The 72,089-nt window shown below is 45.1% G+C and overlaps 2 protein-coding genes and 1 pseudogene across 2 annotated transcripts in view; 2 read left to right on the forward strand and 1 right to left on the reverse strand.

The window, feature by feature from the left end:
* Nucleotides 1–2,131, forward strand: part of LOC101763635 — a 3,019-nt gene extending 888 nt beyond the window's left edge. Inside the window, exons 4-6 of the mRNA XM_004962474.2 lie at nucleotides 1–27; nucleotides 1,162–1,236; nucleotides 1,315–2,131. The exon at nucleotides 1–27 is cut by the window's left edge and continues 23 nt beyond it. Of these exons, the coding sequence (XP_004962531.1) occupies nucleotides 1–27; nucleotides 1,162–1,236; nucleotides 1,315–1,873 (661 nt within the window). The 3' untranslated portion in view covers nucleotides 1,874–2,131. The remainder of the gene's footprint in view (nucleotides 28–1,161; nucleotides 1,237–1,314) is intronic.
* Nucleotides 2,132–23,681: 21,550 nt separating this feature from the next.
* On the reverse strand, nucleotides 23,682–25,717 carry LOC101763227 (cytochrome P450 71A1). Its single transcript, XM_004962473.4, has 2 exons — nucleotides 24,706–25,717; nucleotides 23,682–24,539 (listed from the first exon to the last, which is right to left on the reverse strand). The coding sequence occupies exons 1-2, from the start codon at nucleotides 25,606–25,608 to the stop codon at nucleotides 23,889–23,891; spliced, it is 1,554 nt and encodes a 517-aa protein (XP_004962530.1). The 5' UTR covers nucleotides 25,609–25,717; the 3' UTR covers nucleotides 23,682–23,888.
* A 10,495-nt stretch (nucleotides 25,718–36,212) lies between these two features.
* On the forward strand, nucleotides 36,213–47,827 carry LOC101762831 (annotated as a pseudogene).
* Nucleotides 47,828–72,089: the final 24,262 nt, after the last annotated feature.

Raw genomic sequence — 72,089 nt, forward strand, 5'->3', positions numbered from 1 at the left:
GCCTAGCACCACGCCTTGTGGGCACAGGTAATTTGAAACTGTGCTTTAGGAAAAATGCATGCTTGAATTTTGAAATGCACAGGTAATTTGAAACTGTGCTTTAGGAAAAATGCATGCTTGAATTTTGAAATTATGTATACAAAAGGAAACCAAAGCAAAAACTTTTACATAGTTCATTTGTTACAGCAACTGTAGATGTCACTTGTTTCCTGGAGCCTCTTAGTTCATTTTATTTGCTGCTTGCTTTTGAGAAGGAATCTACAATAGATGGGTTCTTCTGTTATGGGAAGTGCGGTTCCACGAATTATCGGGAACTTTGTAGATTAATGTAGGACCACAAAGCTTATTTGCTATGTAAATGTGCATTTTTACTGCATTTCCAATTCCTTGTTTTTCTGATTTTGTGTGTATACAATACAAGGTTTGATTACTGTTATTTTCATCCCTCATTTGACTGTGCTCGAGAGAAAAGGGTTACCTAAATCAAGAAAATATGTGTGCAAAAAGGGAATGTAGAAAGATGCTTATCATACGATGCAATTGCTTTCTTAAGATGCTTAGTTTGCCACCTTCTAAGGAATGCAATTGCTTTCTTAAGATGCTTAGTTTGCTGCCTTCTAAGGAAATAACAATAGGTCATTGTTTCCACTGTTTGAAGTTTAGTTTAATGAATTTACATGTAGCTATGCACATTCTTGCTGATCTATATAGGATTAGTCTGTTAATTACATAGCAAAGATGAACCACAAAAAGTTTATTTATAATGTAAATGGTCAGCTTTAGTATTCACAAATCTTTCTTTGTCTGATTCCATATTTATAGAAGTCTGTAATACTAATGTTTTCATTGTTTGGCAGAACTGTAAAAGAAATTATTTTTATGCATTTTTTCTGGAATCTTGAGTTTATCATTTCAAATCAACCTTATTCATCTCAATTTACTGACTGCTACGGTCATCTATCTGTACATTGTTCCCCAGTTTAAATTTTGCACATTATTCCAGTTTTACCTGAAAATATATTGACTTGAACATACCTTCCATGCAATCATATTGTGACAACTTAGAGGGACATGCAGATTGAAATTTTAAATGATTTTCGTGGTTATTCTGTGTACTTTCTGAAATTCATGCTTACTGTTGTTACTCCCTCTACTTAACAGCTTCTGCATGGAATGCTTAAAACATGCTGCAACCAAGTGTGGAAAACGGTGTCCTAAGTGCAGGCAATTGATCAGGTAGGGATCTGCTATTCTCCAAAAAGGTCTATGATAAATAAACTCTACAGCCCCAACTAAATGATTTTGAATCTGCAGCAATTCAAGATCGTGCACCATCAATACTGTACTCTGGAACACCATTCAGCTCTTGTTTCCCAGCGAAGTTGAGGCAAGAAGGACTTCGATCGAATCACCTTCATCATGCAATGAAGATATGAACCATAGCCCCCCAAGAAGTAATAATTTTTCACAAGGTGGCCATGGCATGAGAACAAGGAATAGCAATGGAAGCTTCATTGCAGAAGGCAGAACACGAAGCAGCTACAGGACCTTCATCACACCTGCTAGCACACCAAGCAGCAACACCAGTGGGAACTTCATCAGCACACATGGGAGCACAAGAAGCAGTAACAGCAGCAACAGGAGAACCTTCGTCCCAGCTTCGCAATTGGTCAACACAAGGAGTGCTGTAAGATCAGATCAATCAGAAGATGCCGCATTAGCTTACAGGCTGCAGCAGGAGGAATTCATGAATGCCTTTGAAGAGCCTGAGCAGGAGAGGCAACCACGAAACACAGTGTCCACAGCCCGAGACAATTTGAGAGCCATGGCCTCCCGGGCCATTCGCCTCCGCGCTCGAGGCTGGCCTATCTAGTGAGTTCTTTTGCTCGCTCGTCTTTGGTTTGTTGATAACTCTTATCTTCTGGTCAACTTTGCAGGAATCTCTTGTTTGTTATTGTATTGTAATATTAAGTGGCCTGATCAAATTGCCACTTAATAATGATTGTCCACTGTATTGTGACTTGTGAGTGGCCATAATTCATTGGCACTCGAAATATTGGCTGCTGTGTACAATACTGTTCTGACTTATACCAGGTGGCCTGTTCAACAGATAGGCATTTCTTGTGCTGTATATCTGTCCAGCATATCTCCATTGTATTGTCGGTGGCCATAGTTCGTTGTGGCTGATTCTGTTGGCACCATTTACTTAACAGTTTTACCAGTCATCATTCTGATGATTTTCACAGTGCTGTAGCTTCCATTCACAATGCAGTCATGTATTCATTTTTGCCATGTGAAATTGCAAGCAATGGTTTTCATTTTCCGAGACCAGGAAAGCTGTTATGTTTGTATTCAAAATAATAAATGCTGACGATATTGCGGCAGCAGTATTCTGCATTTTGGGCAACAACGTCATGTAACAGGGTAGTATTGATCTTATTCACCTTGCCTGACTGATGGGCTCTGAAGCGAAGGGTAAAGTGTAAGAGCTATACAAATCCAGAGGCCTCAAATTCATGGATTTTTGCACACGAGTTGATGCACCTGTCGTCACTGGATTCTCCGGGAACATCGATAATAGCTACGACTTGTCAGTAGGCTTTACATTTGATGTTGCAGCAGGATAGTGGCATAAGTAAATGAAAGGCAGAGGATAACCGTGTAGTTTCTTGACCAGCACCAATTCTCAAAGTAAGAAAATTTCCTCTCCGGTCCAAAACTTTGCTATCGTGCATCGGCATTGCATCCAGATATGTGATCATACCAGATCAAGAAGAAATCAACTCGGAACAACGTAACAGGACCTTTATCTGAACATGTTTGATGACCTTTTCAAGAACAGGTTCCATCACTTTTCTAGCCTGATGGTCTTAGTCTAACCCAAGCAACGTAGCGAATTATTCATCTTCAATCTAACATTTCCTCATCGATTTACAGAGGCGGCGCGCCCCGTTCTTTGACCATGGTATGGGAGACCACAAAGATTCCGTTAATTCAAAACCTTATTCTCCGATGAAGATCTCCGATGTAGGAAGTTAAGCCTGATCTAAGCCTAAGTATACCATTTGAAAAGGAAACGCCGGAAGCAAGTTTTCCATGGAGGTAACACAGTCAAGTTAAATCCAACCACAAAAGAACAAGACAGCACAGCACTGGGAAAAGGAAAACGCCGGAACACTGAAAAGTACAATGCAGAAGATAGTGGTGACGGGTTCACATCTGTTTAATCATATGAGAAGGGGTCCTTGATGATGTTCTCACCAGAAAAACTCCATTACACATGATGTGATGCAGTAGAGGAATCGTCATGCTACTCCAGGACTCTCAGGGCCTACTTGGATTGTGACGTTATTGAGCCAATCCGAAACTGGCAGCCAGAAAATCTTGCTACGGCCAAAACATGGGCAGACATTTCCTTCTATATTAATACAAACTGCAGACTTCCTGCCGGCAATTTGGGAAAAAATACGTGGGCAAACATCTCCTTCTCTATTATTAATATACAACTTTTGGCCAGGCTTCCTGCTGGCAGTAAACAGGGGCAAATAGCGTCCGACAGCTACAGGCATGAAGTGAGAGTACCATACCACGAATCAATTTTACCTACGGTAAATCTCAAACAACACTATCGTGAACAAATTCAGAACACACAACAAGTTTTGGAATAGGTTCTTGAACGTAATACACCTAAAACACGGGAATTATAGACAACGAAAAGGAAGAAAAACACAAGGTTGGACCATATTTTGTTTTTCTCCAACATTTATATGGAATATAATATGACCCATAGAAAGTTGTAAGAAAAGGTTGGATACAGTCCATTGTGATGAAGACTTCCAATAGAAAATTTTTTTTGTAGAAAATAAATTCTATTGTTGACGCCAGATTTTGACACGTATGAAATCGGCGTCAAGAAGGGAAAGGATCAGCTGATGCGGCGAGGCACGGAGGTCACGATTGGGAATCGATCGATTGGTGCTACAGTTGGAGATCGGCCGATTGGTGCTGCAATGTTTCAGCGAAGGGAGTTGATGGAAATCGGCCGATCAAGAGGCTGGAATAGTTGGGCTAATATGGGCTCAGAGTGGATTACGAGGATAAAAGTGGTCGGCCCACAGAACACAGCAATCAACTCCGATACGAGTCATACTTGTAAATATTCATTTTCGTTTAAAATTAGAGATAGAGTCCTAGTCGGTTAAGAGATTGGTTGTAACAGGCTATAAATAGCCGCCTTCGTAGATCTGTAAAAAATCATCAAATCAATACAACAACCTACTATTTCCTCGCACTTTACTTTCAACCAGGCGACTTCGCCAATACTTTTCTTCTTTTCACGAGTTCGTACGGGTTGGCAGGGCTGCATCAACTTGATCTCCAGCCGATTCTGTAAGTTCCATTTATCGAGTAATATCTAAGCTTTAACTTCGAGCGCATCGCTGTCGTTTCATTTAGATTTATTCATCAGTTATCGATATTCACTAGAATTCTAGGTTTTACCTGTTGTTCTAGTTTTATCACCAATTATCCATCTTGGAATTAGAGCTTTCGACTTACTTATATTTTATCGCTTAATCTACCGCTTTTTGCATAGCCGATTAAAACTTGTTCCTAGTATTGCTACTGTAGCGTTGTTTAGTTTACTCTAGTAGTTTTCTTCACCAACGTTGCCTGGTAATCGGCTGTATTATAGCCGATTTCTTTATTATAGCAAATCGGCCGATTCGCAGATAAGCTCCTCGAGATCGGAACCTTAGCCGATCGCAACCTCTGGGATTTGACACATTTATTTCCTTGCCAATCCACAGGTCAGATTGGCTGGCACGCCGCGTGAACCGCACCAGGGCGATCACCCGAACAGGAGTTAAGCAGATTCTCCCGGGTCGTGTGTCCGACGCTAGAGATTCAATCGGCTGATTTCTAGTGCCAACACACTTTTGGCACGCCCGGTGGGACCTACATAACCACTACCATGTCGAAAGCTGCCGAAATCTCTAAAGATAACGTCATCGAGGTGACGGAAGCAGACCTCAAGGACGACCAGAAGGAAGAACTGGAGAAACAAATAGCACACTATCGAAAGACATGCTTACAATCCTTCAGTCGTACCAGGAGCGGGGAAACTGTCTTAAAAGCTCCTTTTCCAACTCCCCGCCAGATTACAATTGCCGAGGACTCGGGAAAGATGTCCGAGATGGTTCAACAGTCTGTCTACCAAGCTTTCATCGATCAATCCCTGGTGATAACTAATACGGTATACAATGTCGTCATCAGCTCCCTGGCCAATGGTGTGTCTCAAGGATACCAGGGGCCAGCATACGCACCACCTATCACAGCCCTGATCAGGAATTCTCCAAATACACCCTACTCGGTTCCTCAGCCGATTCAAGGTCAGCCTGGAGGATCTAGCGCTCCTTCGTCATCAATGCATCTGGGATACAACGACACACCATATCTTCAGCCGCATGCGCTGCCTCAACCCATTCAGATTTCTTCCGCGCAATCATCTTCACTAAATTCAGCGCCTTGGGGGGCACCATCAGCGTCAGTTGGCCAAGATCAATCGGCCGGCTATGGAAGCTCTCCGATCCAGACACCTTTCCAATTGGTCGTGCGGCTGATGGTCCCACAGTATCAGCCAGTCGCACCGGAGATGGGCAGGGGGGCAGAAACAACAGTAACGCTTCAGGGCGCTGCGTCGATTGTACTATATGACGAAATGGCCGGTTCACTAAGACAACCGATGCCGACTACACAGCCGGCCGCGTCGCAACAGGCGCCGCACACTTTCGTCCACCACCCGGTCATCCTGTCACCGATCTACCAACACGTGCCGGTCCCCCAGCCGATAGTCCATCAACAGCAAACAGACTGGACGGCACGGATAGCAGAGGTGATTCAAGAGCAATTCGGTTTGAAGTCGAAGGTGCAAACCTACACGTACAGAACGCCGTACCCACCTACCTATGACTTACTGCTGTTTCCCCATCGGTACAAAGTTCCTGATTTCACCAAGTTCTCAGGGCTTGATGATACCTCAACTGTGGAACACGTAAACAGATTCATCATCCAATGTGGGGAGGCGGCTACACAAGATGCTCTATGGGTACGTCTCTTTTCATCATCTCTGTCCGGGTCGGCCTTCCAATGGTTTACTACACTGCCACCTAACTCCATAATTACATGGGCCGACTTGGAGAAGCAGTTCCACAAATACTTCTACGCGGGAGTACATGAGATGAAACTCTCAGACCTAACCAGCCTCACACAGAGGAGTGATGAGCCGGTGTCCACATACGTGCAGAGGTTCAGAGAAATCAGGAACAAATGCTACACCCTAGTCCTGACCGATGCACAGTTGGCCGATATAGCCTTCCAGGGTCTCCTGCCTCATATCAAAGAGAAATACGCTTCACAGGAGTTCGAGAGCCTGAGCCAAATTGTACACCGATTGTCTGGTCAGGAAGTACGTCCCTTTGATCCACAGAGAAATTTCCAGAAAAAGGTGACGTAGTTAGAAGGGGCTGAGTCCGACGAAGAAACAGAAGTCGGCCTGGCGGAGTGGGTTAAAGGGAAGAAGCCGATATCATGTCCGTTCGGGAAAAAGGAGCCGGAGGCATTCGGTTTTGACACGTCAAAAGCCGATAAAATCTTCGATCTCCTCCTCCAGGAAGGACAAATCAAGCTCTCACCATACCATACTATCCCGTCGGCTGAACAGCTAAAGAAGATGAAATATTGCAAGTGGCATAATGCCACCTCCCATGATACGAACGAATGTAAAATCTTCCGACAGCAAATACAATCGGCCATTGAGCAAGGCAGGCTCAAGTTCAAAGTCCCGACAAAGCCAGCGAAGCCGATGAAGATCGATCAGCATCCCTTCCCCACCAACATGGTTGATACAGGAAGGAACTCACTCCAGACCAAGGTGCTAACATCGGAATCGGCTAAAAAGAGCGGCGCCGTAGACCCAAGAATCAAGCGGCGCTCAAAGACGTCAAAGGGAAACGATGGATGGAGGATGAAGGCAAAGGATCGGGAGAACCACACCGGCCCATCACCTCCCAATTTCTGCTCAACAAGTATCAACAGCAACAAGAAAGTTCAAGATTCCGAGAAGAGATGATGCGACGACATGAAGATCACTAGCGATGCCCGTTCTTCATCCACTGCTGGGAGAGTAACCTTAGGTTGCCGTCAGCCGACAATTGCCCCGAGTGCAACGGTGTTGGAGGTATGCCCTAGAGGCAATCATAGAGATGATGATATTCCATTTGTATCCATGATTTATATTGTGTTCCTTGAATATCCATTAAAGGCTACTTGAATTGATTTGCAATTATGTGAATTGTGTGTGAAACTCTTTACTTGTATGGTTATTCTAAAGTTGTCCATAGTCGGAGTTCATGTGAGGACACACATGAATATTAGACTAGCACATGTATTAGTTGATGACTATGTTTCACAAGTCATGGACATGGAGATGTTGAACTAATAATGTGGGCACATGTGGAGACATGTGCTTGGACTGACCCAACACGAGAAGTAGTTCTCTCTTTAAACAACATATACGCTTTGTCCTTAGACCTGAGATTGTCGCATGTATTCAAGATGTGGATTGACCTACTTAGGGGCTATCAAACGCTACGCCGTAACAGGGTAGTTATAAAGGTAACTTTTGGGTTTGTCAAGAAGCATGCTATGAGACATGGTCAATCAAGATGGGATTTTCCCCTCTCTGATTGAGAGTGATATCTCTGGGCCCCTCGAGTGATCGGATCCGAAAATGCATGGCCATGCTACGTACGGTTAAGAGTTAACCTACAAAGGGATTCCGAATCACAGGATCGAGAAAGAGCGGTCGGCTTGAAGCTAGACCAAATATCGTGAGGCAAAGGGAATAGCATGTATATTATGTTGTGATGGTTCGTCTGATATGATCTTCGTGTGCGTATAGGAGTTGGCACGTCTTGCTAGAGGCCGCTACCGACTATTGGGCCGAGTAGGAGTACTCGGGCCATGTCTATACGTATCCGAACCCATAGGGTCACACACTTAAGGGGCTGGAAGCCCAATTCGGATATGATCCAAGTTGGATTAGGTTTAGAAGGACTAATGGGCCTCGGACCCAGAGGCCCGTTAGGAACCTCTATAAATAGAGGGGTGGGGGTGCCCTAGGGTTTACACCTTTTGGCGAAACACATTTGCCACGCCTCCCACGCCCTCGCCTTTTGCAACTCGCGGATCTAGCAGTTCAGCTTGGGACGCTTCCTCCCTACACGTGTGGATACCTTGGAGGTGTTGCGCCTGGAGCACTTGGACGAGCCGCCGACGAGCCACGACGAGCCGCCGACGAGCCAACGACGAGTCACGGCACGAGGGAGATCTTGCTGCGCGTGGACGAGCTACTGAGGAGCTCCTAGACGTCGACGTGATCGACTACGTACGACTACGCTGATCCACTTTGCTGCATCAACGCGAATCCACATCTTCCGCACCAGTAGTGCATCGAGTGGTAATCCCGTGATCCTTATACGGCAGTTTTCCTGGTTTACGCGGTAGAAAATTTTGTTTTGCGCTAGTGTTGCCTCCTCGTATCCCAACAGTGGTATCAGAGCTGTAGCTGTTTAGTTTTGGATTCAGGATGTGTGCATATGGAGATATGCGAGTTTTCAGTTTGATCTATGTCCTAGTTTCGTGTTTTTGCTGCAATGGTAGTGTAACCACATACTCCTACCGGTCGGTTTCCGCCATCGGAGTTAAGTGATACACGTAATTCCAGTTGCAGTGAGCGAAGATCAATGTGATTGGTCGAATCGAAATCCAGGTTCATACGCCAGGCGCATGAGATGTGCAATAGTAGATGGGATCTACTACTGGGGTCGGGATTTTGCCGTGTGCGTATGCTTCGATAAATCAGCTGTAACTTTTCGGCACGATCTCGGATCGGGGTGAATTTTATATGAAAATTGATCTACAGAAAAATTTACACATGAAATTCAACCGCATCACTATTTTCGGTGAAATTAGATTTCCCAAATTTGGCTTGGAAGATGGAGTTTCGGGCCTCCAAAGTTTGGAACGTTAGGACGCTTAACTCTGTTTTGCAGGATGTATGTATCTTGTGATCAGTATGGCCCCTTTGTGTATGTGATGCATGTGTGTAAGTCATTCGTGACGTGCGTGTCGCGCGTACGGCAACACGGCAGGAGCCATATGTGTTGTCACCTTAATGTATTTAATGGTCTGTGTACCAATCTGTGATGATCCAAGCAACTATGTAATCTTCATTACTAGCTTCTTTACTAGCTATTAGGCGTAATAGCATGTTCTAGTTCTTGGAGGACTCATCACCAGGAGGATGGCGCACATGGAACATGGAGATGGAGATCACCATGGTGAACAGGTTCTATGGAGATGGAGATCACCATATGAAAACGGACCATACTGTGTCACAACTGTGTGAATGCTATTCTTTTTATGTTTTACTTTCTGCATGCTGTGATGTTAGAGGGGTGGGGGTGCCCTGGGGTTTACACCTTTTGGCGAAACACATCTGCCGCGCCTCCCACGCCCTCACCTGTTGCAACTCGTGGATCTAGCAGTCCGGCTTGCGACGCTTCCTCCCTGCACGTGTGGATACCTTGGAGGTGTTGCGCCTGTAGCACTTGGACGAGCCATCGATGAGCCACGACGAGCCGCCGACGAACCACGATGAGCCGACGAGCCAACGATGAGCCGCGGCACGAGGGAGATCTTGCTGCACGTGGATGAGCTGCTGAGGAGCTGCTGGACGTCGACGTGATCGACTACGTACGACTACACTGATCCACTTCGCTGCATCGACGCGAATCTACATCTTCCGCACCAGTAGTGCGTCGAGTGGTAATCCCGTGATCCTTATACGACAGTTTTCCTGGTTTACGCGATAGAAAATTTTGTTTTGCGCTAGTGTAGCCTACCTCGTATCCCAACAAACAGCCCGTATCGTAACATCGGCCATTTAGAAGATCTCGCTCCAGAGATGGAAGGCTAGAGCCGATCAGCAGAAACTGTCACGAGCAAGAAGATCGGCGCCTTTTAGTGCGTGGGCGGCTAGGGGGGCAGAAGTGATTGATATGATCGGTCGGAAGACAGGCGTGAACGAAACGATAGGCCGGGGGGCAGATTCGATCGGCGCGACCAACCAGAGGGCAGGGCCAGCGCACACGATCGGTTGGAAGAGATGGCCAACGCTCGGGTAACAGATGAGAATCCCTTGGGACAGGAACTAGAATGGGAACGAGCCAGGCCATCGGCTAAAATAGTAAACCCTAGGTGGTGCCCTGACGGATTGACCAAATCACAAAAACGAAGAATCCAGCGTCTCCGCCAATGGGAACAACATGAAGAGGAGCAACAACAGGTGGTGAACAAGAAAAACGACAGGCCTCGGGTGTGGCGCCCCAGAAGAAACGACAGGGAAGGCGATGACAACCAGGGATCGGCAGCCGATGTCAGCATGGTGTTCATTCTGCCGATGGAATTCATGACTCCTGCCGACCGACATAACATGTCGGCGATAGAAGAACAGATGGCGCAATTGGCTTTGGAGCCAATGACAGCCACCTTCGAGAAACCTGAGGACGAAAAAAGGTAGCACCTCAAGGCATTGTTCCTCAAAGGACATGTTGACGGCCGACCCATCACCAGACTACTAGTAGATGGAGGAGCTGCAATCAACATCATGTCGTATGCCATGTTCCGGAAGCTAGGAAAAAGTGTCGATGATCTGACCAAGACGGACATGATGCTCAAAGACTTCGAAGGCAACGTGTCTCCCGCACGCGGCGCGCTCTGCGTCGACCTCACCATCGACAGTAAGACTCTTCCTACCACTTTCTTTATTATCAATGGCAAAGGGTCCTACAATATGCTACTCGGTCGAGACTGGATACACGCAAATTGTTGCATCCCGTCTACAATGCACCAATGCCTCGTACAATGTGTCGGCGATAACATCGAAGTGGTCACCACCGATTCTGCATACAGTATCGCAGCGGTCGATGCACAGCAGTGGAGCTGCAAGAACGTCAAATGTATATCCGGGAGAATTTGGGACACAGATTTCCTGAAGGTGTCCGATTTTGGTCTACAGCCTATCCGAGCAGTCGGCTCGGAAGATTCAGATTAAATGGATCAGTTCGTCTAGGAAGACGGGAAGCTAGGGCACGGATTTACGTCGGCCGATTCATTAGAAATGATAGATTTGGGCGATGGCACCAAGCCAAGGCCGACGTACATTAGTGCTAATTTGGATCCGGAATACAAATGTAAATTGATAGATTTATTAAAAGAATTTAAAGATTGCTTTGCTTGGGAATACCATGAAATGCCCGGATTAGACCGGTCCATTGTCGAACACTGGCTGCCTATAAAGCCGGGATATCGGCCATATCAGCAGCCTGCACGATGATGTAATCCTAAAATCTTACCTGATATAAAGGTCGAAATCACAAGGCTGATTGAAGTGAAATTTATTCGGCAATGCCATTATGCCGAATGGATCTGCAACATCGTGCCCGTATACAAGAAGAATGGAAAGCTACGCGTGTGCATTGACTTTAGGAACCTTAATCAGGCTACGCCGATGGACGAATACCCAATGCCGACGGCCGATGTGTTAATAGACACCGCCGCAGGTCACAAAGTCATCAGTTTCATGGATGGAAACGCCGGATACAATAAAATACTAATGGCCGAAGAGGACATATCGAAAACAGCTTTCAGGTGCCCAGGTCACCTCAGATTGTTCGAATGGGTGGTAATGCCTTTCGGTTTGAAGAACACCGGCGCTACTATCAACGAGCCATGAATTACATATTTTTACAAACTTATCGGCATACTGGTAGAAATTTACATCGACGACGTCATGGTCAAATCAAAAGGACACCAGGAACATCTGGCCGATTTGCAGCAAGTGTTGGAATGCACAAGAAGGCATGAGTTAAAAATGAATCTGAACAAATGTGCTTTCGGCGTATCCGCCGGACAATTCTTGGGTTTCATGGTTCATGAGCGTGGGATAGAGATCAACCGGAAGACTATAGCGGCTATCAATAAAGTCGTGGCCCCGTAGAATAAAACTAAGTTGCAATCCTTGATTGCAAGGTCAATTTCATCAGAAGATTCATATCCAACCTGTCCGGACGTATCCAGGCCTTCACACCATTATTAAAATTAAAACCCGAACAAGAATTCGTATGGGGAGAAGAGCAATGCAAGGCTCTAGAAGACATCAAACAGTACTTGGCCTCGCCTCCCGTGTTGGTCCCACCACAAACTGGTAAGCCGTTCAAGCTGTATTTATCGGCCGATGAGCGAGCTATCGGGTCGGCGTTAATCCAGGAGTTTGAGGGAAAGGAACTGGTGATATATTATGTTACCAGAAGCCTTTTGGACGCCGAAACAAGATATCCTCCTGGTAGAGCGGCAATGCTTATGTCTTTACTTCTCATGCACCAAGCTCAGGCACTACTTATTATCGGCAGAATGCGTAGTCATATGCAAGGTTGACGTAGTGAAGTACATGCTGTCATTGCCGATTTTGAAAGGGCGGATCGGAAAGTGGATTTTGGCTTTATCAGAGTTTGATCTACGATACGAATCGGTAAAGGCCATCAAAGGTCAGGTTATGGCCGATTTCGTCGCCCAGCACTGCGGACCATAAATCGTCATCGTGGAACCAGTACCGTGGACCTTATATTTTGATGGCTCGTCATGTGGGGCCGGATCGGGAATCGGCATCGTTCTCATATCGCCTCGGGGGGCAAGTTATAATTTCTCTCTGCCGATAGAAGCACCCGCCACCAATAACCAGGCGGAGTACCGGGCCGTCCTAAAAGGGTTACAATTGCTAAGAGAAATTAAGGCCGACGCCGTCGAGATTTTTGGAGATTCCATGCTCATCGTGGACCAATTGACAGGAAGATCTGAGTGCAAGGATGACGTATTAAGGATTTATTATGAAGATTGCCTCCAACTTCTGAAAGAATTCAAATCCGTGGTTATTGAGCATATCCCCAGGGATTATAATGAAGAGGCCAATAGGCTTGCCCAGCACGCGTCCGGGTATCGGCCGATTCAAGGCGCCATGGTTCTGGAACTCGCGGCCGACGACTAGCGAAAAGAGATCGTCGATTATTTAAAAGACCTGTCTAATAAAGTGGATCGGCGAATACGATTTTAGGCCACAAAATATGTGTTACTGGAAAATAACTTGTTCTACCGGACGATTGATGGTGTTCTACTCAAATGCCTAGGGACGGAGGAGGCAAAGACCCTGATGGGAGAAATCCACGTAGGGGTGTGTGGAGCCCACCAATCGGCACATAAGATGAAGTGGATGATTAGGAATAATGGATATTACTGGCTGACAATCCTTGAGGACTGTTTCAAATATTATAAAGGATGCCAAGATTGTCAAAAACATGGGAACGTGCAACGCGCGCCCGCATCGGCTATGAATCCAATTATCAAGCCGTGGCTGTTCAGAGGTTGGGGAATATACCTCATCGGACAAATTTATCCGCCGTCAAGTAAAGGACATAAATTCATTCTGGTAGCCACAGATTATTTCACCAAATGGGTGGAGGTGATTCCATTAAAGGCCGTAACGTCGGCCGCTATAGTCGATTTCGTAAGGGACCATATTGTCTATCATTTCGGCATCCCTCAGACTATCACAACCGATCAAGGGACGATGTTCACGTCAGGAGAGTTCGAGGAGTTCACGGCCGATATGGGGATCAAGCTGCTAAATTCCTCCCCATATTATGCTTAGGGTAACGGCCAGGCCGAATCTTCCAATAAGGGGATAATTAAGTTGATCAAGAGGAAGATTGAGGAACAACCCAAGAAATGGCACTTATGTCTAACCGAAGCTCTATGGGCATACAGGATGGCCTGCCACGGGGCTACCAAGGTGTCTCCTTATCAACTAGTGTACGGTCATGAGGCGGTATTGCCATGGGAGTTGAGAACAGGATCGAGACGTACATCGCTTCAAAATCACCTGACGGCCGATGATTACTCCTCACTCATAAAAAGGGAACTCGACGATTTGGTGGGTCAGCGTTTGAGAGCCTTGATCAGTATCGAGGAAAACAAAAAGAAAGTGGCCAGATGGTATGACAAGAAGGTCAAAGTCAAGTAGTTCTCCCAAGGGGATTTGGTATGGAAGTTAGTGTTGCCGATTGGATCTAAAGATCCTAAATTCAGTAAATGGTCTCCCACTTGGGAAGTGTCGTATAGAATCGGACGATGTGCCCCGGGAAACGCTTACATTCTGGAAACGATCGAAGGAGAAGAATTTACTAGGGCCTTAAACGGGAGGTACTTGAAAAGGTATTACCCCAGTATATGGGTCGGAGCATAAGAATCGATTGCAGGGCATGACAAGACAGAAGGATCACTCCCTGAACGATCATACAGCCGATACGAGAAAAGAAATCACCTAAAGGAGAAAAATAATCGTTCAAATCGGCCGATTTGTCATTCGGTACGGACGATGAGTTACACAGCCGACGCGGTACAAGTTGCCCTTAGAACAAAAATACTGAACTGCGTTTCTTCTTGAGTTCCCTTCCCTCTCAATCCGACCTAATTCTATCAGAAGGCGGGTGCTTCGTTCTTCCACATCTTTCATTGCGGCCTCCACCTCAACCTGGTGAGGAAGAGGATGGCTCCGATCCAACACCGGGCGAGATGTCCCCGCCGCGGCGTTTTCAAGAACAACCGGACGAGGGAGTGGGTGCCTCCTGTCAACTTGCGGTCGTCTGTAACCATTGCTGTCAATGAAGTCCCAGATCCGTTGGACGTTGGAAGGAACGTGATCTCTGAGTTCTTCATGATGTGCCTTGATCAAGTCCCTGTCCTCTTGCAACAATGGCTCGTCAAAGTGCATGAGTTCGATCGCCCGTTCGAGTTCGGGGCTAAGGCGCTTTGGCTGAAAGGGTTAACATATAACCGCCTAAAAGTTAGGACAATTTAAAGGAATCAAATTGAAAAAAGCGGAGACGGATCTCGTACCTGATTGACAGAAGAAGAGGAGAAAGAAGAAGGCGAAGAAGACATGACTACGAATGTTCCGATGAAAACGTAATCGGGGAGAAAGGAATCAAGTGGAGTAGGTATTCTCGAGAGCGAAACCAGGGCCGGTATTTATAAGAAGAGAAAGGGCAGAGGTTTGGTAAGACATGTCCCGTCAGAGTAAAAGGAGTAATAAATAAGAAGGCGCTGCGAAGGATAGTCAAAAGGTATTAGTGTTCTTACAAAATGGCCAGTACTTTTACAGATCATCCCAGAAGGGCATTAATGGCCGCGATCGCTCGTCGCCTGATCTGATCGGCCGAGTCTAAGACGCGCTGGTCATCCTCCGCCGACCCTAGGACTTCTGGCATGTGACGATGAAGTCTGAGGGCCTCGTGGGCCAGATGCTGCCTCTCCTGCTTCAAATCGGCGATAACGGAAGGGAGCTCCTGAAGCTTCTTCTCTTCAATGGCTATCTCTTTGGTTACTTGCTCCATCTCTTTGGCGAGTTCTGCCCTTCGGCGCTTGAGGCGATCTATCGTGCCAACAATCCCAGGATGGGAGTTCTCGAGGAAGTGAATTCGGTGGTGTACCTCTTGGGCCTGATGCTTGTACGAGTCCTCCTCCTCACGAGTCTTGGCCAGCTTGGCACGATCGGCCATGTGACGCAGAGCTCTAAAAACCGGGATCCGCATCGATTCAATATATGCGGCGGGTGCCAAGGCTTCCTCGGCCTCTTCTGGGACTCGACCACTGACGTCACCGAAGAGCTGCCGAATCGGCGAGGCGTCCTCTACCAATCGGCCGATGTCTAATTGAAGGAGGGTCCGTATACTTTCGAGCTTGGCACGGACGTCGTCGGGTACTGAGCTCAAGGTCATTTGACGAGAGGCGAATTCTTCGTCGTTAGAGAGCGCAACCACAAACGAGAAGAGGCTGTTATTAGGAGTGTCCTATTCCTGCAAGGTAATAGACAAAAGGAAGAAATAAGTCAGCCGATGATGATAGCGAATCGGCCAATGCGGGTTATGAGACTTCTTACTTCTTTGAAACGGATCTCTTCCATCTATGTCTGCGGAATCACTACCCTTGGTTTAGGGACTAGTGCGATCGGCTCGTCGGAAGAGGAGGATTCGACGATAATCGGCGTTCTGCTCGGGCCGGCTTCTTGAAGGGCTTCTCTGACAGGCGGCTGTTCAGGGAGCACAGTTAGTGTGCCGATGACCTGCATCAAAATCCGTAAGGTTATCGCTTAAATATTAAAAGAGTTAAGTTGGGAGGCCCTATACCTCAGCAGGCGGTAGTACTGGTACTTCAGTTTGAGACAGCGCGGATTGCTTTGGGCCCACCGGAGCGGTTTGTGCAGCCTGGTATAAGGAAAGTTAGCGTTGAAGTGATGACCAGGGGACAATCAAATGGTGAGTTTACCTGAACGGCTTCCACCAATAATGACGCGGCAGCCGCTTCGGCCTCTGTAGCAGCTTGGAGGTCAACTTCTTCGGCAACCGGAAGGGACGGCGTAAACCGAAATTTCCGCCGATGCAACCGCGGGTGGATCGGCCGATTCTATGCGGGCTCGTACCCGGCGACTAGTTTTCTTGATGATCTTTTTATGCGCTTGTTTCGCCCGGCCAGCTATGTCGTCAACGGAGGGGGCGTGATAGCCGATGAGGGGAAATTCCGTGTATGGATTACGGTCCTCTATCAGCCGGCCACTCCAGCTACGTTTTGGGGGAACACGACTCTCAGACTGAAAGAAACAATAAGAGTCAGTAGCATATAAAAGGAGGGAATTGAAAATCAGCTAAAACGAAGTGATACCTCTGCGTTCGGGTCAATGTGGTCGGGGTCCAAGATGTTGCAATATATCGCCACAGAAGCACAGAATAGATGTTGTTTCCATTCTGCCCACCATAGCTTGAATTGCTAGACGGCGGAAGGAGCCACTATCCAATCAGCTAGGTCTATGGTGCTGGAGTCTGGAATCCGGTCATACAACCGACTGTAGTCAAGACCCTTGGTGAGCTCATTTCTGAATTTTACTCAGCCGGAGAAATATGCATAAATCGGCAGTTGACCTAGGCCGAATTGCCGTGCTGCAATAGAAGGGTTGTAAAACTCATAGGTGGGGGCGTCCTTTCCCAAAAAGAAGTTCGCCGGCAGGATCCTTGGCTTGATCAATTCATCCGTGAGCACCTCATCAAATGTACCGGTCGTCGAGTCAAAGCAAGAGGGGAGTTCAAAGAGTGGCTCCTCCCTTTGATAAGGGAACCAACTGGTCGCATCTTCACTGAAGCCATTGTAGAAGCATCTGAAGTACTCGGCCACCTTGGAGGCAGAATATGGGCAACCAGGGAAGGCCGATGCTGTTTCGCCGAAGGAAGTGCACCGGTGTCGTACAGTGGGGTTCTCTGCCGATTCGATGTTGGGGAACGTCATGTATTCCACCCGCTGCTGAGAGATCTTGCTCATATACAGATTGAGCCACAAATTGATGAACCACCAGGGTCCACCTGGGTTTCCGATCGGCTCTCCCTTAGATAATTTGACGCCGATCTGGTGGAGCATGTGGTAGGCCGATCCCAGTAGATGCTTACTGAGAGGGACAGAAGCCCCTATCGATAGTGCCTCGGCCAGAGCCTGTGTATGTTGGGTTACGAGGTAGACTACACTAGCGCAATTCAAAAATTCTACCGCGTATAACCAGGAAGAACTGTCGTATAAGGATCACAGGATTACCACTCGACGCACTACTGGTGCGGAAGATGTAGATATACGTCGATACAGTGAAGACGATCACGTAGTCGTACGTAGTCGATCAACGTAGTCGTACATAGTCGATCACGTCCAGCAGCTCCTCAGCAGCTCGTCCACGTGCAGCAAGATCGCCTCCGGTGCCGCGGCTCGTCGTCGGCTCGTCATGGCTCGTCGGCGGCTCGTCCAAGTGCTGCAGGCGCAACACCTCCAAGGTATCCACACGTGCAGGGGGGAAGCGTCGCAAGCCGGACTGCTAGATCCGCGAGTTGCAACAGGCGAGGGCGTGGGAGGCGCGGCAGGTGTGTTTCGCCAAAAAGGTGTAAACCCTAGGGCGCCCCCACCCCTCTATTTATAGAGGTTCCTGATGGGCCTCTGGGTCCGAGGCCCATTAGTACTTCTAAACCTAATCCAACTCGGATCATAATTGGGCTTCCAGCCCCTTAAGTGTGTGACCCTATGGGTTCGGATACGTATAGACATGGCCCGAGTACTCCTACTCGGCCCAATAGTCGGTAGCGGCCTCTAGCAAGACGTGCCAACTCCTATACGTACACGAAGATCATATCAGACGAACCATCACAACATAATATACATGCTATTCCCTTTGCCTCACGATATTTGGTCTAGCTTCAAGCCGACCGCTCTTTCTCGATCCTATGATTCGGAATCCCTTTGTAGGTTAACTCTTAACCGTACGTAGCATGGCCATGCATTTTCGGATTCGATCACTCGAGGGGCCCAGAGATATCACTCTCAATCAGAGAGGGGCAAATCCCATCTTGATTGACCATGTCTCATAGCATGCTTCTTGACAAACCCGAAAGCTACCTTTATAACTACCCTGTTACGGCATAGCGTTTGATAGCCCCTAAGAAGGTCAATCCACATCTAGAATACATGCGACAATCTCAGGTCTAAGGACAAAGCGTATATGTTGTTTAAAGAGAGAACTACTTCTCGTGTTGGGTCAGTCCTAGCACATGTCTCCACATGTGTCCACATTATTAGTTCAACATCTCCATGTCCATGACTTGTGAAACATAGTCATCAACTAATACATGTGCTAGTCTAATATTCATGTGTGTCCTCACATGAACTCCGACTAGGGACAACTTTAGAATAACCATACAAGTAAAGAGTTTCACATACAATTCACATAATTGCAAATCAATTCAAGTAGCCTTCAATGGATATTCAATGAACACAACATACAAATCATGGATACAAATGGAATATCATCATCTCTATGATTGCCTCTAGGGCATACCTCCAATAGTGTATTGGAGGATGGACCAGTTGCTCTCCCGCAAAATAAGTGCTTCTCCAGCCACATCATCAGGAAGGCCGCGTGCTCTCTCTCGGCGACTGTTCCAGTCCTCTTGTTGCTCTTGATGAATCCTTTCCACCCACCGATTCCCTTTGTCTCCAGCCGATGGGACGTTTTGACCAGATAACGAAAAGGAGTATCGGGAGAGGAGATGTCAAGGCCGGTCAACATGACCACATTGGCCAGGGTGGGAGTCATGGGTCCATGTCCGAAGAGGAACGCGTTGAGAGTGTCGGACCAAAAGTAGGAGGCTGCTATTACTAGAGGCTCATTCCTTTCCATTTGAGACAAGGACAAGTCGATGCACTGGCCAATTTTATGCTCATCCCATTAAACTCTTTTGGAGGCGGCTATCCATTGGTACCATTCCCTCCAACCGGGGGTTTCATTCGGCCATGATCTGAAAGTGCCTGACCAGTGGTCTAGGTCCATGGTTGATATCTTGAATGGAATTCTATGGGTTTCCAGGTTGATCAAGTCAGTTCGATTTGGGTTTCCCATGGGGCCAAGGCAGATAAGACCAGGGGTTTCGGTAAGGCGAATGGTAATCTGGTGTCTAACTGCCTAAAAAAGGAAAAAAGGGGGCGGAAGTAAGAACAGATCTAAGGTAAATGCATTGGTATTAAAGAAAGAGAAGTTTCGGTAAAAACCTCCGGTATGAAGCTCATCGTGGTTGACAGGATCGCCGGCGGAGCTACGGGTGCTGAAGCTGTTGGTGGGGTCTCCGTCGAAGCTCCCGCTCCCGCCAATGGAGCTCCCGCTCCTACCGATGGAGCCGCCGCCATTACCGCTGGAGCCGCCACTGGTGGAGCCGTCTCCGGGACTTCGGATGTTGGTGAAGTGCCTGAGGGTGTCGCCATCGGAGAGATGGGATGGAATGTAGATGGAAAAGGTCGCCGGAGGGAAAGGTTGGAGGCTAAGGAGACGTCGGAGGAAGAAGGCGATCAGTGCGCCAAAGAAGGAAGACGTGGGCTCGTGAAAAAGAAGTATGGGACATGCTGATATTTAAGGGTGGTCTGAGAAAGGGTAAAAGCGGGATTTTTACCACGCCGGCGGTTCGATTTTTTCAGGAGGAGTGGTTGTCGTGGGCGCCCGTTTCGAAAAGATTGCAATCATCAGGCACAAGACCGCGAAACAGAAGGGTATTTTCAATGCGTTTGTTTCGGAAGGGAAGTTGAAAGGAATTTTGAAGTAAAGATTATGTTTTACTCCGAAACTGGGGGGCATGTGTTGACGCCAGATTTTGACACGTATGGAATCGGCGTCAAGAAGGGAAAGGATCAGCTGATGCGGCAAGGCACGGAGGTCACGATTGGGAATCGGCCGATTGGTGCTACAGTTGGAGATCGGCAGATTGGTGCTGCAATGTTTCGGCGAAGGGAGTTGATGGAAATTGGCTGATCGAGAGGCTGGAATAGTTGGGCTAATATGGGCTCAGAGTGGATTACGAGGATAAAAGTAGTCGGCCCACAGAACACAGCAGTCAACTCCGATACGAGTCATACTTGTAAATATTTGTTTTCGTTTAAAATTAGAGATAGAGTCCTAGTCGGTTAAGAGATTGGTTGTAACAGGCTATAAATAGCTGCCTTTGTAGATCTGTAAAAAATCATCAAATCAATACAACAACCTACTATTTCCTCACACTTTACATTCAACCAGGCGACTTCGCCAATACTTTTCTTCTTTTCACGAGTTCGTACGGGTTGGCGGGGCTGCATCAACTTGATCTCTGACCGATTCTGTAAGTTCCGTTTATCGAGTAATATCTAAGCTTTAACTTCGGGCGCATCGCTGTCGTTTCGTTTAGATTTATTCATCAGTTATCGATATTCACTAGAATTCTAGGTTTTACCTGTTGTTCTAGTTTTATCACCAGTTATCCAGCTTGGAATTAGAGCTTTCTGCTTACTTATATTTTATCGCTTAATCTACCACTTTTTGCATAGCCGATTAAGACCTGTTCCTAGTATTGCTACTGTAGCGTTGTTTAGTTTACTCTAGCAGTTTTCTTCACCAACGTTGCCTGGTAATCGGCTGTATTATAGCCAATTTCTTTATTACAGCGAATCGACCGATTCGCTGATAAGCTCCCTCGAGATCGGAACCTTAGCCGATCGCAACCTCTGGGATCTGACACGTTTCTTTCCTTGCCAATTCATAGGTCAGATTGGCTGGCACGCCGCACGAACCGCACCAGGGCGATCACCCGAACAGGAGTTAAGCAGATTCTCCCGGATCGTGTGTCCGACGCTAGAGATTCAATCGGCTGATTTCTAGCGCCAACATCTATATATATATATATTAATGAAGATAAAATGAATCCTCTAAAATTCCTCTACATTTTTCATTAGGAAAAAGTGCACGACCACACCTTCCACTCTACATCTCACACGTATACAACATAGTAGTAAAACTTCAAATTTTACTACCGCAAAATAATATCATCAAATCAAATCATGAATATATTGATGTTGTACTTATTTGGTGTCAAGATGTGAATATTTATCTTTTTTAGAATGAGCGTAATGACTGCCAGTAGCGAACGGTGGGACGGCAGGCATCCTCATCCACACATTTTTTTGACCGACATGCTTATCCTGGCAACGGAGTTGTCTTTCTCCTCCAAGTTCCAAATCCTTCCCTCATCCCTACTAAAAAATAAATCGTCGGCAAAGTCACACCCACACCGTAATCGTAGAACAAAGTTAGGGGTCAGAGTTTTGGGCTTTGAATTGTGGCCAGCAGCTGTGGAGCCACGGGGGTGGTAGACGGATGGAACAAGGCGACGGTGAGGTCGCTACCGTCTACAGGTGGAGGTCGAGGATCATGGTGGTGGGGAAAGTGCAGAGGAGGGGCTTGGTTTTTGGAAGTTTGGAGCTCCAATGGCCAGCGGGTTTAAAGGGAAGGTCGGTGGCGGTAGTAGGCTCGGTGGTGATGGCGGGTTGTGGGCACGGTGATGGTGTTGCCGCCCGAGTGGTGGAGGACTTCCGATAGGCGTCGCGTGGGGGTGAGGAAGAGGCGTGATTAGGAAGGGCGGGGGAGGGGTAGTGGTGGGAGTCGAGCGGAATGGCACGGTAGCAAGGTTGCCTCGGGGTGTGGGTGGTGGTGGAGGCAGCAGGATTGGCCTGGTATAGTGCGGTGTGTCGCCGTTGTAGTAGGGAAAGAAGAAAGAGGACAGGAGGAAGATGAACGGTAAAGGTAGCCCTTCGGTCGTTGCTAAGCGCTCGCGATGAATAAGCGCCCACCCATGTCCTTAGTATAAACCTAATCGAATATGAGATGGTTTAACTTTGAGCAAATTTAAAAATAATTATGTTAGGAATAGTGGGAGTATTTGTTAAGCATGGTATTGTAGAAAAAAATTACCCATTAATCATTTGAGTTGTATGCACGAGATTCGAGGTCTTGTTCATATTTGCATTGGGGCACCCACCATGTGGGCAAAAAGGTAGCATTAAGCATTTAATGCTCCTAAAGTTATGCACTTAGGGGGTGTTTGGGAGGAGGGGGCTAAATTTTAGCCCCCGTCACATCGAATGTTTGGACACTAATTAGGAGTATTAAACCTAGACTAATTACAAAACTAATTACACAACCTCTAGACTAAATTGCGAGACGAATCTATTAAGCCTAATTAGTCCATGATTTGACAATGTTGTGCTACAGTAACCATTCACTAATGATGGATTAATTAGGCTTAATAGATTCATCTCGGGATTTAGCATAGGATTTTGCAATTAGTTTTGTAATTAGCTTATGTTTAGTCCTCCTAATTAGTATCCGAACATCCGATGTGATAGGGTTAAAGTTTAGCCCCCTTCTTCCAAACACCCCCTTAATCACTGTGGAGTTGGATATAAGATGCATGCAACAAAATGCACCTCAAGCTTAAGTACGGCAACAAGCAATAAACTAACAATTCTTTTTACAAAGTGATAGCTCAGACAGGATCGGGTGAACATGGATGATGAGAGTTCAACCGGTGGTTCTTGCAGTTGATTTTGTACCAAATGGGATCCACCTATTTTGTGTCAGGTACCTTTTACCATTGTGAAATTGACCATAGTTAGAGCCACCTGCAAAGGGCTCCACCGGTAATGCCATCTGAGGCGGATATATTGACCTTGCCATCAAGAGCTTTGTTACAATGGTTGTAAAGTACCAGTTGGTACTTCGAGGTACCTTTTTATTAAATTTTTGCTAGCAGTTGATCTAAGAAAGATAATTAAAAAAATAAATTAAATTAGGTACGGATCACTATTATCCCACATATTTAGTTTACTTTTAGCTACTTCCTATCTCAACCGTTCTAAAAATCCTCTTATAACATGGATATATCCTGAAAAGTACCGGCGCAAAAGGTCTAGTCGTAATTATGGCATCCACATTGTAACATGTATGTTTCTTTCGTGCATTTGTTGACTAATAAATCATGAAAATATCATTAATTTTTACCCCTCCTCAGTCTTATCCGTGGCCGTCGTTTGGCTAGGGCCAGGAAAGAGAACCTACACTTGAAATATATTGCTGAAATATGATACATTTTTTTATTGCCACCATCGTATTATTATTCAAGAAAAATTACAAGGTTGCTTTTACCTCTCCCCTGCGACGACAAGATAGAGCACCTAATCTATAATAAAGTTAATCTCAAGCCTTAACACTTATTTGCTCTACTAATAAGAACAAAGGCAACAAAGACATGCATGAACCATTAAAATAATACCATTTAAACCTCGTTAAGCTCCTCCCCCTTAAACTCATACCCCTCGCTCTTCCTGACGACCACGAACAGCGGCTCCTTCTTCCTTGTGGCGAGTCCGAAGCTCTCCTCGAGGTTGATGTCCTCGGCGCGCACGCCGGCCGGCAGCGCCCACTCGAAGTGGTACAGTAGGCTGGCCAGCGACACCTGCACGGTGGCCAGCGCGAACATGTACCCGGGGCACCCCCTCCGGCCGCCGCCGAACGGCAGCACCTTGAAGTCTGGGTCCTTGAGGTCGATCTCGCCGCCGCCGTTCTCGAACCGCTCCGGCGAGTACTCCATGGGATTCTCCCAGATCTCCGGGTCCCGCCCCATGGCGAAGGTGTTGATGAAGACGCGGGTCCTCGCCGGGACGTCGTAGCCGCCGAGCGTGCAGGGGGCCACGGACTCCCTCGGCACCAGCAGCGGCACCGCCGGGTGCAGCCGGAACGTCTCCTTGATGATGGCGCGCATGTAGTGGAGCTCGCCGAGGTCGGCCTCCTCAACGCGGCCCTTGCCGCCGACGACGCGCCGCACCTCGTCCTGTGCCTTCTTGAGGATCCGCGGGTGCCGGACCAGCTCCGTCATCACCCACTCCAGCGTCGCGAACGTCGTGTCCGTGCCGGCGACGAACATGTCCTGCGCATTAATTAATAGCACCAAATGATTTATATAATGGCCAGAGAGGGATGACAGGTCGGTGTTAGCTGTGCCATGAAAATGAAACTATTGCACATGAATATGTTTTGAATGAATGAATAATCTAGTATGTAGTAGAAGAGAGGAGGAATAATATATGGCGGACCAGGACGAGGGCCTTGAGGTTGTCGTCGGTGAGGGGGACCTCGAGGTCGGGGGACTTCTGGACGCGGAGGAGGACGTCGACGAAGTCCTCGTCGCGGTCGCCGGGGATGCGCGGGCGCTTGCCGCTGAGGTGCTCGTCGACGATCTCGTCGCAGACCTCGCGGAGGTCGGCGAGGCAACTCTTGAGGCGGCGTCGGAGGCCGGTGACGGTGCTGGCGACTGGCTCGAGCTCCGGGAAGAAGTCCCCGACGGTGAACCCGGCGAAGAGGTCTTGCGCCTCGGCGAGCACGGCGCCGAGCTTGTCTCCCTTGCCGTGCGGGAGCCGCCTGCCGAACGCGACGCGGCAGAGCACGTCGTTGGCCAGGTTGAGGAAGCACTCGCTCAGGTCGACGGGGCTCCCCGGGGTGGTGTTCTTCGTTAGGTGCGCGAGGAGGCGGCGGAGTTCCTTGACGCGGACGGCGCCGTACGTCGCGACGCGGCGCGCCGAGAGGAGCTCGGAGACGACCACACGGCGCGCCATGCGGTGGTAGGCGCCCGCGGGGGCGAACGTGACGTCGGAGCACCCGAACGACAGGAACTGGCCCGACAGGAGGTGGGGGCGCGACGCCAGCGCGGCGTCGTTGGAGGTGAGCGCGGCGCGGGCGAGCTCCGGCTTGGAGATCACCACGGCGCGGACGCTGCCCATCCGGAGCCCAAGCAGCGGCGCCTTCATGGAGCGCGCCAGGTCGGCCATGACGTGGTGCGGCATCCCTCTGGAGAGCAGGTGGAGGTGCCCGATCACCGGCCAACCCGGCGGCGACGGAGGCAGCCGCTGCGGCGACCGGCTCCTCGTCGTGTAGTAGACGTACGCGGCGGAGAGTGCGAGGAGGAGGAGCGACGCCGACGACACGAGGTTGAGCTCCATGGCCGCGGCGCGTCAATAGCTTGGCAAAGTTTTCCTTGGTTTGTGTGCTACTATAGCTTGGGTTGGCTTTGGTTTGGAGGCTTGCGTGAATAAGCTATGGTGAGTGTGTGGTGTTTATATATAGGTAAATGTGCATAGTTGACGTGGTGGTGGTAGGTGAGGAGTTGAGAATGTGAGATCGATCGTGTGGGGGGCAAGAGTTGCGTGGCGATGCGTTTCTTTTACTTGATCCAAGAAACGGGTGCCTGGCACCATAGGGTTCTGTACAATTGTTCAGAGAGATCAATCAAGTTGGAAATCACACAGAACCAAGTGGATTGGATTGGGGAGCGGTATCTGGTATGTAAGTTTTGTATACGTTGCTGTCAAGCTTCGAGCGAATAGGCGGGTGATAATGAAGTTCAATTTAGCAGTAAGTATTTCATGTTGAGAGGAAGAGATGATTAAAGGCCATGATGGGTTAGGACTATTCAATGCAGGTGTACGTAATAATCCTTCCTACCGGTAGTGCTTGGACGTGGTGATTGGGTGATCTCGACGTGTGGGTCTCTTCCATTTACGTACCCTTTTGATTCTTCCACTTTGATACAGCCATACAGCTGGCACGGTAAAAACCATATGCGTCTACTAGCTATCAACTTGTGAAAGGCGTATTTTTACTGATACATTAAAAATGTTTCCACCATACAAATGTAACTGCTGGTGGCATATAAAAAGATCATGAAAAGATATTGAGCACAGGGAACAGAGCATTTAGTCAACTAATCACCACTGCGGGATCCAATTCTTGCGTAAGGGTTAGCCACATCCCACATCAGATATCTCCATCTTCGTTTAACCAGGAAGCAAAAATGGCTTCAAAAGTCATACTGAGTTTGCTCTTCAACTATGTTTGGACAAGAAGATTATATGCACCAATTTTACAGCAAAGAATAGTTGTCTATTGTCCGACGAAAAAATATGCGGAATTATCTTTCTTTCTTTTCCGCAGCCCATAAGATCCATCCTTCCATGGCCATGGGGCACGGGCGCTTCCGGCCTTCATGCTCTTATTGCTGGTTTGGGTTTGGAGCTTGTAACTTCTACATGTTGTTCAAGATAGTGGTTCAGTGATAAAGAAAATTAGCAGTACTCCCTCTATTGAAAATTAGCAGTATTTTATAGACAAAAAAAAGTGGCTTATAGATTTTAAAATACAGGAGTCGTCAGCAAATAGGCCATGGCCAATTAAGATCATTGAATGCAGGTGTGCACAGCCGCCATTTCAGGCACGTGGGGAGATGCTGCTTTGCATGTACCTCCCCATTGGTCGTCGATTCAAGCACAGTTTACCCATGCATCTGAGTCTATTATATATATGAATTTAAGATAATGTATTTCTCTTTATTAAACTCGTGACAAGCATGTGTTTCAGTCACGTATTTCGTGATGTAGTACACATCCAAATTTTAGTAATCTTACATCTAGTATATTTGAAAATTTTAAGTGATCTTAGAACTAGCTAGATCAACAAATACAATAGGAACAAGGAATTGAGCAGTTAAGATGCACCAATTCTGATCTGAGCACGAGTGCTTGCTCGGCGCCTAACCGGTAGGTGCACCTACCCACTCCCTCCATTCTTTATCATTTTTTCTATTGTTTTGTTTCTCTTTCTGTTTCCTTTCATCTCCTTTCACCACTTGTTCCCCACACTTTTCAACCCATTTTCTTAAATATCATTATAAAAATTCACCACCAAATTTATTCAAACTATCACAAACTTAACAAAAAGTTTATCGAGAAGTGCACTAACATCTACAACATTAAAAAGGTAAACTATAAATATATTTCACAATGGATTTGATGTGCTCATTTAACATCATAAATATTATTTATTCTTTTTCTGTAAACTTGATCAAATTTAGGATAATTTGACTTGGGGCAAATTATGAAATCCTTTATATTTTGGGACCAAGGAAGTAGAAAACTTGTCCAAGAAAACTGTTGTTAAGAAGTTTTATAAGAAACTTATTTGAGATTAATAAAACTTGTTTGGAGAAACCTATATGTAAAGTCTTTTTTCGGAATGGTTGGCTTAAGGAGTTTTTGTTAAAAATAAACTTTTGAGAATTTATCATGATTTTTTGAAAGTTGTACTGAGAAGTTATCTTAGGGAATTATTTAAAAAATTGTGTGTAGAGGTTATAACCCAAGGATTTAAAATTTGTTAAAAATTTGTGAAATTCAGTTTTCTTCACCCGTGGACTAAATAAGAGAAATCTTCCAAAATATTTCACTAACTTTATTTTTTTATAAATCTGGTGTTGTAAAGGTCATTGATCTCTACGCTGGATGCGATTTCTTCATTTTTTTTCTTCTCATTGACATGCAGGGTCCATAGCATTAACAAAAAAACATGCGCCAATGGGAATCAAACCAAGGACTCCTAGCATGCAAAATAACACTCTTCCCACTAGGATGTAGCACAACATGTGTGAATGTAAAGTAGATAGATTTTATTTAACCCATTGATGATTTCAAAATTTCAATTTTTTTATAATTTTTTGACCAAAGGTATGAATTTCGTTAATCTCACCGGGAGTCAAATTTTAGCGAAATCAAAATAGAAAACCGTGTATAACTTTCCTAAAATAACATGATCCACAGGATATTTACGAAGGACAAGAGAAACCATAGGATGTTATTGAGGTCAGAAATCATAGGATGTTATTGGGTGACCTCGATCTCATGGCGGGGAGATGCAACAGCAGGCAATTTTGGATCTCATGGCAGGTGACCTCGAGCGACGGGACTGCGGGGTCCCATTGGATCGGTGGTGCTGGGGACGATTCGAGAATCAGAGCCACAAACCGGGTCTGCAGTAGGCTTCATGGGAGCGACGCCTGCCGAGGAGATGCAGGGCATACACCATGACTTCCAGCACAAGGACAGATGGGGAGATGGGGCGCTGACATAGCCTACAAAAAGCGAAAGAGGCCAGTGGGTTGAAGGGAAAAATAGTAGGGATCATGGAAATTGCACCGGAGGGGGAAACAATTGGAGGGCATCCAGGATTGGGAGCGTAGCCGAGTAGCGAAAATTTGGCTCGGATCATCACTGGTATTGGTTTGGCACCTGTTGGAGACAATGTTTTTCTCATTTGTTCCCAAAATTAGTTTTTAGCTCTGTGTTTTGGGTACTCTTGGAGATGCTCTTAGAGATGGCGTACAACGTACACGCCCCCTAGAGATTGACGTCTCAACAATTCAACCCACTCCACTTATAAGGCCTCGAAGTCCCACCAAATGGCCATTGTTGTATTGTATCGGCAGAAAGGTATCTAAACTTCAAATTGAGTTTGCCCTACACTATTACTCAACCGATACTAGATGAACTTTTGGAGCTCGCCCAGATAGCATCAACATATTTGGTATGCGATCTGTATATATCGTTTTGAATCGAATCGATGTCCTTGAACAGAATCTTATCCTTGGAGTGTAAGGGACGACCACATAAAATATCAGATGATGATCGACAGTACAGAGCCTATCAAATGGACTTAGGAACAAAAATTCTTCACATTACATCTTTCTACGAGAAAAAATGTGTTCTAATACCCAAAGAAAAGAATTGTTGACGTAATAAACTCAATGCCTATGGCAATATGTCATGATGTGAACCTGTGGGGATTGAATCCCAATGTTTCGATGAGAGAAGAGGAACAAATTGATTGGTGTTGGAGATGATGTTCACAGCCCGACTGCAACCATCCAAGGATGCTGCGCCTTAGCAACCAATACACCACCTCAAATGGTCGCCTCGATCTTGTGGAGCATGATCAACCAAACCACTAGGGTAATTCCTGCAAGCAATCGAGAAACAAACAAGAACAAGTAGAACAAGCAACTCAATTGCAAATATGGAGATAAAAACTAATCTGAAATTACAAAGTTGGAGTTCTGAATAAAGTAGAACGGATGGTCTAATCAACACACACGTCTATAAGAAAGTAGCAATGGCTAAACTTACATCTAAATAAAACCCGATCTATTTGTGGCAGCTCTAACACTTATTAATACCTAGGAGAATGACCACGAGGTCCTGGGGTAGTGCTCTAACCCTAGGACATGTCCATATTGGACCCAACTTGGTATAAGACCCATCAGGTCAAAATAGGGTGATGCAGCACCATGGTCAGAAAAGGTCTTCGTAATAAATCGATGTTTGTGGGTGACTACCAGAAGATATGGACTTGAGGCCAGATCTGTTTGAAAGTAGGCTTGATCAGCTTTTCATGAAGTACTTAAACGCCCCAATCTGACTCCATACGCATGAGTTATGTAAATTTTGCTTCGTGTCTATCTGGTGGGTCCAAACCGAGTCCGAACCGAAGTAAACTTTTTTTATCTTTAGTCTTCGTGATTGGATCTCCGTGAGTTTGAGTGGAACATGCCAAGGAGGTCTCCCACGCCCTAGGAAGGTACTAGAACATATAGATATATAGATATGTACTTGACCTGCCTTATAAACCACGAACTCCACATATAACAAATTGCCGCGCGTCGTCACGGACAGCTCCCACCAAAATTGCAATATCTCCTTGTAGAATGATCCAAATTATGCACCATTTGATCCCTTGGAAAGAAGACATCATTTCCTTTGCAAATATGCCAGCCTTGCATCGTAGAACCTTCTGAGTTGATGCAAAATTCACGTTCATCTTGATGGACAGAACTGCTGCACGTGTTATGCATGTGCACTCGTACCTCTGTCGCCTCCCGCGGAGCCCACCATTGATATGTGTGTGTCCAAGATTCTTTAATATCTGACATGAACAATATAAAATAACAAATATGAGGTAGTGTCATATTCTTACGAATTAAATATTCATATTCAGTTTGGAAAGAAGTCACATTTTCACACTTTTCAACTCTTTTGGAGAGTTCATGCTTTATGGATGTACTTCAAGCATTGATAAAATCTGATGGAATAGAATTCCTTTGAATATTCATATCAATACATGTCTCCTCCTCACGATCAAGCCCTTTCTCTGAATATTTTCTTTGTCTTATGTGTACCTATAGGAGTCATGTCCTCCTCACGTCACGCATGGATTCCTAGCTTTTGTCTGTTTGAACAAATCAGGCATTCCGCTCCGCTTGAAATCCTTGATCATTAATTTCAGCGTTATGTCCGCTGCTACAGACGTCGCCGTGCCTTAATTTCTTGCTACCTCCGGTCAAGTCATCAATACATGACGTTTTGGAGAAGATATATTGTTGAAGAGAGAGATAGTTTTTCAATAATGTCCAGTGTGAGAAAGAGATGTTTGTACGAACTACAGTGGCGGGATGAAGCTACACGAATGGATTTGTGTGGAGACGCGGACACCCGCAGTCCGCAGAGGAAAAAGAAATGGAGGCATGGTCACGTCCCTGGCAACACGATGGGTACTTCAAAGGCAGTGGAAAAAGGGAGCCCCATCCTGTGTCTCCGAGGGACAGCTCCCCCGAAAAGTTTTCAACGGAAACAAACACTGCAGGCAGGGTGCTGGAACAAACATACGCAAAAGAACTTCATTCGTTTATTTGACCAAGGATGCATTCCTCACTTGAATTTTTATTATCATAGATCAACCCCTGGATATATACATCCGAATCAGTCTATTCCTTAATAAAAAGAAATGTGATGTTATCATTTGCTGTGTGGGGATTGTGTTAGATAAGGCACTTGTTTTTCTTCTTTATTTTTGCATTTCAAATATTTTATTTTTGTTGCGTTGAGCCCACAACTGAAAAGAGAAAAAAATCTGGTGCAGGAGCATCCTCGAAATGGAGATGGAGATAGGCGATGAGGTGAATGTAATTTCCGTTCTTCTCTGAGTTGGTGAAGGCGCAACGTTGCTGGCTTGCTGCAAAAGTAGGCATTGTTGTTTCCCCTGTTTGGGGCGCATGGCTTGGGACGTCTCCGCGGCGTGTCCCCTTCGCAGGGGTTGGGAGCGCCGCCGGTTTACCAGCCGCCCGCTGGGATCGCTCGCGTCGCCATCACGCCGGAGAGGTTCGTTCGTGCATGCGTGCGCCGCGCCGCTCGCGGCCGGCAGCTGATGATCTGCCAACGGGAGGGCTGACGCGACGCGCGCAGAGCTCTGGCGACGCTGACCAGCCGCCGCCCAAAAACACATGTCCGTTGTCAGCGCGCGCCGCGGATCCCGTGCAGCGCTCGCCTTGACCAGGCGTTTCTCGGGACTCTCTTCTGTTCTGTTGTTCTGCGCCAGCGCCACGACCGTGACCGGATCGGAGGTTGGTAGCAGCTGGTAGGTAGCCGCGCGGGCGCCGTGCCATGCATGGCGACGAACAGCTGGCGATGCCGTGCGACAGCCAGTTCACACTGCTGCTGCTACAGTTAGTCACTGCTGGGAAATAACCGATTCCTCCCCCTTATTGCATACCTTGCATACCGGTATTGCTACTTCAGTTTTAAAGGAGTACTAAAGAGTATTAAAAAAATAAAAAAAATCCAGCCGGCCGCCCGGCCCCGCATTCTGTCGGCCGCGCCTGGTTGCCTCGCCCTGCCAGTTGCCGACATCCGCGGCCCCGCATATCTGGCCGGCCGCACCCTGCCGCCCCACCAGATCCGGCCGCCGCCGGAGCCTGGAACGCCGGAGCCTGGGTGCGGTAGGAGGGAAGGGAGGGGAGGTGCGGGAGAGGGAGAGGGAGAGGAGGGAGGGAAAGACAATACCTGTGCCCCGTCCGCTGCCTCTGGCTGGCCACCGCTCCCCCGCGCGCTCGAGCACTGCCCTGCACCTCGCCCCGCTGCCGCTCCTCACTACCAGTGAGGGACGAGCAGAGCGGGAAGGGGAGGGATAGCAGAGGGGGAGGGGTGGGAGAGGGAGGGGAGGGGGTGGGGGTGGGGGCGGGAGAGGGAGGGGGAGGGTGCGGCGGCAGGAGAGGATAAGGAGGAGGGACGATGCGTGAGGGGAGGGGGAAGTGGATAAGGAGGCGTGCGGGGGTGGGTGGGACTGACCTGGTACTAATGGGTGACCTTTAGTACTGGTTGGGGCCCAACCGGTACTAAAGGGGTCACAGGGGGCTCTTGGGGAACTAGCCATTATACCTAGTATTAATGCTTACATTTGTACGGTACTAAAGGTTAGGACCAATACTCAATTTTTTAATAATGGGTACAAGGCATAGCGAGTACTAGGCATGGAAGCACTTAGTTTTTCTACTACGTGTGAAGCTACATATTAATTATATACTACATTATTAGAAGCTGTGCAGCAGGCCTTCATCAGGGTCGCCGCGGCTCGCCGCACGGCCGGTCAGCTCCGGCACGTTGCATGCACGTGCGACGTCAATTGGGTTGACATGCAGGCTCTCGCGAGCATTACTGACGGACATGTCCATGTGTGTTGCCATGCAGTTTTCGTGCCCATTGTTCTTTTTTTTTAAAGAAGTATTCAAATAGATTACTATTCTCGCTCTAACATATAGTTTTGCAGCAGCCCGCGTCAGAGTCTTTAGGTAATATCAGTAGTTTAGGGGGTGTTTGGATGGTACCAAGGGTCACATCGGATGTTGGGATATTAATTAGGAGAACTAAACATGAGATAATTATAAAACTAACTGCAGAACCCCTATACTAATTCGCGAGATGAATCTATTAAGCCTAATTAATCCATCATTAGCAAATTGTTACTGTAGCATCACATTGTCGAATCATGGACTAATTAGGCTTAATAGATTCGTCTCGCGAATTAGACTCCATCTGTGCAATTAGTTTTGTAATTAGACTATATTTAATACTCCTAATTAGTATCCAAACATTGGATGTGACAGGTACTAAAGTTTAGAAGTGTGTATCCAAACACCCCCTTAGACTGAACCCGCAGTAGGGATGCACACAGCCCACAGAAAACCACCTGCGGTGGGACGATTTTCATTAGAGACGGTGGAATAGGGTTGCAACTGTATTGCAACATGAACACAAAAAATGTAAATATGAATAAGGGATTCTAGTATGTGCTAAAATTGAATATCTCGCCTAACCCTTTGTTTCTTTACTCTTCTCTATCCGAATCTAGATTCGTATTCGGAAAAATATCCAACACTATATGTATCTGTATTGGTCATGAAACTATCTAAAATTTATTTATATAACTAATGATAAATGATCTTCATTTTAATATTACTAATGATGTTATCCATTGAAACTACTTGAAAGATATATATTTATGACTCATGACTAATGATATTAGTCTTAATATTACTAAGGATATATAAAAATTAAGTTTAGTTGATTTTATTTTAGTTAACAACTTTTATTTAATAGAGCTAGTCATATTAATTTTAAATACTTTAGTTATCTATTTAATCATAAAGTTCTTTTTATATACTTTTATTTTATTCATTACTTGATAAATATTTATATATGATATATTTATTGAAATATTTATTCATTTATAGTTTTATTGATTGTTCATGTATTAAAATTTATAGATAAATATATTTCGATGAGTTATCTTCTTTTTTCTACATGTGCTATATACCCATACTATAATTCCTACGTGTATGATGACTCTATTGTTATAAGAGCATCATCGATAAAGCAAATGAATACATTCTATCTTCCAAATTGAGTAAATATTCTAATACTAATTCAAATTCGAGCTATCCATTTTGTATTTTTATTTGAGAATATTCTAATTCATATTGAAATTTGAATTAAAGTATGGTAAGAAAAATGCTACCCGGAGCCGATTCCATGCGCATTCGATCTGTTTCCATCCTTATAGGACACGACGGTCCAATTTGGATCCACCCAAACTAAAGTTTAGCTAGCTAATAACTAACATTTTTTTTATTGGCTAGCTAAGGAGTATCTAACTAATTTTTAGCTTGGGTTGTTTGGATCTACCAGCTAATTGCTGGTTCTTGAGAATATTTGATCATGATTACCTTCTTTAATTGGACCAGGTCATTTCATTAGATAGCTAGTGGCAATTTGGTCTTTTAGCTTAATTAGTTGGTATTAGATAGATTCAACCAGCTAATTAGCTGCTTCATATAGATTCTCTCTCTGAGTAGTTGGATAGTTGGTTTTCCATTAGCTAGGAGTGCATTAGCTGCTTAATTAGCGCCTATATGGATCTATACCAACTAAATTTAACTAGGTAAATATTGGCCCGGTGGATCTAAACGAGATCTACATGTAGGAACCTATATATAGAAGGCAATTATTTTTTTAGTTTGAATGAAAGAAAGCTAAGCTTTAAAAAAGTTTAAGCCAACCAGTAAATTAAAATTATACGTAGCCGTTGACAACTGCGTAGGTCGTAAGATCTCTAATCCTAAAAAACTAAAACCAAGACAAAACTTCGCACGTCGAGTATCGGCCCTGTTTGTATCCGCTTATTTCCCACTTATCGGTAGAAATAAGCCATAAGCCCACCCAAACGCTTTGATTATTTCCCGCTTGCTACGTAAGCCGCTTACTTCACAAGCTAGGAAACAACTAAAGACCGGCTTATTCTGTACGCAGGCCGGGAGGCGATTCTGGGGCAAGCGACCGATTTTTCCCCCGCTACCCTCACCCACCGACGCCACCACCCGTCCGCCCCCGCACCTCCCGCGACCACCGCCGGCTCCGTCCGCCGCCAGGTCCGGTCCGCCGCCAGCTCCCGTCGCCGGCTCCCGCCGCCTACAGATCCCGCCGCCGCCGCTCGGTCCCGTCCGCCGCCGCCGCTCCCGCGCCTCCCGTGACCGCCGCCGGCTCCCGTCCGCCGCCCGGTCCGGTCCACCGCCAGCTCCCGTCGTCGGCTCCCGCCGCCGCTGCTCGGTCCCGTCCGCCGCCGCCGCTCCCGCGGCTCCCGTCCGCCACTCGGTCCAGTCCGCCGCCCGGTCCCATCACCGGCTCCCGCAGCTTGCAGATCCCGCCGCCGCCACTCAGTTTCCGTCCGCCGCCGCCGCTCCCGCGCCTCCCTCTCCCGTCCGCCGCCCGATCCCGTCCGCCACCTGATCCCATCGCCGGCTCCCGCCGCCGCCGCTCGGTTCCCGTCTGCCGCCGCCGCCCCCGTGCCTCCCATGACCGTCGCCAAGCTTGGCCGCCGCCGGGCTTGGCCCCTGGCGGCTTGGCCCCCGCCGCCGGGCTTAGCCCCCACCGCCTGGCTTGGCCCCTGGCAGCTTGGGCATGTTGGTGCTCAATAATCTAGCAGTCAATGGAGCCCTGTATTCAAAAACTATAGGATATATTGTAAAGTATTTGCTATCATATGAATTTTGTATTATTGTAATGTAATTTCTATTTAACAAACTCCAAAGGTATTAGAAATGTCTTCTCCTCAGATTCACAATAAAAATGAGCTATTATCACCCTTAGGGGCATTCAGGTCAATTTACCAACCAGGACAGACAATCGACACAAAATAATCAGGATTGCCAAACACCCTGCTTATTCAGACAGCAGGCTTATCAGATAAGCTTGCTTGCTAGATAAGCGAGTTCCAGAAAAGCGTATACAAACAGGGCCATCCTCCGCTTCTTCATCCCGCGCCGCGTCTAATTATTGTCGTCCGCTGACCCTGCGCCCATCCACGCTCAACGCTTACACCGTTGATTCTTTGTATGCCTCCAAGCCGTCCCTCATCTCCCACGCAGATCCGCTACCATCCATGTCCCTCCGATCGAGCCCAAGACGCCTCCCCAGCTCATACGCCGCCGCCGTCATCCTCCTCCAACCCGTCATCTTCTCCTCGTTGCTGCCTCGCCTCCGCCATCGATCCCGCCATCGCCTCCAAGCACGCGCCGCCGTCCGCCTCCTCCAACCCGTCGTATTCTCCTCTCGGGTGGCCGCCGGCACAAGCAGAAGGCTCCGGCGGCGACACTGGTGGCCGCCGATTCCTCGACTGGGCTTCGTCGCCGGCGCAGGACAGTCCCTGTGGCCCCGGTCCTCCCTCCTCCTCCCCCCCGGGCGCTAGCAGCTGGAGCCGGCGGATCAGGGGGCCTCTCAGGCGGCGCCCCGATATTTAATCGACCCTCCATTGCGACGCGCTTCTCCCATTGCAGCGACGAGTTCTCCTGTTACTCGGGCTCCTCCTCCTCCTCTTCCTACTCTGGCGCGTCGGCGAGGTCGTGCGTCTCCGACTCAGCGCCGCGCGGCCGCCCCGTCGACCCCCTCCACGTGCTTTCCATTGTCGCCTCCCTCCACCGCATCAATCCGAAGGTGGGGAATCCGGTTCCTCGATTACTTACCAGCACGCGATTGCAGGCCGTTTCTTGTGAAGTTTCGCATTGATGGCTCTTCTTGTTGCTTCTAGATGTTCGCCGAGGCCACAGGCGCGCTGTTCCATAGTGGGGCAGAGAAGAAGCGGAAGGGAGTGTGGATCGAGGTCGACAACTAAGAGGACCAGAGCGAGAGGAGCAGCACGGTGGCCAGCGAGGGGAGCATCGTCATGGCCGCCACGTCCGCGGGCTCCACGGCCACATCGGGGAGATGCCGCTGGCCTCCACAGCCGAGCGGCGGCGGAGGTGGGGGTGGTGAGAAGGCGCCAAGGAGGGAGGAAGCAATCATGCAGTGGTTTTCACGGTCGCAAGCTGGGCCGGCCACGGAGAACGACATCTGCGCCGCCGTCGGCAACAACTTCGGGACAAGCAAGGCGATACGCTGGTGAGCAGGACTCTGCCTCCAACTCCCATTTGAAGCGGTTTTGAAATCGTTACCTGATTGCTTCCTAAATCTTCGTATCTGCTTGCTTCTAGGCATGCAAATTTGCAGGCTGCTGAAGCAGGAAGGTGGCTTGCGGCGTGCAGGCACTGGCGGCCTCTTGGATCCGTATGTTTATATGGTATGTGAAATTCGTGCAGAATACTTGAATTAGGATGGTAGTTGGAATTGAATTTTTAAATTCATAATATGTTTTATCTCAGTGCTGTAGGAATGACAGTGCTATGCCAAGTTGACAAACTGAATCTAATTGATAGTGAGCAATCTTAAAAAATGGAAGCATATTCTAGATTATGATGTCAATTAATTTGAATGAATAAACAAGAGGTAAAACAACACCACAGCAGTCACCTGTGCGAGCGGCTGCTGAGTTCATTAGCATTGGTCGTTCCAACAGATCTATTTTTGGCGCCGAATTTGAGTTTCTCCCACACTCCATTCCAGGAACCTCTTGCATTCCATCAGCACTTTGCTTAATATCCAACCTTGAAATGCAACAAGATACCATGCGTCAGCAACAAATTCTTTCCTCAACCAAAGGACAAAGAAAGGAAATGTACATTTTTGATTGATCGTTGCTCTCATCAAGCAGGTCTCTGATTTTCTCATTGTAGACTTCCAATATGCTTACAGAAAATGTGTAGGTAACGGATGTGCTTCTCTTATCAGACATTCTAAACAGTTCTTCCAAAGCTCTATAATTTACACCTCTATTTTCTGGAACCCCTTCCATTGTGAAAGTTTTCCCAGCCCCTGTCTGTCCATAAGCAAATATGCATACGTTGAAGCCATCCATCACTGACCTAACAACAGGCACAATCTCTACAAATACAGCCTCTGAAAAAAGAATTTAAGTTCATCATCCTCAAAAATGTGTATTACTAGCATTGCCTTCTTCATGCTCGTATTCATTAGGTTTTGTATTAACTTTTGCATTGAATATGCCTGATATGTTTTGCAATTGTATTATTCTCCATAATTATGTGGACTTTTGAATAATTTAGATGAACAAAACTTCTAGGAAACAGAGCTTAGTTGATGGACCTGATATTTTCCTTTTCAAACAACTCTTTCAATACTCATAGATGTCATGATATCACTATTTCTCGACAATCCCTATTGTATACAGCACTTCTAAGTCAATATTAGATATAACCATAAATATGGAATACTATTACGAGTTATGACAGACCCAATTTCATCATTTGTACGGAATCTGGCTTCTTTGGTTTAGAGGTACATATGGATTGCTCTTTATAAGTGGCTTGGGACTGAAAGGCTTTGATGTTGATGTTGATTTATTCTTCTAAAAACTATTTTGTTTAATGTGGGACTTGTATGTTTTGTTGCGTTATTTTTTTTGACCTTGCTGGTGAATTGCGCAGAAATGGGTCAAATGGTATGTGGACGTTGTCGTCAGCTTCTTGCATATCCCAGGGGTGTTGTTCTGTTGGAGGTATGCCCTAGAGGCAATCATAGAGATGATGATATTCCATTTGTAACCATGATTTGTATATTGTGTTCATTGAATATCCATTGAAGGCTACATGAATTGATTTGCAATTATGTGAATTGTATGTGAAACTCTTTACTTGTATGGTTATTCTAAAGTTGTCCCTAGTCGGAGTTCATGTGAGGACACACATGAATATTATACTAGCACATGTATTAGTTGATGACTATGTTTCACAAGTCATGGACATGGAGATGTTGAACTAATAATGTGGACACATGTGGAGACATGTGCTAGGACTGACCCAACACGAGAAGTAGTTCTCTCTTTAAACAACATATACGCTTTGTCCTTAGACCTGAGATTGTCGCATGTATTCTAGATGTGGATCAACCTACTTAGGGGCTATCAAACGCTATGCCGTAACATGGTAGTTATAAAGGTAGCTTTCGGGTTTGTCAAGAAGCATGCTATGAGACATGGTCAATCAAGATGGGATTTGCCCCTCTCTGATTGAGAGTGATATCTCTGGGCCCCTCGAGCGATCGGATCCGAAAATGCATGGCCATGCTACGTACGGTTAAGAGTTAACCTACAAAGGGATTCCGAATCACAATAATCGAGAAAGAGCGGTCGGCTTGAAGCTAGACCAAATATCGTGAGGCAAAGGGAATAGCATGTATATTATGTTGTGATGGTTCGTCTGATATGATCTTCGTGTGCGTATAGGAGTTGGCACGTCTTGCTAGAGGCCGCTACCGACTATTGGGCCGAGTAGGAGTACTCGGGCCATGTCTATACGTATCCGAACCCATAGGGTCACACACTTAAGGGGCTGGAAGCCCGATTCGGATCTGATCCGAGTTGGATTAGGTTTAGAAGTACTAATGGGCCTCGGACCCAGAGGCCCGTCAGGAACCTCTATAAATAGAGGGGTGGGGGCGCCCTAGGGTTTACACCCTTTTGCGAAACACATCTGCCGCACCTCCCACGCCCTCGGCTGTTGCAACTCTCGGATCTAGCAGTCCAGTTTGCGACGCTTCCTCCCTGCACGTGTGGATACCTTGGAGGTGTTGCGCCTGCAGCACTTGGATGAGCCGCCGACGAGCCACGACGAGCCGCGGCACGGGAGGCGATCTTGCTGCACGTGGACGAGCTGTTGAGGAGCTGCTGGACGTTGATGTGATCGACTACGTACGACTACGTTGATCGACTATGTACGACTACGTGATCGTCTTCACTGCATCGACGCATATCTACATCTTCCGCACCAGTAGTGCGTCGAGTGGTAATCCCGTGATCCTTATACGGCAGTTCTTCCTGGTTTTACGCGGTAGAAATTTTGATTTATGCTAGTGTAGCCTACCTCGTATCCCAACAGTGGTATCAGAGCCGTAGCTGCTTAGTTTTGGATTCGGGATGTGTGCATATGGAGATATGCGAGTTTTCAGTTTGATCTATGTCCTGGTTTCGTGCCCTTGCTACAATGGTAGTGTAACGACATACTCCTACCGGTCGGTTTCCGCCATCGGAGTTAAGTGATACACGTAAATCCAGTTGCAGTGAGCGAAGATCAATATGATTGGTCGAATCGAAATCCGGGGTCATACGCCAGACGCATTAGATGTGCAATAGTAGATGAGATCTACTGCCGGGGTCGGGATTTTTGCCGTATGCGTATGCTTCGGTAAATCAGCCGTAACTTTTTGGTACGATCTCGGATCGGGGCGAATTTTATATGAAAATGGATCTACAGAAAAAGTTACACATGAAATTCAATGGCTTTGCCATTTTTGGCGAAATTAGATTTCCCAAATTCGGCTTGGAAGATGGAGTTTCGGGCATCCGAAGTTTGGAACGTTAGGGCGCCTAACTCTATTTTGCAGGATGTATGTATGTATCTTGTGATCAGTATGGCCCCTTTGTGTATGTGATGCATGTGTGTAAGTCATTCGTGACGTGCGTGTCGCGCGTACGGCAACACGGCAGGAGCCATATGTGTTGTCACCTTAATGTATTTAATGGTCTGTGTACCAATCTGTGATGATCCAAGCAACTATGTAATCTTCATTACTAGCTTCTTTACTAGCTATTAGGCGTAATAGCATGTTCTAGTTCTTGGAGGACTCATCACCAGGAGGATGGCGCACATGGAACATGGAGATGGAGATCACCATGGTGAACAGGCTCTATAGAGATGGAGTTCACCATATGAAAACGGGCCATACTGTATCACAACTGTGTGAATGCTATTCTGTTTATGTTTTACTTTCTGCATGCTGTGATGTTAGAAGTAGAACGATCCCTCACAAAAGTTTAAGTTAGTATGCCCTCCCAACTAAAACTTGCACCGTCCCATGTCTTGTACAATTAGTGGTGGGTCTATGAAATTAGGGTACCACTAGTTTTCCTTGACTAGACGGGTTTGTGTCGGACACTTACACGCATAAGGGTTGGTTTGCTTAACAAGGTTATCTTAACGGTTAAGGACCTTGGGGCATAAAGGTTGGGCGCCGAGACATAGAGATGTCACCCAACAACAGGAGTCATATGTGATATGATTAGCAAAAGTTGCTTACCGATCTACCTTGTTTGCTAGCCGTGATGCTAAAGCTCACTAGTGGACTTGTTAGTTGTGGATCCTGAATCACTAAGTTTCAATAGAGGGATATTGATTTTAGTGGGAGTAGATTCTGTTAAAATAGTTTAATGTGATTTGCTCTATCATGGATACGTTTGTCTTAGTGTATTTTGCATTACTTTGTTGTAGATTAAATGGCACCTAGCAGCACTACACCGTTTGCTTTGCGTTCGGTCCTTGAGAAGGACAAGTTGAATGGAACAAATTACTCGGATTGGATCCGTAACCTGAGAATTCTTCTCAGGGCTGAGAAAAAGGAAGATGTTCTAGACAACCCACTACCAGAAGAACCTGCTGATGATGCACCCGCTGCTGCTAAGAATGCTTACAAGAAAGCATGTGATGCTAACCTCGAAGTAAGCTGCCTTATGCTTGTTTGCATGGAAACCGAGCTGCAGATGCAGTTCGAAACAAACCATGAGGCGCACGATATGATCATGGCGCTTAGAGACATGTTCCAAACACAGGCCAGGACTGAAAGGTTCAATGTGTCTAAGGCCTTTGTTGAGAGCAAGCTAGCAGAAGGCGCAGCAGTAGGACCACACGTAATCAAGATGGTTGGTTACACTCAACGGTTGGAGAAGCTGGGCTTCGCACTGGGCCAAGAGTTGGCCACTGATTTCATTCTTTCGTCTCTTCCGCCTAGCTATGGGAACTTCATCTCGAACTACCATATGCATGGGACGGAGAAGGGTCTGAATGAGCTGTGTGGCATGCTTAAAACAGCAGAGGCTGACATCAAGAAAAGTGCTAGTACCAGCCATGTGATGGCTATACAGAACAAGCCTAGCTTTAAGAAGAAGGGCAATTCTTGGAAGAAGAAGGGCAAGGCTGGAACATCCAAGCCAAACCCAGCGCCCAAGGTTAAAGCTGGACCTGGACCTGCTCCAGACAAAGAGTGCTTTTACTGTCATGAACTTGGTCACTGGAAGAGAAACTGCAAGCAGTACCTAGCTTCCATGAAGAATGGTGGAAGTAAGAGTACTTCTACCTCAGGTACGCTTGTTGTTAATGTTATAGACAACATTTTTCTCGCTTGTACAATTATAAATTGTTGGGTATTTGATATCGGATCGGTTGCTCATGTTTGCAATTCGATGCAGGGAATGATAAGAAGTAGAAGCGTGGAAAGAGGAGAAGTTGATTTCTGCGTGGGCAATAATGCAAGAGTTGCTGCGTTGACCGTCAGGACGATGCAACTCCACCTCCCGTCAGGATTTATTATGGAGTTGAATAATTGTTATTTCGTTCCTAGTTTAAGTCGAAACATTTTGTCTCCTTCATGCTTGATGAAGGATGGTTATTCATTTGCGAGTGAAAACAATGGTTGTGTGATCTCTAAGAATGATATGTTTATGGCTTTTGCACCCATTGTGAATGGATTATTTGTTTTAAATCTTGATGGTTCACCTGTCTGTAACGTAAGTGCTAAAAGGCCTCGGCCTAATGATTTGAGTCCTACCTACTTGTGACATTGTCGTTTGGGTCATATAAGTGAAAAGCGCATGAAGAAGCTCCATTCTGATGGACTTCTAACTTTGTTTAATTTTGAATCATACGAGACATGTGAGGCTTGCTTGCTAGGCAAGATGACCAAGACGCCTTTCACAGGATTTCCTGAGAGAGCAGTAGACTTGTTGGAACTCGTACATAGTGATGTATGCGAACCAATGAGCACGACGGCTAGAGGAGGATTCCAATACTTCATAACTTTCACTGATGATTTTAGGAGATATGGCTATGTCTACTTAATGAGGCACAAGTCTGAAACCTTTGAAAAGTTCAAGGAATTTAAGAATGAAGTTGAAAATCAGCGTGGCAAGAAAATTAAGGCCCTACGATCTGATCGTGGAGGCGAGTATTTGAGCCACGAGTTTAGCAATCATCTAAAGAGTTGCGGAATTGTTCCACAACTTATGCCGCCTGGAACACCTCAGAAAAATGGTGTATCCGAACGACGTAATCGAACCTTGTTAGACATGGTTCGATCAATGATGAGCCAGTCGGACCTACCGTTGTCATTTTGGGGATACGCTCTAGAAACAGCAGCTTTCACACTTAATAGGGTACCATCTAAATCCGTAGTTAAGACACCATATGAGATATGGACTGGAAAGGTTCCTAGTTTGTCTTTTCTAAAGATTTGGGGATGTGAAGTGTTTGTCAAGTGACTTTCAGTCGGACAAGATCACACCCAAGTCGGATAAGTGCATTTTCGTGGGATATCCAAAAGAAACTTTGGGATATTATTTCTACAACCGATCAGAAGGAAAAGTGTTTGTCGCTCGGAATGGAGTTTTCCTAGAGAAAGAGTTTCTCAAAGGAGAAAAGAGTAGAAAGACAGTGCATCTTGAAGAAGTTCAAGATGAGCCGATCGGGCAAGAATCAATGAGTGATGCTAACGTAGCAGAACAAGTTGAGATACCCATGGCAAGAGAAGCACCACCACAACCACGAAGGTCGGCAAGGCTTCGCGAAATGCGGGAAATATTATTGTTGGACAATGATGAGCCTGCGACATATGCAGAAGCAATGATGGACCCAGACGTCGAAAAATGGCAGAGTGTCATGCAATCCGAAATAGAGTCTATGGGAGACAATCAAGTTTGGAACTTGGTTGACCCGCCTGATGGTGTTAAAGCCATAGAGTGCAAGTGGATCTATAAGAAGAAAAAGGACATGGATGGAAATGTTCACATCTATAAAGCACGACTTGTCGCAAAAGGTTTTCGACAAGTTCAAGGAGTTGACTACGACGAGACCTTCTCGCCCGTAGTGATGCTTAAGTCCATTCGGATTATTCTAGCTATAGCTGCATATTTCGATTATGAGATATGGCAGATGGATGTCAAGACAGCTTTCCTGAATGGAAACCTAGCTGAGGACGTGTATATGATACAGCCCAAGGGTTTTGTCGATCCGAAAAATGCTGAAAAGATATGCAAGCTTCAGAGATCCATTTATGGATTGAAGCAAGCATCTAGGAGTTGGAACATTTGTTTTGATGAAGTGGTCAAAGGGTTTGACTTCACCAAGAACGAAGAAGAGTCTTGTGTTTACAAGAAGGTTAGTGGGAGCTTTGTAGTATTTCTAATCTTATATGTGGATGATATATTGCTGATTGGAAATAACATTCCTATGCTTGAGTTCGTAAAAACTTCACTAAAAAATAGTTTTTCGATGAAGGACTTAGGGGAAGCGGCATATATTCTGGGCATTAAGATCTATAGAGATAGATCGAGAAGGCTTATAGGATTAAGCCAAGATACTTACATTGACAAAGTGTTGAAGCGGTTCAGCATGAAAGAGGCAAAGAAAGGGTTCTTGCCTATGTCACATGGCATACATCTCAGCAAGACTTAGTGTCCTTCGACTGCTGATGAGCGGGATCGCATGAGTAGAGTGCCATATGCCTCGGCTATTGGATCTATCATGTATGAAATGATAAATACTCACCCAGATGTTTTATATGCGCTAAGTATGACAAGCAGACACTAATCTGATCCAAGTGAGAGTCACTGGACAGCGGTGAAAAACATTCTTAAGTACTTGAGAAGGACTAAAGATATGTTCCTCGTCTATGGAGGTGAGGAGGAGCTCGTTGTAACAGGTTACACCGATGCTAGTTTCCAAACCGACAGAGATGATTCAAAGTCACAATCAGGATTTGTGTTCACGCTAAATAGTGGTGCTGTTAGTTGGAAGAGTTCCAAGCAGGAGACGGTGGCCGATTCTACGATAGAAGCCGAGTACATCGCGGCTTCGGAAGCCGCGAAGGAGGGTGTTTGGATAAGGAATTTCCTCATTGAGCTTGGTGTGTTCCCGAATGCGTCCAGCCCATTGAATCTCTACTGTGATAACAATGGGGCAATTGCACAAGTAAAGGAGCCAAGGAACCACCAGAAGAACAAACACGTAATGCGGCGATTTCATCTCATTCAAGACTTCGTTAACCGGGGTGAGATCAAGATATGCAAAATACACACGGATCTGAACATTTCTGATCCGTTGACAAAACCACTCCCGCAGGCTAAGCATGATGCGCATGTAAGAGCTATGTGTATTAGGTACCTTCTAGATTGACTCTAGTGCAAGTGGGAGACTGTTGGAGGTATGCCCTAGAGGCAATCATAGAGATGATGATATTCCATTTGTAACCATGATTTGTATATTGTGTTCATTGAATATCCATTGAAGGCTACTTGAATTGATTTGCAATTATGTGAATTGTATGTGAAACTCTTTACTTGTATGGTTATTCTAAAGTTGTCCCTAGTCGGAGTTCATGTGAGGACACACATGAATATTAGACTAGCACATGTATTAGTTGATGACTATGTTTCACAAGTCATGGACATGGAGATGTTGAACTAATAATATGGACACATGTGGAGACATGTGCTAGGACTGACCCAACACGAGAAGTAGTTCTCTCTTTAAACAACATATACGCTTTGTCCTTAGACCTGAGATTGTCGCATGTATTCTAGATGTGGATCAACCTACTTAGGGGCTATCAAACGCTATGCCGTAACAGGGTAGTTATAAAGGTAGCTTTCGAGTTTGTCAAGAAGCATGCTATGAGACATGGTCAATCAAGATGGGATTTGCCCCTCTCTGATTGAGAGTGATATCTCTGGGCCCCTCGAGTGATCGGATCCGAAAATGCATGGCCATGCTACGTACGGTTAAGAGTTAACCTACAAAGTGATTCCAAATCACAGGATCGAGAAAGAGCGGTCGGCTTGAAGCTAGACCAAATATCGTGAGACAAAGGGAATAGTATGTATATTATGTTGTGATGGTTCGTCTGATATGATCTTCGTGTGCGTGTAGGAATTGGCACGTCTTGCTAGAGGCCGCTACCGACTATTGGGCCGAGTAGGAGTACTCGGGCCATGTCTATACGTATCCGAACACATAGGGTCACACACTTAAGGGGCTGGAAGCCCGATTCGGATCTGATCCGAGTTGGATTAGGTTTAGAAGTACTAATGGGCCTCGGACCCAGAGGCCCGTCAGGAACCTCTATAAATAGAGGGGTGGGGGCGCCCTAGGGTTTACACCCTTTTGCGAAACACATCTGCCGCACCTCCCACGCCCTCGGCTGTTGCAACTCTCGGATCTAGCAGTCCGGTTTGCGACGCTTCCTCCCTGCACGTGTGGATACCTTGGAGGTGTTGCGCCTGCAGCACTTGGACGAGCCGCCGACGAGCCGCCGACGAGCCGCGACGAGCCGACGACGAGCCGCGGCACGGGAGGCGATCTTGCTGCACGTGGACGAGCTGCTGAGGAGCTGCTGGACGTTGACGTGATCGACTACGTACGACTACGTTGATCGACTACGTACGACTACGTGATCGTCTTCACTGCATCGACGCATATCTACATCTTCCGCACCAGTAGTGCGTCGAGTGGTAATCCCGTGATCCTTATACGGCAGTTCTTCCTGGTTTTACGCGGTAGAAATTTTGATTTATGCTAGTGTAGCCTACCTTGTATCCCAACATGTTCATGTTCAGTGTTTTGGTTGTTGGACAATAAACCTTGTATTGGAAGGTACGTGCTATTTCTATGTTAAACGTTGTCTCTCCTTATTCTATTGGTACATTATTCGCAATTGTTGTCTTTGAAATAACTTCATTACCAACCATCTTATTTCTTACTCCCTCTGATCCCCAATATAAATCCATTTAAGCTCATGTGTGGGAGTTAAGGTGCATGCTAGATGCCAAATTGCCCATCAATCATTGACAGAATTAATGTGGCATGTGGCCAGCATCGTTACTTCCATTGATTAGTGGCATGTAAATAGAAGTAAAACAGGAAAAATTGAGTAAAAAAGATTTCATGAACTAGGAATGGAGTCATATTTAGTAGACTGAAGAAGGCTTAGATGAACTTGGAGGAATTCTGCTGTAATTATTTAACTTTGTTTTTTGTCTCAAAAATTTCGTTGCTATATATATCATTGTCTAAGTTTTACAGATGTAGTTTGATTTTCCAAGTATATCAACATAAACTTGGTTAGTGGAGAATTCTTATCCTTTGCTTTAAGTTGTATTATACATTCTCTTTGAAATTTTTTACACAACATTTTTGCCTGATATTTTTTCTGCTAAAAAATTATATTAACTTGCTCTCGTAGGCTTATTAATGCTTCCATAGCTTTTTACAAACTCATGTTAAAGTTATCTATGCGCTTTCTTATCATTCAAAGATTGTTGTTACCTTTTTTTCCCTTCCTTGGCAGAACATCAAGTTGGTAAGGTGTATTGTGGACAGTGTGATACATTGTTGATGTATCCTTTTGGGGCTCCTGCTGTTAAATGTTCCAACTGTCGTTTTGTCACTGAAATCGGAGTAAGTGAACTACCACTTGTCACATAGTTTGCCTGCTACATGTGCTTTTTTGTCCTAATATATTTTGATGAAAAAATTGGAGTAAGTGAACTACCACTGGAATGGTGAGATCACTACTTATATGCTTGCTTAAGTTTTTGAGGTCTCGCTCAACTTATTTATCTACCTTTTATAGAATATTTGCAACTTAGATTCTAATTTCTAATTCATCTTTCTTTCTCTCTGCCAATTTGCCTTTATTTGTTGTTCCTTTGTTTTGCCTTCATGATTCAAACAAGTATTTTTGCGTCCCTATCACCATGGGTGTGTATATGCTTTATGAAGGGGATTATCAACAAATGGATACTGCTAGATCCAGATTTTTTTTGGTAGGGTACTGGAAAGAAGATGACCGCTGTGAATGTACTTAAGCGATTTTAATTTTCCGTACAGATGGTATCGCAGATGATATAGATGGGTAACAAACTTCGCTCAATGTAGATAGGTAACTAACTTTGAGTGAATGTTCGTGTTTATTTTCACAATATTATTATTTTATTATTAAATATAGTCCGTAGCAACGCACGGGTACTGTCCTAGTGATTTTTTAAAAAGAAAAATGCATGCAAAGGTGCTCCTGAAGGCGTGTGGCCGATCCAGGGCGCATAGTTTTTACTTTGGTTTGAGACCGAAACTAGCTAAGTGCCGGCCTCGCACGGCGTCGAACAGCTTTCGATTTTACTGGCTAGGTAATGTAAATTCAGCCCGTTTACCTCGGTCTATGTACGACGTACGTCTTGGTATTGGGATCGATCTTGCGGTCTTGCCATGTGTACCGCTTGATGCATGCACGTTTGGCCCATTAACGCAACTCGCGGCTGCACTTGCAGTTGCATACGTAACGTACGTCATCTCTGGATCGGCCGATCGGAGACGGGTCAGCAGAGGTTAATTGGTAGCGCGAATGGCCAGCGCCGTGCATTAAATGGCGAGTGATGCCGTGCCACGTGCGTTTCAGACTTCTACGAGACTCACCATCAGCCATATCACGCACGGATCTCACACAGACCCGCAGGCACTAGTTCTGGATCGATCGTTACCACAGCTCATCCATCTACTGATCGAATTACTCGTAAACGTTGGGAGTTTACTTTGATCCAAGGTCTAAGCCAAAACTCAAACTGCCTGTAGGCTTTAACTTATTATTTAACTTCATGCTCATGTGCAGAGTTGTATTACCGAGAGTTACCAACCACCCAAGGCGTCGAATATTAGCGAGGATTTTTTAAGGACCTTACCTAAGCTTTCCGTTTACTTGTAAACACGCGTGTGTCGATCGCTATGCGTGAGTTTGGCCGGTCAAGGCCAACTTGTGCCAACTTTACGGACTCGAGACCGTCAAGGGTGTCATTTGTCGTGACACGTACTAGCGCTTGAAAATTTGGATCTCAATATGGAATTACCAGCTTCATTCACTAATAACGAAAACGATCTCTTTGGAGAAATATCGACAGATCTGCTAGCTAGTATATATGACATCCGAGTATTTGACTCTTCTACTAGAGAAAGTACGTAATTAATTACCAAGTGCTCACTGCTCCAAGATTCAATATAATAATTAATCTTACCAAGAGAGAAAAGTACTTCTTAGACAAGTATCCATATGCTACATAACATCATCTAGGAAAACTAGATTAATTAAGGGCGTGTTTGGAACTGCTGCTCCTCATAAAAAACAGCTCCATTTCACCAACTCTACTTTTTTCAACTCCACTCCACCAACTCTAGAAAAACATAGAGTTGTACGTGTTTGGTTGGTTGCAGTGCTCCAACTCTAGAAACATGAAGACTTGCTATGAATAATCTATAGAGTTGTTGTACGTGTTTGGTTGGTTGCAGTGCTCCAACTCCAGAAACCCTTTGTGAATAGGGCCACACATCTCTTCTCTTTTCTCCCTCTTCTCTTCTTCCTCTTCTTTTTTTCTCTGACCCTTCAAATCCCGCACCACCCGTGCCATGTCCGACCCCCTCGCCGGAGTTCGCCTCTGTGACCACCGCCGACCACCCCAAACCCCGTCACCCTGCTGCCCTATTTTTGTCCCGCCCAATGGCCTACCCCGCTCGTCGCTCCAACCTTCCGATGTGGGATCTGCATCGCCGCTGGAATTGATGTCTCGATTCAGAGAGAGAGACGATCGTAGCTTGCATAATTTTTAAAGAAATTGGTGATGGAATCGATGAAATCGACAGATAGATGGACCTATGAGAACATCACGTGGTCACAGCTTGCCTGAATTGATGGTCGGGACCTGCGATAGTGCAAGACCAGGACAACCAAGCCTATTGTGGCACCTGGAATGCCACCCGCACAAGCGTGAAGTCACACATGAGGTCGGAGCCTCGGAGGAGCAACGCTCCATACTCTCACCGGGTAGGCGTGCTATGGAAACTCACCTCCCTTTCTTGTTCTTGATTTTGATTTCTTTTTCTATTCAGATTTGGGGAGGATTAAGCTTTGGTTGCTTTGCGCGAGTCAACGGAGAAGATGCTGGAGACCTGCAAAGGACAAAAGATGGAGCCCTTGCTGCCGACCAGCGTGGCGGCGGCACCTGCAGCACCGGCACGGCAGCCCCGTCGCCCCTGCGACCGGCCACCAGCAGTGGCATTGTGCGTCCCGGCTAGCTGTGGCAGCGCAACCTGACACCTGCAGCCCCCGGCGCGGCATGGAACACGGCGACGGCACCTGCAGTCCTGGCATCCATTTTCGTTGGAGATTGAGGCCGGCGGTGCCCAATCCGCAGGCGGCGGCACTAGTTCGAGGAGGGGGCGATGGGAGAACAACGCTGATTTGTTTTGTTTCGCAAATCGGCATGTGTGTAATCAGTGGTATGGTAGGTAATTACCCACAGCTCCATGAGAAGTTATCAAATATGAGTTTTTGAAGCATCCCTTGAGGATTGTTTTGGAGTTTGGAGTTTCCCTCTAGATCTATCTTTTTTCTGTAGTCAAGATTGTTGGAGTTGGAGGTGTTTGGTAAGATGGTTTGGGAGCGGAGCTGGAAAAACTAGAGCAGAGCAGTTCCAAACATGCTCTAAGATGTCAAAGATGGGATCCTATGGCATTGTGTTGATGAAATATGTAAACAATTTAAGTCAAAATGGTACAAGGTCTCTGCATAACAAAAGTTTGATCTGGACTAATCACTATGACGAATAAAAGATTGAGATGCAGTAAGTGCCTTGATGAAAGGACACACGATTTCAGGGGGGTTTCACTAGCTAAAACATGGGTCTTGTGTTTAGTTTTTTGGCATTTCGTAACAGGGACTAACTTGTTACAAGAATGATGTGATTTTAATTAACATTTTACCTCTATTCATCTTACATAATAATACTCCATCCATTTTAAATTACAAGCCTTATTTCATTTCATTAGGATAAGCCTTTGACCAAAGTTACTTTATTATTATATAAACTTTGTGGCACAAACTGATGTTATTATTCACAATAAAAATTACTGAAGTCGCAACCCGTCACGTTCTAAAGTTACTGGTTTCCAAAAGCCCAATGCGAAAAGGCCTAGAAAAGACCATCTGGGGGTCACTCAGACAGATAAGCCCAATTATGCTTCCAAAATTACCCTGGTTTTGCAAATTCAACAAAATCAATGTGACAAGGCTTGTCACTCAACTTATGTGCACTCTGTTGCGCTAAAATTGGGCTAACGCACAAACACACTCGAATGTGCGGCGCACAGAGGGTCTCCTTGCAGCTCCTCTGCCTGGGCAGTCAAACCGGTATGGTAGGCCGGTCAGACTAGTCTCGTCGGGGAGCCCGCGAGAGGATCCAATGAACGCCCACCCGGGAGGGACCCTGTAGGGGCAGGCACACCTTGGGTTGCCCTAGGCTCGGTAGGCCAGCTAGGACACCTCCTCATGCCATGGAGACAGGAGAAGAACAACAAGATGGGTTGGAAAAGCTAGGGCAAAGAGAAAAAGTAAAAAGGCAAAAATAGTAGATTGATTTTTTGAAATACCCTCAATCCTCGTGGCCCTTTATATTTATAGGGAGGGGGGAGGGGAGGTCTTGCTCCATTAGGACTCGAAACCCTAACAAATCCTATACCAAAATACAAATCCTAACTCGGACTACACAGACCAAACTGGTCGGACCATCCTGGCAAACCAGTCTGACCGGTTTTCCTGGGTGCAGATATTCCCAAGGTCATAAATCTCTCATCCGAACTCTAAATCAGATGTTGTACATATGCATTTTGATCTACTCGACGATGGCTACACAATGGTAAAGTCTAATGTACATTTTAAGGACTTCGATCAAACCGGTCTGACCGGTTAAGTGACCGGTCTTCCCAGATTCTACCACTTTTAGTCGTCAATACACTCCAAAATGAACTTAAAACAGACGCAATATTCATTTTTACCCTTATCGCCAATTTGATGTGTTCTGATGCTAGCATATATAATACTGCCTCCATATAAAAATACATGGCATTTCAGGCAATGGCAAGTGCACATGTTCTATTTAAATAATACACTTATGGTGTACTCCCTCAATCCCACAAAATAAGTCATTCCGTGATTCAAAAATTATCATAAAAAATAGATCATTATACCATATTTGGTATGTGCATGTGCATGCGGTGGTTACTTAGCTAAACATGGCTCATAAATAGGGGGCAAGTAAGATCATTTTACCTAGAATTTATTTTTTGGGGGATAGATGGAGTATGGCCGTATGGTAATAAGTGATTAAGGAACTAAATCAAGATGATGTCTTCGGAAGCTTTTATATACACTAGGATTGTGCCCGTGCGCTGCTCTGGGAACGAAACATTTATATTGCAATATACTGAGCGTTCCACGAGACAATAATAATATGAAAATAAGCACAAATATTTAAAACAATGCACATATGTTGCTACAGTCGAAACAAATTATCTCCATAAGCATTAATTTTCATATTGACAATCATGCACAAATCATTGTATATAAAAAAACAGTTGTCTTCTCAAGCCAACAATGAACAAGTCAACTTCCATTGGTAGCCATCATAACCTGCCACTGCAGTGGTCGACGATGAAGTTTGTGCACAGCAATACAGCTGCCCCAACTTCCAATTAAATGTGCAATGCTCAAACACCTAAGATATAAAATTTTGATTGGAGTATCAATAACCACAATTATTTAAAAAAAATCACTTTCCTACAGCAAAGACTCCTAATTGAATTGCAAGTTCTGAGCATCCAATTGACTTTACTTAATTCATAAATAGAAATTATCTTCACTTCTTGGCGAATATCTTAGAAACACAGAGGCACCATGTGCACCTCCATTAAGATTTAACGTATATACATGCAAGGTATGAAACTTGCACCTCTATTTAAAGATAATATATACAAGCAAGACAAGATGAATAGACAAAGAAATTCTATGGAGTGCATGCTTTCTTCATGGAGTTTTAAAACAAAAATGGAACATGCATGTTAATCACTGGATTTGGCCTCAACCTAAATCATCTGTTACAAAATTCATGATGCGCATGGCAAATATTGTTCCCGGAAGGCTGAACCATTTTAGCATTTTTAACAAACATGTCACAGGCATGCTTCCTTCTGTTGATGCTAACTGTAAGGAACCAAATATTACAAATTAGACCTGTTGAGGAGTTTGTCGAAGGGTTGCTAGCAGCAGGTATGTTGAGCGTAGGGATGCAGCGGTGCAGGCAACTGTCATTGAAAAGCACGAATACCAACAGCATGGCAACATCCAGTGCGCCCCTCTTCCAGATGTTTACCATCCTAAGTACTGTCTTCTATGTCCACCTATTTTTGATATCAACACGTTGCAACCATCTACCTGAAGCCTGACTCTTGAGAAGCAATAACACAGGATTGTAAATAGTGATTAAAGTGGAGCATGTCCAAAAAAATGATCAATAAAGAGATCGGTCAGAAATCACTTGCATTTGGATTGGATACAATTGTAAAATGGGAGAAAGAGAGAGGAAACAGAAGAACTGGCAACCAACAACCGGATCATGAACTATCTAAACCAAAACTACAAACCCGGCAATAATGTACAGTATGGCATTACCCGGACTCACCGGCAACCGAGCTAGAACCAGATGTGCCACTCGATGCTGGAAGATAAGTTTGTAAATCCGAGTGTGCCATTGCCAAAAAAGACCTAACATGCAAACACAGCGAAATGAATTGTAAGCTATCAAGCATCAAGTATTGATTGGAGGCTATGAAAAGAAATCTTCAAGTGGACAAGAGGAACATTTGAAATTACAGGAAAGTATTCTACCCTTTACAAAAGAACCCAAAGCGATGACGGGAAACTATTATGCCCATTACTAAGGGTGTGTAAGCTATTGTTGACGCCAGATTTTGACACGTATGAAATTGGCGTCAGGAAAGGAAGAAATCAGGAGATGCGGCAAGACACAGAGGTCATGGTTGGAAATCGGCCGATTGGTGCTACAGTCGAGGATCGGCTGATTGCCCTTTGAGGGTGGAACTCCGCCTCGCCCGACCTCTGAGTCCTAGGGTCGGATGCGCCCAACCCTCCAAGGAAGGAACTCTGTCTCGCCCGACCTTAGGTCCCAGGATCGGAGTAGTCGGAGCCCCCGACATGTGGGCCGTAATCGGCTGTCCCTTGTTGATGGAGTTGGTAGAAATCGGTCGATTAGGAGGCTGGAGCAATTGGGCCGGTATGGGCTTAAAGTGAACTATGAAGATTAAAAGGGGGGTCAGCCCGTGAAAGCATGATGATCAACTCCAGTACGAATCGTACTTGTAAATATTCATTTTCGTTTAAAATTAGATATAGAGTTCTAGTCGATTAGGAAATCGTTTGTAACAGGCTATAAATAGCCACCTTCATAGATCTGTAATCATCATCAAATCAATACAACAAACTACTATTTCCTCGTACTTACTTTCGAGCAGGTGACTTCGCCAATACTTTTCTTCTTTCTCACGAGTTCGTACGGGTTGGCGGGGCTGCATCAACTTGACCTCCGGCCGATTCTGTAAGTTCCGTTTACCGAGTAATATCTAAGCTTTAACTTTGGGCGCATCGCTGTCGTTTCGTTTAGATTTATTCACTAGTTATCGATATTCACTAGAATCTTAGGTTTTGCCTGTTGTTCTAGTTTTATCACCAGTTATCTAGTTAGGAATTGGAGCTTTCGGCTTTCTTGTGCTTCGTTATTCAATCTATTACTTTACGCATAGCCGATTTAGATCTATTCCTAGTGTTGTTACTGTAGCGTTGTTCAGATTACTCCAACAGTCTTCTTTATTAACGCTGCTCGGTAATCGACTGCATTATAGCCGATTTCCTTATTACAACAAATCGGCCGATTCACTGATAGGCTATCTCGAGATCGGAACCTTAGCCGATCGCAACCTCTGGGATCTGACACGTTTCTTTCCTTGCCAATCAACAGGTCAGATTGGCTGGCACGCCGCACGAACCGCACCAGGGCGATCACCCGAACAGGAGCTAAGCAGATTCTCCCGGGTCGTGTGTCCGACGCTAGGAATTCGATCAGCCGATTTCTAGCGCCAACAGCTATCAAGCATCAAGTATTGATTGGAGGCTATCAATAGAAAATCTTCAAGTGGACCAAGAGGAACATTTGAAATTATAGGAAAGTATTCTTCCCTTTATAAAAGAACCTTAAGCGATGACGGGAAACTATTATGGCCTTTACTAAGGGTGCCTAAGATACAGAGGAATTTTTTTTAATAAAGCTAGTGGCATTTCAACCTTATGCACCAAATAAAGTGTCTTCTGCCATTTGATCCCTTCCACACAAAAAGAGCAAAGCTGTCAACACTATTCATCATATGTGGCAGTAATCCAATTTAAACTTCAATGAAAGTTTCTAAATGATAAACAAAACTTCTAAAGACATATAGATAGCAATTGAACCCTAAAATGCCAGTCATTCTATATCTTTCTTTTGAGTTTTGAGGCCTTACCATCTTCCAAGTCATTGTCATGAGCACAGGAGGACATTAGCATAGATCTAGAGAAAATACACCATCTAGAAACACACAAGATTGTGTTAACTTACAGCATAGTCACTGGAGACATTTTCACTCATAAAGGATATCATTGTTTATGAATGTGTTGTAACTTTTATTTTTAACCATCTATGGTCAGATAACCAATGAACTTTCGTGGCAAAAGAAAAGAATAGAATGAAGGGTTATAGACATGCTTGTTTCCAATTTCTCTCTTGACAGGCCAACATTGATGAGAGGGCTATTTAGACTCCCTGTTACACTTAGGCCTCAGAATCTGCTGAAATGCCTAACTGAAGGACTCTACAGGATAAAAGAGAATGACTGTAAGTAATAATAATCAAATTTATTTGCTGAAAGTCTGCATCAATCATCAATTACACTACATTGTGTTAACAGGAGGCCATGTTAGCTATTATGTATCCAAAAAGATCAAACTAAATTTGAACCTAAGGATCAAGAAAGAGATGAAACGACCTACTGAGCTAGGAAATTATTTGTATATTTAAACTCTGAATTATCACACAATTGTAAATTAAGCTGGGTTATATAAAAGGAAAAGGTGTGTATTATATATGAGCATGGGGTTCCTACTTTTAAACATGCCAAATAAGAATCCATTTTATGGCATATAGGTACTGAATTACTGATTTAAAAACATTGCAGAAAACATTGACATATACACAATGAAGGCAGATTGCACAGACTTTAAGATGGTGCACGGGTAGGATTCCGGTCTCAACTGCCTATTCAGTAGATCAAACCTACAATATAGAATTTGATGCTGAGATGCATGTTAGCCACGTTGTGATCCATGTGTTCTGTAAGATAGATAGGTCAAAATAATTATAACAAGACCATCTCCCACATAATATAAAACCAAAGCAATATAGGTAAGTGTATTACTTGACCTTTAGAATAACTTTTTCTAGCAGTTCTAGGAAGCATATTCCCCTCCTTATCCCAGCGCCCAAACCAAATGTCTATAGTATCTTTCAAGTGAGTATGGAAAATGCTAGGAGACGACTTTGCTACCATACAAAGATTTGATAAAATAGAATATTCACAATTTGTCACTGAAGAAATACTCTGTACCACCAATGAAAAAAGCTATCCACAGATACCCCATTTTGCTAAAACTCTAACAGATAGTAGCGGTAAGGAACAACTTTTTTCTTGGCCTTATCACCAGGCAGACATTTCACCTCTTCCGAGTTTGATGATGATCCATGGAATGTACCTATAAGGAATGCAGTTTATATATGATCAGTTGCAATCGCAGAGCTACTAATACCAATCACTGTCACAAAATGGAAATCTTTTTTTTTTGGGGGGACACAAAATGGAAATCTTTAATCAGATAGATATGACCATTAGAATGTATAAACCTTTCTTTGGCAAGGACACAGACCAATTCTAAAAATAACCAGGGCTCAACAATTAAATATCCACAGTACTTTGTTTTAAGCAATTGTTTCAGTTCTATGCTATGTTTCCATGTGTTGAAAGCACCTCTCATGGGGAACTGAGATAAAACAATCATACACAAACCATGCTTTCAAAATTTGCTCTATAAGATCATCAAAATCACTTAACATGCAGCAATAGAAATCCACTATGTAGAGCGGTAAAAATATATCTTACCCTTGTGTAGCTGCCATATGGAGCTCCTTAACTGCCTCCCTCCCCTGAAACACAAGTGTTCAGACCCTGCGTTGGCTGATCCTCCACAGCATGGTAGCTCAGTGTTCAGACCCTGCGTTGGCTGATCCTCCAGAGCATGGCAGCGACCGGGATGGAGTGCGGGCGTGCGGGAGCGGCAGCTTCTTTGGGAGCGAGATGCGGATAGAAGAAGGCAGGTAGGGGAGGGGTCGGCTGTCAGATCCGGCGAGGCACGGCGACGGCGTTGCGACCTCCACTGGGCAGCGCCGCGGGCAGCAACCGGGATGGAGTGCAGGCGTGCAGGAGCGGCGGCTTCTTTGGGAGCGATACGCGGATAGAAGAAGGCAGGTAGGGGCAGCGGTGGCTGGCGACGTAGGGAGGGGCAGCAGTGGCTAGCGACATAGGGAGAAGGATGAAGGGAGGGAGAGCTGGTGGCAACGCAGGGTTCCACGCAGAGGACGGATGGAGGAGGAATTCACGCGAGTGACAGGGGACGTAGGGTTCCGCGCGGAGGATGGATGGAGGAGGAAGCCCGGTGCGCCGCAATTCCCGCGAGTGCCAAATCCACGGCTTCCTGGTGGAGGGACCTCAAACCGACAGTGGAGGAACGCGGGAGCGAGGGCCATCGCACCCCGTCCCAATGACGGACCGCGTTTTTGTGTCCACTTTGCTTTTTATATAGTAGAGATAAGATACTAGTGAAGTGAAAGGCAATGGTACTTAAAACATGGGAGTTAAGTCTCACGTTTAGTTTTTTTTGGCATTTTAAGAATATTCTGACTTTATCTAACATTTTACAGAGCTTGATTGGACCATTGTTCTCTACCTCTATTAATCTTACATAATGCTCTATTCATTTTAAATTACAAGCCTTATTTCATTTCAATAGGATAAGCCATTGACCAAAAATTACTTCATTAGTATAGAATTTTGTGGTACAAATTGATGTTACTAGATTCACACTGGAAAATACCGAAGCCACAACCTGTTGCATTTTAGAGTTATTGAAATTCCAAGAGCAAGTGAAATCAGTCTGCTGGGCTAGTAAAAGTCTTCTGGGGATCACTGAGACAATAAACCCAATTATGCTTCAAAAATGATCCTCGTTTTTGGAGTCCAACAAATCATTTTGTCAAGGCTTGTTACTCAACCTTTGTGCACTCCATGATGAACTTAAAGACAAACACAGTTTCCGTTGTTGCACTTCAAGCCGATTTGCTGTTTTCTGATGTTAGCATAGTGCATACCTCCAACTCTAGGCAGTGACTGTAACAATCTAGCCTAATTAAACCATGTTTAATCTTAAATAAAGTCATTAGAGCATAAAGAAGAACAATTAGCAGTTGTGAAGACAAGTAAAAAGACACTTTTACCCTCACAAGCTAAAGCTAAAACAACTGTTTAAAACATAACTCAGGTTTTTGCTTAAGAACTTAAAAATCCGTCCAACTAAGAGTTGTAGAACTCAACTTTCCCAATAACTTTTCTTTTTGGTGTTTTGCTTGAATCTAAACAAAAGATCTTCAAAAACTCAAAGTTCAAACTGTATCCATTTGAGAAAAACAGGTAAAGCCCCAACTTTGGAGCTCTTTATCTAGATTTTTCCAAAATAAACTCAAGCTGAGCTCTGTACAAAGTTTTAGAGCTTCAAGCCCTTAACAACTTTGACTAAAGGAGTGAGGTCTGAATCCGCACAGAAGGCTTCGAAAACCCCGGTCAAAGTCAGCTAGTTCGGTCAATCCAGCCTCAATCAACAATCTAGGCTAAGTCTGGAAGCATGCATCTTGGCTTAAGCTTATCTCACAAAACTTGAACAGAATGCCAGCAAAACCCTTTATAAGAGTTTAAGAACTAAGTTTATACAACAACTTCCTCAATTGGACTCTGGTGAAATGCGCATCTGAAGCTTTTCAAAATTGGGGCTCAAGTCAGCCAAAAACCCAAAAATTGGCGAAACCGCCGTTTTTGCCTAGGTTTGGAAATCCGGCGATCCTCCAAACTTTGAAGCTTTGTATCATCAAATCTGCTACGATTTTGAACTTGGTTCAATTATGAAAGTTGAACTTGGATCTAAGGACTACAACTTTTATAAAGGGAGTTAATGTTGCACGGTTCAAGAATTGGGAGATCTTGGCGCTTGAAGACCGGCCCGGCCAAATGATGCCGCAGATCCCTCGGCCAGAGCGCACCAGAGCATGTGAGCGCTACGCTCCATTTGCCGCCTGCCGCGTGGATGCCGCTCACCGGCACAGCGCCTCCGCCCGGTCTCCGGCCGCGGCAGGGAGACACCATGCGCGCCCCGCGGCCAGTGAGCGCGCAGTCGCCCTATCATCCTGCGCCACCCCGCTCCACCCGAGAGCACGCCCCGCCCTAAGCACGCGCGCCTCCGCCAACCACTGCCCCGGCCGCGACACCTCGAGCACCCGCCTCGCCAACCCGACGCCCCAGCAAAGCCGCTCCTCGCGTGCACGCTCGTTTCACCCAAGCCTGTCACCACGCCTGCCGCACCCCGCCGTCACCCCCCGTGTCCGCCAATGGTGCCGCCGCCATTAATGGCCGTAGCAGCGCCCCGGTTCCCCTCCGGTCCCTACTTGCCAGTCCTGACCTCGCCTCATTCGCCGCTCTGCCCCGTCCCTATAAATGGAGGCCCGGCGCCGCCTATGCCCCCTTCCCCCGCTTGCCCGACCTCGCCGCGCTCCCCTGCTCTATTTCACGCCCACCGCCGAGCCACCTCTTCATGGAGCTCCCCATTCCGCAACTCCTTGCTCCTCGCCACCACCATCGTTAGCTCCACCATGTCCACTCGCGGCTTCCCGAGCCGCTTGTTGGGGTCCCTCAACGCCGATGATGCCGGCACGCCGCCGGACTTTGCCACCAACCGAAGCTCCCTGCCCTTGTGCCGTTCTGCTTCCACCAAGCCTCCTCCACACCCCAACCGCCGCCAATCGACTCCCGGTGAGCTCCCGCGCCTCCCCCGCAACTTCTTGCCTGGGATTGGCCGGCGCCTCGCTGGAATTTTGTCGGACCGCCGCCGGGTGCGCCGCCAAGGACACACTTGTGTCTTTTCCCTTCTTCCAGGGGCCTTAGCACTAAAAGTCAGGGACCTCTGCGTGTTTAACCTATAGACCTAGGGGCTAGACCGTAAGTTTGCTGAAGTTTTTCTTTTACAGTTGGCAGAAAATGTATTTAAATTTGGAAATTCACCAAAACTCATAGAAAATTCAGAAAAATGTCAAACCAATTTTGCTAGACTCAGTATAAAGTGTTGTCTCTGCTAGGATTAATGTTATATGTTTTAATCCTTGTTTAAGCCATTTAAATCATCATAATTTGCAGAAAATGCTAAAATAGTAAATCCAACTCTCAAGTGTTTGTTTCAGAGAATGAAAGCTTATAAAAATAATGTGGAGCCTAGCTCAGATGTTTAAATTTCTGTTTTAGTTTTATCAGGGAAATCTAAGGTTGCTTTTGTATTTTTTGCACAACAATTAAACCAGAAATGAGAAAAATGTGAAACAAATTGGAATAAGTCAGTGGTATAGTGTAGTTTGTAGGAAAAATATGGAACCTGATCAGAAGCAAGAATAAAACCACTTTCCTTTTTAGGGAAGAATAAATAGGGTAAATGTATGGAAAAAGATGCCCTTCACTAAAAAGTACGAAAAATTCACCAAAGGCTCTATTTCACCTCTGGAACCTACTGTTAAAATTTCATACCCAAATTATTTATGGTTTCTGTTTTAAAAATATTTAAGTATATGCTACCTTAGGGAAATGAAGTAATTCTAATTCTTTTTATGCACCTCCAATGGACCTCAAATTTATGCAGTAGCTTATCTATGGCAAAGTTAAGTTTCTGTTAAATTTGTGACTTCATAACTTCCTGTTTGAAAATTAAAATAAAATTTGGGAAATGAACCAAATTAAATGGAAGAAAGAATCTTAAGTAAAGTTAATAGTCTTTTTCAGAAGAGGTACAAAAGAATATTCAGAAATAGGATAACTTTCCGATCTAAAGTTTAATAAAGTTAAGTTGTATATATGTACACAATCACCATCAAATCAACCCCAGGTATTGTACAACACACCTTACCTTATGCAGATAAAGAATGTGTAGAACCTTGTTTAGGTGAATGTGCTCATAATGTAATTTATACTTCAGTGCTAATTCTTGTTTTGCATCCTATGAGAAAGCATGAAAATTGAATTTGATGCATTTGCATTTCGTGTAGAGCTAAACCTTGCTGACGGAATCTACGAGCTTCACTTGGTGCCAGAAGAAGGAGCCATAGCTGATCTGCAGCCAGTCGGAGCTGAGCCTGTACCGGAGCAAGCCGACGACCAGTTCGCTAACTCCCCGTGTGAAGGCAAGCCCCGGAGCATAAATTCCTATCTTTAACTACTTGCAATATATTTGGTTGCTTGATTGTGCATTTACGTTTTTAGGAACTATTTGAAATAGTAGATGCATGAATTAGTACCCTTTGATCTGAATACTAGTATGATAGGCCGAGTAGTTGCAATGCTTAATAGGACTCGGTAAAAGTCGAGTGATTGACTGTCACTCGTGAGTTATGGGAGTTGTTTGCTTTCCTTTTGTTACAACTATAAGGACGATGGACGAGGCAGGGCTCTGTGAACTATTTTGGTGGTCGGTGGATTGCCGCGTCTATCTACATGAAATTGGACTAAGGTCGAGATGTGATAGTGTTCGTGATCAAGTGTTTGAAAGTACTAATGTCATACCTAGTATGGGATGGGAAAACCTAGTACCTGATTGAATCGGAACATGAGCGGATCGTTCCACTGTCTCTGGAACAGAGTTCCCTTGCGGCCGCATGTGGTGACAAGTGCGGTCATGGAACGGCAGAATCCGGGTCTATGGAGCCTTGTACCATGGGAAGTGGGCTCAACACGGGTCTAGGAATCGATGGGGATGGCTGACAAATGAAGCGACCCTTCGTGCTGCACGGATGTTGTAGGATTAGATTCGCCATGCATGGTTAAGAAATTCGAATTGATTCATCTGCCTCTCACAGTTTGGTACTGCTCGATCGCTATGCTACACTGAGTAAAAATGAAAGATGAGGATGATCTAATATTGTTACCTGTATTAATTTCTTGGAAACTATGCTTGGTTTAGTATAGTTGCTAACTTAGAATGGTAAAACAACAATAGAACTTGGGGCTAAAATATTGAAAGTAAGGAACTACACTAGTTGCTTTTGACAAAAACAAAACCCCAGAGCGAAAAAGTTTGCATGTCTAGGTGTTGGTGGAGTAGTACCACCAGTCGGTTAAGTCTTGTTGAGCGTAGTCGCTCAGCCTTCTGTGGCACATCTATTCAGGTGATGTTGATGCCTCTGAGCTCGCTGCAAGTGGCATTTGACCTCCCCAACTTCCTCCTGGTTGGACGGTTGAGTGGGATCCCTCCTCGGACGGCAAGGATCGGGATCATTGATATCATGATCGGCTTCGTCATGATATCTTGCAATGACATTTAGGTTCCGCCCAGTTATTTCTGCTATTTGAGAACTCTGTGAACTTTGCTTGAATTTCGAACTTGAGGTTGTAATAATTTAATGCACTTGCTTAATTGAGATGGATTGTTGTAATCTCTATAACCACTCGCCTTCGTGTGAGTCTTGCTTTCTCGATCCTGAGGTAAGTGGTTTATCTGATGAAATCCGACGGACGACCAAGTTGATTTGTTTAAAGTACATGATCGCGTGTTAAGCGGCTTAAGTGTACTTTAGCCAAGTTAATTTGGGCGGTTCCGCCATAGTGAGAAGTCTGAATATGCTATTTGAAGCACTTCCTTTTGTGTGTATGGAGACATGCCATAAGTGAATAAGGAACTAAATTAAGACCAATGTCTTCAAAAGCTTGTCTACTCAAGCAAAGCAAGAGGCAATGAGACTTTAATGAAGAAAGGCAATGGGATTATTGAAGAAATCATGTTAATTAAATAGTTAAAGTCAAATGGTAATTAAAAGTTCTCTGCATGTCACACATCAGCACGAAAATTCATTGCTCAGGATGAAATCAGACATTCAGCCGCAATCAATTTACTTGAAAGAAGAAACAACAGAAAGTTAGGCTTTATGGATTCATGTACTTTTTCGCACTTTTTGACAGTGAGTAATTGGTCACAAGGATTGTTACATGAATATTTAGAAACACTAGTCCTTCAAAAATATGTAAAAAATCAACAAGCATAATAAGTAACTCGCTGGACGAATTTGTAACCAACTTTTTTTTAAGACATGCATAGTATGTTTTTTATTAAGAAGGAGAGAATTACAACAACGTAACTTCAGGAGAAACCCGAAAGCGCAGAGTTACAAGAGACACGACCGGCAACAAACAACACAAATATGACAATAGAAAAGGAAGACCACCTCACCACCACTACACTAAACATGACCAAGACGACTCAAGCCTGCAGGACAAATAGATACCAAGAACACACGCACATCACCTCACTGGTAGAGAAACGACTTTTGATCCTTCGACATATATCTTGGTTGTTTTTGGACCCGGAACTAAAAGAGCTTTAGTCTCAGGTCAAATTCCCACCACCGACGGCCACCTCTGATGGGCTCTTTAGTCCTGGTTGGTAATATCAACCGGGACTAAATAGGCCCCTTTAGTCCCGCATTGTAACAGCTAGTAAAGCTAGAAGAATCAAGGGGAATCTGGTGGGACGTTTAGTCCCGGTTACCAATCAGGACTAAACGTCCGACCTATAAAATCCCCTTCTTCCTCCCTGAGCCCAAGCCACTCACACTGAGAGCTTGGGCTCTCCTTCTCCATGGCGACTTGGCAAGCTTAGGGAGGTGCTGCCGGATTTTTTTCATCAATTTCATGGGGATTTCACTCATCCAAAGTGTTGTAAAGGTTAGCTACTTCATCATCCCTTCATTTATGTTATTATGCTTTATTTTATGCTTTAAAGATAGAGAAAAATGAGTTTTTTAGAATGAGGGAGAATGGAGAGGATTTTTTATTTATATATATTTTTGAGCCAGAATTTGATGGAATAGCTTGCTTGTTATATATGATTCATATTAGATAAAGAACTTGATCAATATTAGGTTGGAAAAAATAGAGTAAATGTATTTTTAATATTTAGTTCTTGCAATAAAATTGAGGTAAATAAATAGTCCTTGCAATCACATTAAGGTAAAAAATAGAGTAACTGTGTTTTTAATATTTAGTCCTTTCAATAAAATTAGTTAAATAAATAGTTTGCATGTTAAATTAGAGTGACATGAACCCACCCATTGCTCAACTTAATGCTAGAATTATGGAACAGGACAAAAAAGATACACTAAAGACTACAAACGCTCCATAATGGATTCACGGAGTTAAGAATCCAAAAATAATGGTAAAACAGATGAACTTCGAGCCCACAAACTGTGGCTGAATATCATAAGAGAATCTTGAAATAGTTTTCCAAATGCCTTTTGGAGCGACATTCTCATAATAGAAGTATGGTGGCCCAATAGCCTGTTCAGCTAGAGATTTGTTCACTGACCTTGACCCATCGGCTTTTGGTTGGTTTTGGCTTGCTAAAATGGGCCATGCTCAGTGAACAGATCTTTTGCCTGGACAGGCTATTGTGTGCCACCATACTTGTATTATAAAAATCTAGCACTTGCTCCAAAAGATGTTTGGACAATTATTTCAAGGTTTGTTTATGATATTCAGCTAGAGTATGTGGACTTGAAGATCTTCTGTTCTACCATTATTTTCTGGTACTGGAGGAGCGGAGGTGACTCTCCATAGACTTCGGAGAAGATTGAGTCATGTGCAGAGATGGCTTGGCGGGTGAACATTCTGCTATGTTGTACTATTATTTTAGGATTATTGACTACATGAAGTCTACTGTGGAGCATCTGTAATCTTTAGTGTATATATATCTATATTGTCTTGTTCTAGAATTCTAGTATTTTTCTTTTTGTCGACCTAGTGGATATGAAGGTTGATTGGTGTAATTTTCATGTGAATTGTTTTTATCTTTATGAAGGTTGATTGGTGTAAATTATCAATATTGATCAAGTTCTTTATCTAATACGAAGACCTATGTCCATTTCTCACATAATACGATGCAGATGGATCGGCAATGTATGTATAACGTGGACAGACGGACCAAGAAGTTTGTTGATGGCTTGCATTATTTTCTCGAAGTGGCTAAAGCTAACAAGCCAAAGAACGGATTCATATATTATCCATGCTTCCAATGCAGCAACAAGAAGGACTACTCTTCCTGGGGGACTGTTCACAACCACTTGTTTAGATACGGTTTTTATACCTAACTATTTGGTTTGGACCAAGTATGATGAAAGAGGGTTTATAATGGAAGATGGCGAAGAAGAGAAGGATGATACAACATTCTGGACTGGGCTACAGGCCAAGCTTTTGTAGATACTACAATGGGCGAGGCTGATGAAGATGAGTTTGCAAAAGATGGCCCTATTGATGATCTTAGTCAGGTGCTATGGGATGCATACAGAGATTGTGAAACTAAGAACGAATCAGAAAAGTTGCAGTGCATGAAAGATGATCACAAAAAATTGTTGTACCCAGATTGCAAGCAGGGGCATAAAAAATTGGGTACCACACTAGAACTACTGCAATCGAAGGCAAAAAATAGTGTGCCCGAGAAGGCATTTCAAGGGATATTTAAAATTGTAAAGAACATTCTTCCCAAAAATAATGAATTGCCATCCAAAACATATGAAGCTAAATAGGTATTGCCTTCTAGAATTGGAGGTTCAGAAGATACACGCATGCCCTAATGACTGTATCCTCTATCATGGTGATGAATATGAGAAATTGGATGCTTGTCCTGTGTGCGGAGGACTGCAGTATAAGATCAAGCGAGATGATCCTGGTGATGTTGAGGGGCAACCTCCCAAGAAGAGAGTTCCTACGAAGGTGATGTGGTATTTCCCTATAATACCATGTTTCAAGCATTTGTTCAGAAACAAGATGAATGCTAAGTTGATGCGATGCCATAGAGAAAAACATAAGCAAGATGAGATGTTGAGACACCCCACGGATGGGGCCTAGTGGAGAGCAATTGATCGAGCATTTTGGGACTTTGAAAGTGATGTAAGGAACATAAGGTTTGGTTTAAGTACTGATGGATTCAATCCATTCGGTGAGTTGAGTAGTGATCATAGTACTTGGCCTGTGACCATATGTATGTTCAACCTTCCTCCTTGGCTGTGCATGAAGTAGAAGTTCATTATAATGTCGATGCTTATCCAAAGCCCAAAACAAACTAGCAACGACATTGACGTGTACCTAACACTGTTGGTTGATGAACTTTTACTGCTTTGGAAGGAAGAAGGTATACGTGTGTGGGATGAGGATAAACAAGAGAGCTTTGACCTACGAGCATTGTTCTTCGTAACCATCAATGATTGGCCTGCACTGATGTTGATGCAAAAGTCGAGAGATGACTCATGCGCACTAACACACGGAACCCAGGAGAATCTGCTTCACTCTTGTTTGGGTTGTAGCCCTATCGATCCGTGACGTGCCAGTCAATCTAACTTGTTGATTGACAAGGACAAGTAAAATGTCAAATACAAGAGCAAATTGGATGGCATTCCGAATCGCTCCACGGGACGTATCAGCAAGGCTGCCGATACAAGAAAAGACAATTGGCTAGATCTGTCGATGTGGATGTAGTAGATGTAAAGGAAGCATAAAGTACAACCTAGACAGTACTATGTGAACAACACTTAAAACATATCTAACCAGCTGTGTGACGGTAAATTAGTATGAGAAGATAAAGCAAAAGCCGATCAGAACGTGGTCTAAGCTGGATAACCGTGATAAAAATTAAAACAACAAGATTTAACAAATAAAACTTGCAGATCTAGTAAATATCAATAACTTGTTAATAAATCTAGATGAAACGATAGCGATGCACCTGAAGTTAAAGCCTAGGAAGTATTCGGTAAACGCAGAACTTACAGTCTAGCCAGAGATCGAAGCGATGCAGCCCAACTAGCTTGGAAGAACTCATGAAGAAAAGAAAATGATGGCGAAGTCGCCGACTTGAAAGTAAATTGCGAAAATAGTAGATTTGTATTGATTATGATGTGTATGTTTTCAAACCTTACAAGGCCCCTATTTATACCCTATACATCAAATTTCTAATCCTAGTCGGTTATGACAAATCATAAGATCTATCTCTAAAGAAACAAACTTTCTAAATAAAAATGACTCACGCAAGAGTTGGAAACGAACTTGGCCTCTACCGGCCAAAACCTGCTCCTCATCGGACAATCCTCCAACATTTCCAATCTGCTAAAACCTTCCTGCTCGCATCGACTCACTCCATCGGCTACGCCTGCATCATCTTCCATCGGCTACGGCCCTGTGATCCCATCGGCTAGGCTTCTGCCTTACTCTATCGTCTAAACCCTCTGCAACCTCACCTGCCGATTCCACTAGCCGTTGTCCTTCTACTATGCACTGGCATCTCTGCTTCCTTTTGATGCCATCTTTGGCCTTTGTCAAAAAACACTGTCAACACATGCCCCTCAGTTTCAGAGTGAAACTTATCTTTTGCTCCAAAATTATCTCAGACATGATTACCTTCCCTAGGAAACCGCTGATCTTTACCAATCACCGAGTAACAAAATATTTTCTATTCCGAAATCTCCTCAGTCATGATTGCCTGCAAAAGCATCTGGGGGTAACAGCTCTTCGAGTTCTGCGTAGGTGGTGGATGAGATACCACATTTACCCTCTCGGATGAGTTTATAAATTTACAGCCGTCATCTTCTTCATCCCTACCGGTTCATCTTCTCACACCACCATACCTTACTTCCTCTTTCTTTTCGGGTGAAGGGCGACCGTCGATGAACTCCGGCGACCATCAGAGATCTCCAGTGACCATTGGTGATTTGCTTGCTAATCACTTCAGATCCCAAACCAATTCCATGGCCACCCTTACTACCATCCCCAAGGTACACCTCTCTACCTTCATCATCCTCCCTGTTCCCTTACTTTCCTTTCCTCACTTAGCCATTTTCGCATTTCTCAGGCCCTTAGAGATAGAATCACCATCCCCATAGCTGATACCTCTGGATACATCACCTTAGGCCCTATGGGAGATCCTGATCCAACAGATCTAATTAACTTGGAGACTATTAGAATCCCTTTCAAATATGCATCAATGGATCTGGCCGATTGGGACCGTGCCTTCAGATCTTGGACTAACCGCACACCCGGATGGAAAAATTGGTATCTCAGGGTAGCCAATTCCCAAAGAGTCTTCTGGCAAGAACACTGCATTAGTCAATGCATTACTCTTTCTTTATCAGATATGGCTAGAAACAAACCCATGCTCGTAGCCGCATCATATTTCTGGTCAGATGCTCTGAATACCTTCTTGTTTAGCCATGGGCTGATGACTCCAACTTTAGCTGACGTCCTGATGCTGACAGGCTTGGATATCACCTCTGCCGATTTGCCATTTCACTTCCCAGCTAAAGGTTCTCACCGGCTGGAGACAAAATCCATCGGCGGATGGAAAGCCTATATTGATCGTCACATCGGAACTAGAATCGTAGATGAGAAGGAGCATGTGGCCTTCCTGAATATGTGGCTGGACAAATTTATATTCTGTAGAAGATCAGCCGGCCCGACTAGTAATATGCAACTCTTGGCTGAGGCATTGGTAGCAGGGTCTTCGATCCCCCTTGGAAAGCACCTTCCTGGATCGGCCTATCACTTATTGCATCAAGTATCTAGCAAACTATTGGCCGGAGAACCAATCAGCAATCTGGGCGGTCCCTAGTGGTTCATCAACCTATGGCTCAATCTTTACTTCTAGCGCGCCTACCAGTACAACCTCAAGAAAATGTCTTTCCCTAGCAATCACCCACAGAGGAACCAGTTGTAACCCGTTGATGCACATCTTATGGTGAAGCAGTATCAGTCGTCCCTAGTTATAGACTCTTCTCCCCTTCCGCAGCAGTCGAGGCCTTCAAGTGTTGTTACAATGGACTCACCAAAGGGGCTACCATCTGGTACGCTTACCACAGTGAAGTTCCTATCTTTGAGTTGCCATATTGCTTTGACTTCATCACATGCACCTTTAGTGGAGAAATCCTACAGACAATCATCAGGCTTGGAATTCTTCTAGCTAACTTTTTTGTTGGTAAAGGTCAACATTCGACATACGAATTTTATCATCCGTCGGCAGCAACTCATCAACTTGGCTTTGGACAATTGCCGATAAGACCTTATTTTTCTGATCTGGTGAGACTGCGTGAGAAACTTTCCAGCAGCCTTGAATACAACAGACTCAACAACTTAGCTCCGAATACCAGCACCATCAATTTAGAAACATGGACAGCTATAGCCTTCCCCATTAAACAATTTAGGTCATGGTGGAAAGAGTGGAAGAATCATCTCTTCTGTGTGGCAACAAGGATTTATTGCGGGAAGTTCGACCCAGACTTCAATGATCCTGATGGAGGTGTAATCACCATCGACTCCGTTGAACCTCCTTCCATTACAGATATTTTCTTCCCACTAACAATTTTCCCCTTTACAGGGTGTTAACTTTACACCTCCAAGAGTTAGCTAGAGCAACAAGCCGATTGCCTACACACCTCCATCAGTTGAACCCCTCATCGGCTTCGATGCGCCATCTTTAATGGACATAGCCGCAGGTTGAAAACGCAAAGCCTCTATGATAGAGTCGGAGTGCCCGATCTTTCGATGAGTGGAGATAAATTCGACTTGGTGGAAGTAGACCCTCACGATCCGACTACGACGAGCGAACCCGAAGCGCCAATGCAATCGCTGAACCAACTCCCGATGGTTACCAACCTCGCCGGTGCGAGATCAGCCTGATCACGAAGATCGATTCCTGTCCGCAATCGAAGAACGAACAAGAAAAAGAGGCGAGCAATCTAAATATCACTCGAAGGTGGAGTTCTGAATCACACAAGGACAGCGCGTATTTGCGCGTGTTCAAGAGTAGCTAAAGCTAGATGTAAAACAAAACTCAAGCCGTAAACAAAAAGGACTCGGACTAAATAAAGGGGGCGCAGCCCCTGGAGTCCGAAGGGGTCACGCGCGCCCAACCCTAGGCGCCCCACTTGGGCTGCCCTGTTGGGCCATCTTCTTATTCCGATGGGCCTTCGTTCCTTAACAACATGATGAAGTTTAATTCTCTCGCACGGGCTCGAGTGATTGGCCCAACTGGATGAGCAACTGTAGGCGCCTGAGGTGGAGGAGCAATTGGAGGCGCCTGAGGTGCTGCTTGTGTAGATGTACTCGTGGTGTCCTCATCATCCTCCCCTTCTTGAACTGAAGTCGTCCTCGACGGCAACTCCTCATCTTCACCCACATACAGTTTCAAATCTGCAACATTAAAACTCGTGGAAACACCAAACTCCGCAGGCAGGTCAAGGATATAAGCATTATCATTAATCTTGGTTAGCACTTTAAAAGGACCAGCAGCACGTGGCATCAATTTAGAACGACGTAAGGTAGGAAAACGATCCTTTCTCAAATGCAACCAAACCAGATCACCCGGTGCAAAAGTAACATGTTTTCTCCCTTTACTACCCGCAACCTGATATTTAGCATTAGCAGTAGCAATGTTTTGTTGAGTTTGCTCATGCAAGCTAATCATTTGATCAACATGTGCAGCGGCATCTATGTGTGGGGCGTCCTCAGCATCAAGTGCAAACAAATCAATAGGCGCCCGAGGAATATAACCATAAACAACTTGAAAAGGACACATCTTTGTAGAAGAATGCGTTGCATGATTATAAGCAAACTCAACATGAGGCAAGCAATCTTCCCAACGTTTCAAGTGTTTATCTAAAACAGCCCTAAGCATAGTGGACAAGGTTCGATTAACCACCTCAGTTTGTCCATCAGTCTGAGGGTGACAAGTGGTGCTAAACAGCAATTTAGTTCCCATTTTATTCCATAGTGATCTCCAAAAATGACTGAGAAACTTAGCATCACGATCAGAGACTATTGTATTTGGAATACCATGCAAACGAATAATCTCGCGAAAGAACAATTCAGCAACATTGCTAGCATCATCAGTCTTATGACAAGGTATAAAATGAGCCATTTTGGAGAAACGATCAACAACCACAAAAATACTTTCCCTCCCCTTCTTAGTTCTAGGCAATCCCAAAACAAAGTCCATAGAAATATCAAGCCAAGGGGAAGTAGGAACAGGCAAAGGCATGTACAAACCATGGTTGTTCAATCGTGACTTAGCTTTCTGGCAAGTAGTGCAGCGTGCAACAAGGCGCTCAACATCAGCGCGCATCCGGGGCCAAAAGAAGTGGGCAGCCAGCACTTCATGCGTCTTGTAGACGCCAAAGTGCGCCATAAGACCGCCTCCATGCGCTTCCTGTAACAACAAACGACGAACCGAGCTAGCTGGAGCACACAGCTTGTTAGCGCGAAACAGGAACCCGTCCTGTATGTGAAATTTGCCCCATGGTTTGCCATGAATACAGTGGGCGAAAGCATCTTTAAAATCAGCATCATGCACATATTGATCCTTCACAGTTTGCAAGCCAAAGATTTTAAAATCTAACTGTGACAGCATGG

Source organism: Setaria italica, chromosome III (genome assembly GCF_000263155.2).
Source record: "Setaria italica strain Yugu1 chromosome III, Setaria_italica_v2.0, whole genome shotgun sequence".
NCBI lineage: Eukaryota > Viridiplantae > Streptophyta > Magnoliopsida > Poales > Poaceae > Setaria > Setaria italica.

Coding starts and splice junctions, on each gene's coding strand:
- LOC101763227 (XM_004962473.4), bottom strand. CDS start 25,608: ATGGAGCTCAACCTCGTGTCGTCGGCGTCGCTCCTCCTCCTCGCACTC. Junction 24,540..24,705: donor ACCTCAAGGCCCTCGTCCTG/GTCCGCCATATA, acceptor ATTAATGCGCAG/GACATGTTCGTCGCCGGCAC.